General features: G+C 42.7%; 3 protein-coding genes across 4 annotated transcripts in view; 1 reads left to right on the top strand and 2 right to left on the bottom strand.

Annotated features, from left to right (window-relative positions):
- Positions 1–7,218, bottom strand: part of LOC133907536 (scarecrow-like protein 21) — a 12,951-nt gene extending 5,733 nt beyond the window's left edge. For both annotated transcript variants that reach the window (XR_009907979.1, XM_062349589.1), the window contains exon 1: positions 6,968–7,218. The gene's annotated coding sequence lies outside the window, so the exon portion shown is untranslated. The remainder of the gene's footprint in view (positions 1–6,967) is intronic.
- A 36,370-nt stretch (positions 7,219–43,588) lies between these two features.
- On the top strand, positions 43,589–47,218 carry LOC133907445 (inositol-3-phosphate synthase 1). The gene is made up of 10 exons (XM_062349496.1): positions 43,589–43,843; positions 44,108–44,176; positions 44,418–44,553; positions 44,918–45,165; positions 45,266–45,492; positions 45,576–45,691; positions 45,788–45,964; positions 46,059–46,247; positions 46,361–46,423; positions 46,790–47,218. Exons 1-10 carry the CDS (start codon positions 43,659–43,661, stop codon positions 46,907–46,909), a joined length of 1,530 nt encoding a protein of 509 aa, XP_062205480.1. The 5' UTR covers positions 43,589–43,658; the 3' UTR covers positions 46,910–47,218.
- A 9,221-nt stretch (positions 47,219–56,439) lies between these two features.
- Positions 56,440–64,290, bottom strand: LOC133907100 (probable protein phosphatase 2C 71). Its single transcript, XM_062349124.1, has 9 exons — positions 64,032–64,290; positions 63,253–63,935; positions 62,367–62,428; positions 62,053–62,122; positions 61,731–61,818; positions 57,552–57,721; positions 57,316–57,459; positions 57,098–57,226; positions 56,440–57,016 (listed from the first exon to the last, which is right to left on the bottom strand). The coding sequence occupies exons 1-9, from the start codon at positions 64,198–64,200 to the stop codon at positions 56,849–56,851; spliced, it is 1,683 nt and encodes a 560-aa protein (XP_062205108.1). The 5' UTR covers positions 64,201–64,290; the 3' UTR covers positions 56,440–56,848.
- Between the last annotated feature and the right edge of the window lie 7,799 nt (positions 64,291–72,089).

Raw genomic sequence — 72,089 nt, 5'->3', positions numbered from 1 at the left:
GGACCACCTCTCTACCGAGACTGACATCTTCTTCCTCATACCTAGTAGCAGCGAAATCGCACCTTATATACTCGGTTTTGATCCTACTAAGTTTAAAACCTCTCCAATTTCCTATTAACCCCTATCCTACTGTGGTCAACTAGTACCACATCATCAACAAAGAGTATACACCAAGGGATATCTCCCTATATGTCCCTTATGACCACATCCATCACCACAACAAATAAATAAAGGCTCAAAACTAACCCTTATTGTAGTTCTATTTTAAACGGAAAGTCAGCAGTGATACCTTCACTTGTTTGAACACTTGTCACAACGTTATTTTACTTATCCTTGATGAGGGTAATGTACTTTGTTTGGACTTTATGTTTCTCCAAGGCCCATCACATGGCATTCCTCAGTATTTTGTCGTAAGCCTTCTCCAAGTCAATAAACATCATGTGCAAGTCCTTCTTTTGTTCCCTATATCTCCCCACAGGTTGCCTTACCAAGAAAATCACTTCCATGGTCGAGCTCCCAGGCGTAAAACCAAATTGGTTTTTGGTAATGCACGTCATCCTTTTTAGGCGATGCTCAATAACTCTCTCCCATAGCTTCATTGTATGGCTCATCAACTTAATTCTACGGAAAATTAGTACAGCTTTGAATATATTTATTCTTAAAGATTGGTACTAATATATTTCTCCTCCATTCTTTAGGCATCTTGTTTGACCAAAAAATGAGGTTGAAGAGCTTAGTTAGCCATGCTATCGTTATGTCTCCAAGACATACAAAATAACTAACAAATTCAATCAATGTTATCTATATTACAGACCCATCATTGAAACAAGAAATCCAATTAAGTTAATAAACTCCAATAAACTTGTATTATCCCCTTGAATCAGTAATTCATCATGAAATTATGAATATAATAATCCTTGGTGCGTTGGGACTTGGGAGATATGGAAGGAAAATAACTCATGAATTTTGCAGCGTGCTTCCAGACCTAAATAACAACTGCTGGAAGTCATTCAAGAGGAATGGAGTCAATGGCTTTGAGCCAGAACGGTTGTGGATGACACTAATCTATAATACTCAATCGTTTCGGCCAATTTTTTCTTTTTGGCTATTCAGTTGTTGTCAATGTCTATATAAGTCCTCTCTGAACTCTCTTCTTGTGTAAGTTGTTGTGATGTGAGCAATGTTCACGTAGACGGTCTTTTAGTGCGTCTAAACGATGACTAGACGCTATGAAGGCTCAGCATCTAGTTTAGGTGGTAGACACAACTCTAAATGGCTAAACTGTCTAGATGATCAACTTTGGTCAAAGATGACCTAGTCGGCGGAGCTAGAAGGTTCCTGGATGTGACTAGGCGACTACACGCGCGACTAGTCGTCGTCTTGGCAATGTAGTGTCTTGGCGCTTGGTGGGTCCGCATAAGAGGAAATGTTTTGGCCATGCACGGGAGGAAATTTCAGCCCTGCTAAACTATTCCCCGCACAAAGACCTAAACCATTCCCCATATGGCATCTGTCGTCTTTGTCTTGTCTCTCCTCTCATCTGTCCACTGCCAGTTGCAGCCCCCGCGCCCACGCCAGTCCCTGTCGCTCACATCGTCGCCCCTCCACTCCGCAACTCCCCTACTTGCCAGCTTCTCCACCGTGGATAGGATTTCCTTTACTCCCAAGATCTATGCTCCTCCACCGAATCTGTGCTATACTCCCCTGGTACAGTTTGTGTGCTTTGCTCTGTTGCCTGTATGCTCAAATCTCACTTGAAACATATTTGTTTGTATTTTTGCTGCTACAGTACAAAATCACCTAGACCGTCTAGTTGTCACCTAGACGCTAGTTACGGGGTAACCGCCTATCTACATCTAGCATTTAGGTGAACACCGGATGTGAGAGACATTCATTAAGGATTAGGTTGTAAGTTGTGGGCTGGATACTTGTTTCCTTATCTATAAAGAAGGTTGGCAAGTGTTGTGTTCCGGAAAAAAAAACAAAGATATTTCGGATATACAATCAAACAAGACTATGCGATTAAGGAATCTGAAAATGGACTATTTATGTGCAAATGAAACCATATTTCCAAAATAAATGAACCAATTTTGTTTTGAGCTCTTGCAATACTAACAAAGTTGATGATACCTGCAGAAATACGACTCATGAAACAGGTTCATTGGATACACTGCATCTTATCATTAAATCCCAAGGAAACCATCATTACCGATTGATAATGGATAATGTATAATTACCATATCTGAGCACCCCGGGGCTTCCTGTAATTCTCTAGAAATATTTTTATCTCCGGGAAGGAGATCCCTGATAGAAAGAAAACTATTCGCAGGTATCCAATGCATCCCGTAACCAAAAAGGTCTATCTCTAAATATAGGAAGGAAGAGTCTGGAAGATATATGGCACCCCTATATATATACGGAACTGAGGGACCCTACGGATGACAAGCCAAAACAAGTCATCACAAGTGATATGAGTTCCACAAGCCCATACAAGCCAACAAAAGCCAAGAAAAAGGTCACCAACTAGATTTAGATCCATTTAGACTAGCTACACCCCTTTTAATAGATTTAGATTAATACAAGTCAAATATGGCGTAGGATTATTATCCACAGGGAGGCCCAGACCTGTCTAAAAATCCATGTATGTTTTTCTTGTGATTCGTCTATTCAAAGCATCCCATATTCTTTAACAAGTTCGTTAGATCGGCGATTTACCAATCGTCGATAGCTTACGCCGTCCGTGAGGATTATGACAAAAGGCGTTGAAGAGTCTACACATGACATACCGTCGACATCGCCTAAAGCTTCGCCAAAAATTGGTTTTTCGGATGAGGGGTTCTACGACAACTTTACCTCTATTCCCGACGAACCAGTGATTGATCGGTACATTTCGATCACAAACTTTCTGGCGATGATCCAAGCAACGAGGTAAGTCGATTTATGGATCAACGCGCCAAAGATTACAGTATCGAGTTCAAACCACTCGGTTACTAAGACAACTGTGGATGTTTCACAGCAAGTAGGGATCAATCTCGTAACTTCTGATTAGACACTCCATACCGAGTCTGGAGCAATTCGATGGAGCATCCATGATGGATCTAGACACCTCCAGCGGAGGTTACCCGAGAAGTTTTCGCTATCAAAAATATGGGTGATGACAGGGTCATCATGACGACGACACTGTAAACGCTCTGGGTCCTTCAGCCCTGGCGGCAAGCAATAGTCAGCCTTCACACGGACACTCCACCTCCGGCCCTTATTGGGGCCCCGGTCATATAGTCTCTTGATCAACAGGGGCCTGATCTTTTTAAATCCACAACTGCAAAGAGAATCCTCCTTCTACAAGAGGTCCTCATGCGTCCTTAGACAACAAATCTGGCTACCCCAGCTGATACGAATTGGGTAAATTCAATGGTCGACTTGACAAAGGAGATCATGCTCCAGGTCGAGAACCCTCATCTGGCCCTGGTGGAAACAATACTAACTGGGGCAGGCCAGATAATCCTCCGTCAGAAGATGCATTTGACCCAGAGAGACGTAACCCTAAGAACAGGACTTCCTAGGATGACAATCGGGCAAACAATCACCGTCGTACCTCACTGGTCAAAGGTCATCCGATCAATGACTTGCGTCAGTTCATTGACAACCGTGAAGACGCTCGGGGGCTTTTGAAGAAGCTTCTTCTACCCCTCATCGATCTAATCGGGAAATGTTCCGACATCGATCAAATCGAGACCAATCTTCGATTGCTGTGAAAAAGATTCCCAGGGGAAGTTAATGGAGAGATGATTACAAAAAGTCATAAAAGAGCTACCTGGCAAAGAGGAATGAGAGACTGCTTTAACCTGCCCAATGAGAGGTTAAGGTCAGTGGCACCCTAACCCCCGACTGAACTCACCGGTGTCGCAACCCGAGATCATCAACATCTTCGATGATGATGATTTGGACTCTCCACCGCGGATTGCTCCTCTACGACCATGGTTTAGGTAAGGGATTAGCTCCCAACCACCATCGCCGGAGTCGCCGTCTTGGCTACTCCTTCCGGCCATCCTTGCCGGAATAACAAGAGGAAGGAGGATGAAGCGGCGAGTGTCTTACCGTAGTTAAGGAGAAGCCGTCAGACGCCTCCTTCTCCGCCTCAGTCGCCGCCTCTTCCTCCTCTATTTCCGCCTCTAAAAGATCCCAATCCACCTCATCTTGGACCTGAGGCGATGGGGGCTTGCTGTCTTTAACAGGAATGCCGTGAGTCACAACCCTTTCTTCAACCTCCTCATTGGAGGCGCAGCCATTTCTTCAACCTCGTCGAAGGAAACATCGATGACCTCCACAACTGAACTAGACTTTGTGGGAGACGATGGAGTGAGGGAAGAAAGTGAGTAGTTAGAGGAAGAGGGTGTGTACTCAGGAAGAGGAGAATCCATGATCGAACTTGAGTGTGGTGCAGTTGAGATCCATTGCCCGAAGGCTTATAAAGACCAACAGGTCAGGAAGCGAGACGCCTCACCTACCAAGATTTAACTCCGAGTGCGACTGCGTTATAAGTCACGAGCGCCCAAGCGACGCTTGGTCATCAAAGCTACGTCTTTTTAGCTGGCCGACACGAACAAAACAGGTGGACTTCGGTACAGTCGTTTACCCGTTGAGCTTTTCAGGGCATGGGAGCAGTCGAAAGGATGGAGCAACGATCCATTCGCATTAATGACAAAAGAATCTTTTTCACAACCACGCAAACTTTCTACTGCCTTGGTTCAACTTCTGAGCCTAGCCAACGACGAGCCTTATTTCCATTGTACTTGGCAAGGACGAGATAATTTTTTAGGCCAACAAAATATCTACTCTGACGGAATACCTTCTTGAGAACTCTCTTAAGAACTCGGAGGCATTCGAAATCTTGAGTAGGTGATCTTAAAGACTCAGGAAACTCATCTAGATGTTTTATCCTAATCGGAAGTCCGAGTTTACTCGATAATATAGTCGGACAAAAAGTTTATCTTTGCTGGCTATATACTTGAACTGTAGAAGCCTCATTTCACTTACTCTGGGGGGCTTGACGATGGATATTAAATAGTTACCATATCCTGACACCCAGAGTTTCCTGTAATTTTCAGGATATATCTTTATCTCTAGGAAGAGGATCACTGAAAGAAAGGAAACTACTCGTAGGTACCTAAAGCATTCCATAACTGGGAAGATCTATCTCCAAAATACTAATGAAGAGTCCGGAGGAAATACGACACCCCCATATATATACGGAACCGAGAGATCCTGCGAATGACAAGCCAGAACAAGCAATACGAGTTCCACAAGCCTATACAAGCCAACAGAAGACAAAAAAAAGTCGTCTACTAGATTTACATCCATCTAGAGTAGCTACACCCTACTGTAACAGACTCAGATCAATAAAAGTCAAATAGAACGTAGGGTTATTATACTCATAGATGCTCAAACCTGTCTAAAAATCAATGTGTGTTTCTTTTGTGATTCGTCTACTCAAAACATCCTCTATTCTTAAACAAATTTGTTAATTAGCAATATACCAATCGTCAACACTAATTAAGAAATTGCAAACTGAGCGATCCTATGCTTCCGCAAGGTAAGAGGGATGAACTATATCCTAAAAGTTAAATTAAGTCATCTAATTATGTTTTGTTCCAATTACCAACAGAATTGCACAAAGCTAGTTGGGCATCAATTAGTTGTTCCTATACAAGCCAACAGAAGCCAAGAAAGAAATTGCCAACTAGATTTAGATCCATCTAGGCTAGTTACACTCCACTGTAACATGCTCAGATCAATAAAAGCCAAATAAGACGTAGGGTTATTATCCTCAAAGATGCTCAAACCTGTCTAAAAACCAATATGTGTTTCCTTTGTGATTCGTTTACTCAAAATATCCCCCATTCTTAAATAAATTCATTAGATCGGCGAGTTACCAATCGTCAACACCAATTAAGAAACTGCAAACTGAGCGATCCTATGTTTCCGCAAGGTATTATGGATGAACTATATCTCAAAAGTTAAATTGAGTCATCTAATTATGTTTGTTCCAATCAATCCAACAGAATTGCACAAAGCTAGTTAGACATCAATTATTTGTTCCTATACAAGCTAATAGAAGCCAAGTAAGAAATCACCAACTAGATTTAAATCCATCTAGGCTAGCTACACCCTATTGTAACAGGTTTCAGATCAATATAAGTCAAATAAGATATGGGGTTATTATCCTCAGGGATATCCGAATCTGTCTAAAAACCAACGTATGTTTTCTTTGTAATTTATCTACTCAAAGTATCCCCTATTCTTGAACAAATTTGTTATATCGACGATTTACCAATTAAGAAACTGCAAACTGAGCGATCCTATGTTTCCGTAAGGTAAGATGGATGATCTATATCTCAAAAGTTAATTGAGTCATCTGATTATGTTTTGTTCCGATCAATCCAACAGAATTGCACAAAGCTAGTTAGGCATCAATTATTTAGGCAGCACTATGACATATTCCGCTAGCAATTGATGAAACGAATCCTACACTAATGTGTATATGAAGAACAGGACAAGAGTCAAAATCAGGAACCTTTATCAGCAAAAATAGAAACCTTGTGAGTAAGACAAATGGCAATCACTGAGTTGAAACCTCGGTGTGTTCAATAGCAGACCAACTATAATTGTTTTAAAGAACATTTTTTTGGCAGTTGTCTGTAGTCAACTGTAGCAATCAACTAACCTAGTTTATTCCTAGGTCTGGAGGCCCTTTTGTGTGTATTTTTCTAGATTACAGGGAAAGGAAAAATTGATAATAAATTCAGCAAATTAAAAACCCCGTAGACAACGCTACATAACCCTGAATCAAAATCAGGAAAACCCAACAAAAGCAAAGCTACAAACATCATACACAAAAGCAAGAACAAGAACCATAATTAGGGGTGGGGGGACCCAACAAAATTTACAGCAAGAAGAAAAGGTATACCATCAAGAAACAGAAGTTCCGCGGCGATTCTTGTATTTCTTAGACCCGTCTAAAGCAAGAAACAACTCACAGACTCCGATGCTCCCAGGACCGGATCGGAGCTGAAAAGAGGCAGGAAAGAGGGAGAGACCAGCAAAGAGGGGGAGAGAGAGAGGGAGAAGGGAGAGGTAAAGCGAGAGGGATGGAAAAGACGACGACTGCTCAGCGACGGGGATTGATGGATGTATTGGTGCGGTGTGGTGGGGAAGAAAAGAAGCCTTTATTATAAGATAAAAGAATATCCAAGCCGCAAGGACGAGAAAAATTAGACTTTGATCGGAGCTTTAATTATATTTCTTTTATTTTATTTTTTCTGATTTTTATTTTCTTTTATATTTAATACTAAGAGAATCCCAAGTAAACAAAATGTGAAATAATCCCTTCATAAAAAACCAAAAAAGGAAGTTGTTAGAGTGATAAAAAAACAAAAATTCTTTTAGAAAAGAAACATAAACTATTAGAGATAATCTTACGGATGGACCACAACGACTCTGCTGCTCCCGATTCTCTTTTTTTTTTCAGCTTTTCCTTCTTTCTCTCTAGGATTTGTAGAGTACTACTACTACACTCTTCTCTCCTTTCTGCTATTTTTTTATTATTTTCATTAGATCTTATTTTGGCCTTGTTAGCAAGAGCGCATGAGTGACATCCTTCTACGATCCTGAACGGAATCTGATTCTTTGTGTCGTGTTGGCAGTGTCTCTTGCGCACAAACGACAAAATAGTCGCTGAGTTTGGGCCTCAAAGTTCAAAGCAAAGTAGCTGAAGTTGCTTATTTACGCTGGGTTCAAAGTAAGATTGGGATAGGATAATTTTTTATTTTTTAATATGATAATTAAATTTTTTATTTGGTTGGATGAATAGGATGAGCTAGTTTTTTTTTTGGTTAGATTAGAGTAGATAAAATTAGTTATTTTTCTGTTTGGTGAGATGTATTGGATGAGCTGAGTTGATTCTAGGTATTTTTTATAAGCATTTGAATGTATTTGGTGCATGTTTGATTTTTTAATTAAAAAACCTTAAAAGATAGTGTCACATAAAATGATAAAAATGTATATATTACAAATGAACTTATTTTTTCACTAAATAATCTAGAGTTGAAATATTTTTATAAATTATTACATCAGATGAGAAGAATATTAGTGAATTTTTTAAGATTTTTGAGAATTTATTTGAGACATTAAAAATTGCTAGACTTTATAAAGTAGGTTTATTTAGAGAATTTTAATAAATACTGGCTTAGGCTTTTTATCAACTAATTAAAATATGTTGCTAATGAGCTCTAGTTTACCCATAAAAATATTTAAAAAATTTAGACTACTCTTATACTCTAGATAAAATTGAGAGTTAAATAAAAACTCTAAACCACACGTGCGTCACCTGCTGCGAACGCGGCCAAGCTCATCCGGTTCTTTTTTTCTGGATTGGCTCATCCGAAATCTAAAGGAATATTCTCCTAGATGGGATGATCCTGCCCGCAAACCAAACAACAGACGAGGCCAAAAAGCTAGATGGGACGATCCCATCTAGCCTCATATGTCGAACCAAACACTGCCGCTCTGAATCGCCGCAATGCCATGGCCCTGGATAATGGAAATTCCATTTGGTCCCTTCATGATATTCATTGTTTCCTATCAAATCTATATCTATACTCATATAAAATACACGGATTGTGACAGATATGATTAATCTACACTGCCTACCCAAATTGATCAAATGATCACATCGCAAAGTTGAACTACGTCCCATCTTCTAAAAATACATTTAGTCTCCTATTATTTACCTTCTTTAACTAGACATCCAATATTTATCTTCTACACATCTAAAATACATTCAGTCTCTAATTATTTACCTTACATATCTAGAAATCCAATATTTATCTTAAATATACCCATCATTAGGTTTCTCTAGAGGGTGTACTGCCTCCCGCACTTCGCCTACAACGCCAGCTTTCTAAAGAGGATGTGTTGCTACCCACACGTCGTCTCCATCGTACTACCTTTACATCAATATACTATATGAGAATTGATTTTATTCCTCATAAATTGGTCACCATCTTAATTCTCCTCACAATATCGTGAATTTTATAAATATAAATATCTCTTTGTTATGTTATATTCTTAAATTAGTTTCACATACGTGAAACACGTACGCGGATACTAGTTTATGTCAAATTACCGTGTTCCAAGTAGGGTGTTACATGTTCCCTCGTGCCTGTCTTTTCACTCTAGATGGTAGAATGTCGTATTAGTAGTGCTTTTCACTCTAGATGGTAGAATGCCGTAATCGTAGTGCACATATGGTAGTTGTGGCGCACTCGACAGCTGTGAAGTCGATGAACCATGCAGAACGATGATGACTCTAGTGTCAGCATCTCCGGCGAGATCAACTCACACACGCACACGAAGACCATGGAAACACAAGACGAAAGCGAGAGCGATTTTGTGTTGCCTCAAACCTCAGCAGCGTTTTCAGTTTTTCTCTCGTTTATTTAACGGTAAACACATCAGCTAGATCCTAACAAATCGGGCCATGCAACTCCCCATGATCCGGCAAAGAAACATGCCATCCCACGCTCGTCACAGCTCCCGGACCGAGCAGTGACCGTGCCCACGACGCAGACTTGGCGTGAACGCAGCACGCCTCAAGTCCTCAACGCGCACAACTCGCCCAAGTGCAAAGTCGTGCCTGCAACAACCTAAACAAACTACAAAGCGGAATGCACAAGATTTATTTTCAACGATTCACTCCCTAAAGCTTATGCATTTCGTTCGTTTCAACAATGCCAATCTTGAAGCGGAGCTCCTGGAAATTGGCCTGGCCAAGTGCCTTCGTCAGTATGTGTTTCTTCCCATTCTCCCTGCACTCCTTGAGGAAATGATAGCGAGTATTTATGTGTTTGCTCTTATCATAGAAAACGAGGCTTTTGATGAGAGATACGGCGGACTTGTTGTCCACTGTAGCTCCACAACTCGTGATGCTTCTCCCTTGAGTTCGCTGAGTAGCCGTGCGAGCCATATTCCTTGGCAGGCGGTGGTGGTGGCCGCAATGTATTCGACCTCACACGTCGAGAGTGCGACAACTTTCTATTTCTGAAACTACCAACTGATCAGACTTAGCCCAAGGAAAAGAGCACTCCTGCCAAGCTCTTTCTTGTATCCATGTCGCTGACCATGTCTAAATCACTGTAGTCGATCAAGTCCGCCTCCTCAATGGACTTTGCGTACCAGCACTTGTAGTGTAAGGTCCCAGCAAAGTACCGAAGCACCCTCTTCACCGCAGCGAGATGCTCGGCTGTTGGTGGTTCCATAAATTGACTCACATATCCAATGGAAAAAGGCAAGTCGGGACGTGTGTGCACGAGCTACCTCAAGCTTCCGACGATGCTGCAATACTCCGTGGCGTTCGTCGGCGACACTGAGCTCTCCTTGCTCAGTTTGAATCGCGACTCCATTGGGACACAACACGGGTTGCAGCCCTCCATCCCAGCCTTTTTAAGGATCCGCTCGGCATACGTTGATTGGTTCAAGGTGATCTCGCCATTGTTTTGCTTCACCTCAATTTCGTGGTAAAAACTAAGCAGCTCGAGATTAGACATCTTGAATTTCTCCTTCATCTCCTGACTTGAAACGCTCGATCTCCTCAGCATGACTCCCAGTGATGATGAGATCGTCTACATATATGCTCACAAGGAGCGACACTAGCCCGTCACCACATGCATATATTTCGTGCTCTGATGTGCTCCGCCTGAAGCCGAGCAATAGTAGGCTGCTATTGAGCTTCGAGTTCCAGGCTCTGGGCGCCTGCCAAAGCCCATAGAGTGCATTGTCTAGCCTTAGGACCTTGTTCTCCTATCCCTCCACAACAAATCCAGGAGGTTGAGCTTCATAGACCTCCTCCTGCAAATCTCCATTAAGGAAGGCAGATCTGATGTCCATGTAGTGGATAGCCCATCCTCCATGTGCAGTGAGGGCAATTAGCATGCGCACCGACTCTAGGCAAGCCACCGGTGCGAAGACCTCATCAAAGTCAATGTCGTGCCATTGCACATACACTTTCGCCATGAGCCACACCTTGTGTTTGACGACGGCACCGGTCAAGTCCTTCTTCAGCTTGTACACCCCACTTCAAGTCCATGGGGCAGTGACCCGGAGGAAGATCAACCAGTTGCCACGTGCCTTTCTCCTCCATCGAGCTCACCTCGTCTAGCATCGCATGGAGCCATGCTTGATCTCGTTCGGCCTCAGTGAAGTTCAATGGTTCTTCAATGGGCGAGCATGTACAACTCTTGATCATCGAGCTCGCGGACCGCTTACCCGATTGAAGATGTCACTTCTGCCCTGCCAAGAAGGTTGTCAACGGTGCATAACTAGAGAGGCATGTCATCATCGTGCTCATTGTTGATGGTGTCCGCGAATGTCGCAGATGGCGTGGCGAACTTGATGCCACTTCCCTTCAGTGATCCACCATCGTCGCTCGTGTTGGTGGGAGGAGTTCCCGGCACATGAGTTCCTGGGGCTTGGTTCATGGTCGTGTCGATCTGCGCCATGCTGAGGGTGGGATTAGGCACAACGCAGTCCTTATGCTCCACCACGAACTTGCCAAGACTTGACGGAATTGTAGTGCCACCGCAGTCTAGTCCCACCAGGCGCTCTCATCGAAGATGAGGTCCCCGGTGATGTGCACGTGCATGGTGTTCGGATCAAACATGTAACATCATGAGTTTTAGCATATAAATTAATTACAAATTTCACTACAAATTAAATTTTAATTATTTAAACTAATATAAAACCAAGAAATATATATTTGATGTATATATACTCGTATGTATATATTCAAATATATTATTTGGGCTAAGTATTCCAAATAGCACCAAGTTAAGTTCTAAATTAATCGTTGCAATAAATTGAGCATATCCATTTTTGGTTTAATTGTTTTTATGGTTCTTGTGTGGAGATTTGAATTTGAATGTCTCTCAAATTCAAATATACTCTTAGATTCTATTTAGCTCAAACCCAATTTGAATTCAAATCCTTTGATTCAAATCATCTCCAAAAAACTCGAGATCCAAGCCCAAATAATAATTCAAATATATTGATTTGAAATGATCCTAATCCAACGTCAAATTCAAATTCAAATCTCATTTGAATTTAATCCCCAAACCAATTTTGTTTTCCTTTTCTTTTTCTTCATAGAGCTGGATTTCCCCCTTTCTAATCTCCCTAGCGCAACCCAGCCAACCAGCCCAACCGCCCGTTTCCTTTCCCCAGCTCGGCCCAGCTTTCGTGTTTGGCTCAGCTCACACCGCACAGGCCCATGCCCACACGCGCTCGTCCGTCCACCTGTCGGCCATCCGCCACTTGGTTGCCCGTACTCTCTCCTTCCTACAGCGTGATGCCGCACCGCACTGTCCCGCGCCACCGCGACGGCCGCCTCTTCGAGAAAAATTGCCGCGACACCCCTCTGCGCTTGTGCTCTCTCTCTCTCTCTCTCTCTCTCTCTCTCTTCTCTCTCTGCCCTCACAACGTGTCGCTCGAGTATATGGCATGACGACTTGCGGGCCCACGCACGCGCGTGGGCGGTGCAGAGCACCCATGCCGCGGGAAAAGAGATGGGCGCCACTCTGCCACCTCACCGCCTCTCTGTAGCTCCCTCTCCTGCTATAAATAGCGCAGCCCCTCTCTTCTCCCCTTTTCCCCCCATTTCACCATCGCCGTCACCATTGCACGCCACCACAGCTCACCGCTGTCGATCCTCCAACCACGTGCTGCTGAGGAGCCTCAAGACCTTGCCGCCGTCTCTGTGTCGTCGTCCGTTCACCGGAAGCCAACAGGAGCCCACCCGCGCTAGTAGTCGAACAGCACCACCACCGCCTCTTCGACGAATCACCGGCCGCCGCCCCGCCCGTCACCGTTCTTGCGCTCGGTGAGCCTCCCAATTCCATTGTGTGCCCACGTAGAAAGCATGTCGGCGCCCTGAGTTCTTTCTTGGCCGGTTGCAACGCACCGCAGTGTGTTGCCTTCCACTGCCATACTTTTGCTCATCGCCGGTGTGCTGGTGTTCCATGTGTATGGCCGGCCTTTGTGCCATGTTGCCTAGGGGCCTCAGCCCCTTTTCTTTGCAGGTTGTCACCTCCTAGTGCAGAGGAGGTGCTACCCATTTTGTTCGTACCGCTACCCTCTCCTTCGGCCGCTGTCTGGTGCTGTTCTCGCTGCTGGCCACCATCGATGAGCCCCTAGACATGTTCCCCGTAGTGCCTACATCGCCGATGTGAACTTCCTGTCGAAGAACTCCGGTGAGGGCGAGTCTCCGACGAGCTTCCCAGTGCGCGTCGGTGAGAATTCCTCGCCGCTGTCCGTTTTCCACTCTGCTTCGCCACTCAACCGCGTTGCGCGGCCGTTCGCGCGCATGGCCAGGCCGACGTCAGCGCACCGCTCGGCCTGGCCAAGTAGGCCTAGCTTGGTCTAGTAGCGGCCGTCGGCCCAGTTGTCCAAAGGTTGTGCCCTAGTGGGCTAGCCCAGTTCCTCAGCCTGTTAAAACTGGCCAGCCCAACCCGAGTGGGCCAGTACTATGTAGCCTAGTACTGTGCAGCCTAAGCCCGGCCCGACCCATCCAGGCCTGAACTCGACCCAATGTGAGCCCATTTCGGCCCAACTAGTTACTATTCATGTGGGTCCCACTGAGTCACTATTCAGTGGGCCCAGGATACTATTTAGTGGGCCCCACCCTTGGGTCCCACCTATGAATAGTATCATTTCATCATTTCCTGATTTAATAGATTTAATCTTTCGGGAGTCATAACTTCTCCGTTCTAGCTCCGATTTCGATGATTCTTTCACCGAAATTCAAGATCTATCTATCCATCTCAGTGTGATATTTATTAGGGCTCATCTGGCTTTCCATTTGGTGTTATTTGATTTTTCTCTAGTATAGCCAGTTGTTGATCGTAGTTGTAATTGCAGAAGCACACGATTTCTGCGAGTTCTGCGTAGGAAGTGTCAGGAGCGAGGAGGATCCCGACTACAACCAAGAATTCAAAGAAAACTCCAGCGAAGGCAAGTCCTATCTCCTTGATCATATTGAACCTATGTTTTCAAATAATCTACATGATCAACTTAAAACTGGACTTATATCGTATGTGCTATGTATTGTGCCTTTACAAACTACTTGTAGTAGTTAATCATATCAACACTTGCCATGTCATAAATTTTATCAACCAAAATACATATCACCATAGGATTACCTGTTGTTATCTATATTAATGACAGACGATGTCTTGATATCTAACATGTTTAGGATTGAATATGTCTCCCCGGAGACGTCGCTTTTAAAACACCTCTCCTCAGAGATAAGATTTGCGGTTGTCAATGATAACTCATATACCATGAATCCTTGATGGTTGTGTATTCCGTGATGGTTGTCAATGACAACGGCGAAGACAGGATCTTCGACCCCACTTCCACCCCAACACCGGCAGGGACCCTCTCATCTGCTGAGTTAGTAGGAGGACATTACACCGTGGCTAGTTACTAATAGGAGTAGATCCTTTTGTAGCTTTTGTTGTAGTCATATGCTCTATGAGCATGCTTTTGTCGTTGTAAAACGAAAACTTTTATACTAGTGACCTAGCAGAGATAGTCCTAGGTTTGTTTAATACATGTTGTTGGTGCTTGTGTTTGGTGTTGATTCTTGTTGGTTCTTGATTGCGTGATTGGCAAGGATTGTCCTTGCTTTTATCTTGCTTGCCCTCATCTTTTAGCTGCATCTTAGCTCTTGCTTCCTCTCTTATCTACAAAGAACAGATGGAGTCATCTAGGCAATCGTCTCACCTTCTGAGGTTGGATCTGAAACCAGAAGTGCGATAGGATCCAGAGGGGGAGCCACTATGGGCCAAGGTGGAGGAAGAGATAGGGTCATCAACTCTCAACCTAGCCAGGAAGTCCACCAAAGCTACCGAAACAGTCAGGAAACCCCACTGCCCCACCACCAGAGAATGACCTGGTGGCAATGATGGCCAATCAAATCCACCTACTGGAGGCCATAGCACAAGCAGGGACACACAACCAAGGGTCTGGACCTCAGAACAAGATGGTAGAGTTCACGAGGATCAAACCTCCAACTTTTGGTAGTACCGAAGACCCCTTACAGGCTGATGAATGGCTAAGAGCCATCACCAGAAAGCTCAAAGTCATCAGCTATGAGGGTCAATAGAGGGTGAATCTAGCAACCCATCAATTTACTGGGTCAGCAGCAGAATGGTGGGAGAATTACTGTGAGAAATCAGTAGATGCTGATGCCATCACCTGGAAGGAATTCTATGAAGAGTTTCGGAAGTACCATGTGCCGGGAGGGATCATGAAAATGAAGGCTGACGAATTTCACAGCCTAAAACAAGGATCAATGACAGTAAACCAGTATATCCGGAAGTTCATCCGTCTTTCTTGCTATGCCCCGGAAGACATATCAACAGACAAGAAGAAGCATGATCGTTTCAAGAAAAGATTGTAGCGCAGCTTGTATGTCCAGCTCGTGCCTGTCGTCTACCCCAACTTCAACATTGATGAATAGGATCATCCTTCTAGAAGAGGTCCGTGCGCCTATAGAGGCAGAATGGAAGATAACCTGACTGTGGGCAGGAGGGCAGTAGGTCCCAGGGAACAAGTCTCAATCGTAGGCAGAGATTCCAATATCAGCAGTAGCAAACTATGCAGTATCAGACTCTGGGATCCACATCCCGCACAGCAGCATCCGCTCCCCGCAATTCCAACGTAGGGCAATCCCAGAAGAGTAGCACCCCAATGCCAGAAGTTACAGAGAGAACATGCTACATCTGCCATCAACTAGGTCACTACATGAAAGATTTCCCTAGTGCCAACAAGAACAATGCCCCAGTTTGTTCAGCCCCCAGAACCCCAGGAGCAGGAGCAGGACGAGGAGGGAGCTAGTTAGATGGACAGTCACGAAGCTATGAACAAGGCCGTGTGAACCATATCGACGTGCAGGAAGTGCAGGAAGCACCGAAAGTCATACTCGGTGAGTTCCCCGTCAACTCAACCCTTGCAACAGTCTTATTTGATTCTGGAGCTTCGCATTCATTTATTTCTTCAAAGTTTGCTGCACTGCATAAGTTGCCAACTGTTGTTCTTAAGAATCCTAAGCTGGTTCGATCCCCTGTGGGAAATATCATGTATCGTCTAGGATGCCCCCGAGTTAAACTCCGTTTAAGTGGGGTAGAGTTCCTAGTAAATCTAGTTATCCTAAATTCAAATGGAATAGATGTCATCCTGGGAATGGATTGGTTAATCAAGCATGAAGGCAATATAACTTGTGCTAGTAGAAGAGTTACCTTGGTCAATCATAAAGGAATCAAAGTGGAATTTGAGCCTAAAGGACCCAAGTTTGACCCCATGGCATGAATCTTATCTACCCAGTCAATAGAGGGTGTGCCAGTGATATGTGAATACCCATATGTATTCCCAGAGGAATTACCTGATATGCCACCAGACAGTGACATAGAATTTGTTATAGATCTCTACCTGGAACAGCCTCGATTGCCAAGAGACCTTATAGGATGGCATTCAATGAACTGGAATTGTTAAAGGAGCAAATCAGAGAGCTGCTAGCAAGTGGTTTCATCAGATCTAGTTCTTCATCGTGGGGATCACCCGTGCTATTTGTAGAAAAGAAAGATGAAGTCAAAGGATGTGTGTGGATTACCGCTCATTGAATGAGATGACCATCAAAAACAAGTATTCACTACCAAGGATTGATGCTTTGTTCGATCAACTAGGAAGAGCCAGGTATTTCTCCAAGGTAGATTTGAGATCGGGATACTATCTATTGAAGATCAGGAAAAGTGACATTCAAAAGACCACCTTTGTAACAAGGTATGGATTATATGAGTTCACAGTCATGTCATTTGGATTGACAAATGCCCCATCATACTTTATGAATTTGATGAACAAGGTGTTCATGGAGCACTAGACCAATTTGTGATAGTGTTTATTGATGATATTCTCATCTATTCAAGGAATGCTAAAGAGCACGAACAACATCTGAGGGTGGTTATGGAAAGGCTAATAGCACATCAGTTCTACGCCAAATTCAACAAGTGTGAGTTTTGGCTTCAAGAAGTGGTATTTCTTGGACATGTCCTCACGACAGAGGGAGTATCGGTGGACCCTTCAAAAGTTGAAGCAGTGGTTTAGTGGATTCAACCAGTCAATATCTTAGAAATCAGAAGCTTCCTTGGACTAGTAGGTTATTACCGCAAGTTTATTGAAGGACTTTCAAAATTGGTAAGCCAATGACCAAGCTTCTCCAAGACACGAAGTTTGAATAGGATGGAGCCTACGAAAAGAGTTTCCAAGAACTCAAGAAGAGACTGACTATCGTCCCGGTGTTAAAATCACCAGATATCTAGAAGGACTTCGTGGTCTATTGTGATACCTCACGCTAAGGTTTAGGTTGTGTATTGATGCAAGAAGGCAAGGTTGTAGCCTATGCATCTAGACAACTGAAGCCGCATGAAGAGAATTACCCAACTCATGATCTAGAGTTAGCAGCAGTTGTGCATGCACTTAAGATATGGAGACACTACCTTCTTGGAAATAAGTGCGAGATCTATACATATCACAAGAGCTTGAAGTATATTTTTACTCAGCTAGAATTTAACCTGAGGCAATGAAGATGGTTAGAGTTGATAAAGGATTACATAGTATCCAATATCACCCGGGCAAGGCTAATGTGGTTGCTGATGCCTTGAGCTGAAAAGTTTACCACAGTAGTCTTCCAGTACCAAAGTTAAGAGCAGAACTTCTCTCAGAAATGCAACAATTAAATCTACACATAACACAAGGGCAAGTTCACACCCTAGTGTTACATCCAACACTAGGAGATAAAATTCATGAAGCCTGGTCAGAAGATGAAGAGGTTTTGGAAATAAAAAAAATCTTTGTTTAGATAAAGCACCAGGGTTCAGAGTGGATTAGTAAGGAACTGCACGGTACAAGGAACGGTTATGTGTACCAGATTGGGAAAACTTAAGGGAGTTGATCATGGATGAAGCCCACAACTCCCCTTATTCTATTCATCCTGGATGTACCAATATGTTCATGGATCTGAGGACCAAATACTGGTGGACAAGAATGAAGGTTGACATAGCAGGGTTCGTTGCTCGGTGTGACACCTGCCAAAGGGTCAAGGCAGAGCACCAAAGACCAGCAAGATTGCTGCAACTATTGAAGATCCCAACTTGGAAATGGGATAAAATTGGTATGGATTTCATAGTTGGATTACCCAGCCTGAAAAGGGTAACGATTCCATATGGGTTATTGTGGATTGTCTGACTAAAGTGGCTCACTAGGAGAAAAGTTGATTGACTTGTATATTGACAATATCTTGATATGGAATCCCAAGCAGGATAATCTCCGATAGAGGCTCCTAGTTCACCTCTAGATTATGGAAGAATTTGCATACCACTCTGGGAACTAAATTAGATTTTAGCTCTGCTTACCACCCATAGACTGATGGTCAAACTGAAAGGGTAAACTAGATCTTGGAGGATCTTTTGAGAGCTTGTGTGATCACATACAGAAAAGACTGGGAGAAAAGTCTGTCATTCACAGAATTCTCTTATAATAATAGTTTTCAGGCTAGCCTGAAGATGTCACCGTTTGAGGCATTGTATGGACGAAAATGTAGAACACCTTTGTTATGGTCAGAAGTAGATGAGCGATCGCTCTTCGGACCTGCGATAATAAAAGATGCAGAGAAGCACCAAGTTAACTTCTAAATTAATCGTTGCAATAAATTGAGCATATGCATTTTTGGTTTAATTGTTTTTATGGTTCTTTGTGTGGAGATTTGAATTTGAATGTCTCTCAAATTCAAATCTATCTTAGATTCTATTCAGCTCAAACCCAATTTGAATCAAATCCTTTGATTCAAATCATCTTCAAAAAGCTCAAGATCCAAGACCAAATCATAATTCAAATATATTTATTTGAAATGATCCTAATCCAAAGTCAAATTCAAATTCAAATCTCTCATTTGAATTTAATCCCAAAACCAATTATTTTTTCCTTTTCTTTTTCTTCCCTGGGCCAGATTTCCCCTTCTCTAATCTACCTGGCGCAGCCCAGCTAGCCGACCCAGCCGGCCGTTTCCAGCTTCCGCGCTCGGCCCATCTCGCATTGCGCCGGCCTGCTCTCATGCGCGCTGGTCCATGCCCATGCGTGCTCGTCTGTCCACATGTCAGCCATCCGCCGCTCGGTCGTTTGTGCTCTCCTTCCTCCTCCAGCGTGATGTCGCGCTGTCCTATGCCACCATGATGGTCGCCTCTACGAGAAAAATCGCCGCATCACCCCTCCGTGCTCTCACTCTGTCTCTTCTCTCTTTGCGCTCATAGCGCGCCGCCTAGGCATTTGGCACGACGACTTGCGCGCCCATGCACGCGTGTGTGCAGCGCAGAGCGCCCATGCTGCGGGAAAAGAGGTGGGAACCGCTCCGCTACCTCATCGTCGTGCTGCCCGCCAACGTCCGCCTGACGTCTTGCGCGCACCGCCTCTCTGCAGCACCCTCTCCCACTATAAATAGCACAGCCCTGGCCTCTTTTCTCCCCTTTTCCCTCATTTCACCGTCGTCGTTGCCATTGCACACCGCTGCAGCTCGCCGCCGTCGATCCTCCAACTACGTGCTAACGAGGAGCCTCAAGACCTTACCACCATCGCTGTGCCGCAGTCGATTCGCCTGAAACTCGACTGGAGCCCGTCCGAGCTAGTAGTCGAATAGCGCTGCCACCGCCTCTTCAACAGATCACTAGCCATCGCCCCGCTCGTTGCCGTTCTTGCGCTCGGTGAGCCTTCCAGTTCCCTCTTGCGTCCGCATAGATAGCATGTCGCCACCCTGAGTTCTTGCTTGGCCGATTGCCGTGAGCTGCCGTGTGTTGCCTTCCACCACTGTGCTTTTGCTCATCACCGGTGTGATGGTGCTCCATGTGTATGGCCAGCCTTCATGCCATGTTGCCTAGGGGCCTCAGGCCCCGTTTCTTTGCAGGTTGTCACCTCCCAGTGCAGGGGAGGTGCTGCCCATTTTGCCCGTGCCGTTGCCCTCTCCTTCGGCTGCCGTCTGGTGTTGTTCTTGCTGCCGACCACCATCGATGAGCCCGTAGACGTGTTCCCTATAGCGCCTAGGTTGCCAGTGTGAACTTCCCATTGAAGAACTCTGGTGGGGGCACGTCTCCAGCGAGCTTCCCAGTGTGCGCTGCCATGAATTCCTCACTGCAGCCAGTTTTCCTTTCCCCTTGCGCGTCGCTCGGCCTGGCCCAGTCGTCTAAAGGTAGTGCCCCAGTGGGCTGGCCCAGCTCCTCAGCTTGTTAAAACCAGCTAGCCTAACCCGAGTGGATCAGTACTATGTAGCCCAGTATTGTGCAACCCAAGCCTAGCCCGGCCAATCCAGGCCCAGACCCAGTCCAATCCAAGCCATTTCGGCCCAGCCAGTTTTTGTTCATGTGGGTCCCACTGAGTCACTGTTCATGTGGGCCCAGGCTACTGTTTAGTGAGCCCCATCTATAAATAGTGTCATTTCATAATTTTTTGATTTAAATTTAGATTTAATCTTTTGGGAGTCATAACTTCTACGTTCTGGCTCCGATTTTGGCGATTCTTTCGCCGAAATTAATCTAAATTCAGGATCTATCTATCCATCCCAGTGTGGTGTTCATTAAGGCTCATTTGGCTTTCTATTTAGTGTTATTTGATTCTTCTTTAGTATAGCCAGTTGTTGATCGTAGCTGTAATTGCAAAAGCACAGGATTACTAAGGAAGTGTCAGGAGCGAGGAGGATCCCAACTACAACCAAGAATTTGAAGAAAACTCCGGAAAAGGCAAGCCATGTCTCCTTGATCATATTGAACCTATGTTTTCAAATAATCTACATGATCAACTTAAAACTGGAGTTATATCGCATGTGCTATGTATTGCACCTTTACAAACTGCTTGTAGTAGTTAATACTATCAACACTTGCCATGCCATAAATGTTATCATCTAAAATACATATCACCCTAGGATTACCTGTTGTTATCGATATTAATGACAGACGACGTGTTGATATCTAGCATGCTTAGGATTGAATACGTCTCCCCGGAGACGTCGCTTTTAAAACACCTCTCCTCGGAGATAAGATTTATGGTTGTCAATGATAACTCATATACCATGAATCCTTGATGGTTGTGAAATCCTTGTTGTCATGTGGGATATAATAGGAGATGTGTAAAAATAGGTGAAAACTGTTTGGCAGGGGTAGAGTAGTACTCTGGACAAGGATGCTCTTAGGCGCTTGAGTTACCTTCGTGATATTCATTGCTGGAAGATAACTTCCCTGATAGTGTAAGGACCGAGTCATTTCGCAACCATGCCTTAGCAACCCCCATGCAACTATGCGTCCTGAATGGGTAGGACTTGACTCCTTCACCGAACTAAGTTGGGCATCATACTAGGAGGCTAAGAGCTGCGAGCAGTCAAGTGGCCATCTGTCCCTCTATTTGGAGGTTGCTAGTACCGGCCTAGGCTTAAAAAGGGGACCGGCCTTCAGTACATGGACTCTGGCACTTGGGGGTAAATCTCGTAGAAAAGTCAAGTACGAATGGTGTTTGGAGAGTCTCGGTATGAGTCGCTCCTTTGCTTGCAACGGTTGGAGGCTGAGCATATCACATGGGTAAAGCTGTACAACCTCTGCAGAGTGTAAATCTATTCGAATAGCCGTGTCCATGGTCATGGACATGAGAAGGCAGAACCTTTTTGACTAGAATCTAGGTGCGTGGGTCTTGATGAGTGAGTTTGTGGACTAGATGTCCGTGTGATGAGGTTGCTAGTTAAATCTGTCAGGATCTGTGTGGTATTAGAGGTACACCATATATGAGGAAAGGTACTACGGAATGAGGTGTACCCCCTCCCAGGACTGAGAAACCCCCAAATATAGCTTGTTACCTGGTTTTGAACTATTTAAACTGTTTTAAAGTCAATCATAAATGATACAATTGGATACCTGCATAACATACTTTACGCTTAAAACTAAACTGTAAAGCCTTATCCTTGAATGACCCCTTTATGCATCTATCAAACACCTTGAAGTAGTATAGGGCTTGTTGAGTACCTTCTGTACTCATTCTTGCTATCATTCAGATGAGGAAGCCGATGCTGATGAAGGCAAGGATAAAGAATAGTCTTAGAAGTTGCGTCCGCACCCTAAGTTACTTGTGGCTTGGGCTTTTACTTTCTGCAGTGTTTTGTTGGCCTCTCGGCCAGGTTTGTAATATGCAGTTTGGGTTGTAACCTTTTGTACTCTGTAACTTTAATAATTATGTACGAGGTTTGACTGTGATACTACAACTGTTATACTATGCGTATCAGCTATTTAATCCAGGGACTGATGCTGGAGGCGCAGGAGAACCCGGGTTTGGGGTCTTACAAACCATGTGGTACGCCTTCGCTCCTTTCTCATATCCGATGAACACCATTGGCTTGCTGTGGTCTTCAAGTTTTCCCAGGTGCAGCTTCACATCACGGACATGAGTGACACACCCGAGCACTTACAGGAAGTGCATGTTAGGTTTCCACCTGTGCCATGCCTCAAATGGAGTCCTCCCTTCCATGCTCTTTGTAGGCACTCGATTGAGCAAAAAGACAGTTGTCGTCAGGGCTTCTCCCCAAAACTCTGGTGGCATGCCCTTGGCCTTGAGCAGACAACGGGCATGGCCACAATGGTTTTGTTTCGACATTCTACAACGCTATTTTGCTACGACGAATAAGGAGCAAAGTGATGCCGCTGGATGCCGTGTTGTGCACAGTTCGCAGCAAACTCCGCGAACATGAATTTGCCACCATAGTCAGTGCGAAGCACCCACAGCTTTTGCCCTGTCTTTGCCTCAACCACCGCTTGGAAGTCGATGATGGCCACTGCAACCTTCGATTTGGTGACAGGGAGTATGAGCCACATGTACCTGTTGTGATCATCGACCAACAATAGAAAGTAGGTCTTCTTGCCATGTGTTGCTGGTGTGATCGGTCTGCAGACGTCCCCATGCACAAGAACGAGCAGCCTGTGTGCGTGGTATTTGACTTGACGAGGGAATGAGGCATGGCGTTGTTTGTGGTGAGGCAGCTGTCACGTAGCTAGTCCACATGCTCGATGTTAGGGAGGTCATGCACCATTCCGAGCCGCACCAGCTTGCAAGAGCCTCAAAGTTGAGGTGCCTGTAGCGCGTGTGCCAATGCCACACCCCATGATCTTGCGTGCTGAGAGACATACGGGCTGCACGATGTTTAGCATGATGGTGTACAGTCAGTTGCAGGCTCAATTCACCTTGGTGAGAAGTTGACGTTCTCGATCGTGCACCCACAGAATGCTGCCGTCGATGCGTACCGGACACCTATTCTCATCTAGTTGGCCATGGCTCACAATCTTGTTGCAGAGCCTCGGTATGGAGTAGACACTCGTGAGTGCTCGATGCCATCCATTCTGGCACACAATCAGCACGTGCCATGCCCGCGGATCTCCACCACAATCCCGTCATCGAATTTCACTGATCCGATGATGTCGGTGTCTAGCTCGGAGAACGCATCACTGCGACCCGTCATATGGTTATTGCACCTGTGTCAAGGTACCAAATGTCATCGTGCAGATCATCCTTATGCCCAAGGTACGTTTGTGTGCGCACTTCAGTGAACTCTATGCCATTAGCCATGATCTCAGTGTCTTCAGCCATAGCATAGACCTACACCTTGAGCAAGGCTGATTCGTCATCATCTTGGGCAAGATTGGCATGCTCGGTATGCTTTGGTTGGTGACAGTCCTGCGCCCAATGTCCCGCTTTGCCACAGTTTTGGCACTTATGACAGGCCTGATCACAACCACCATCCTTGCCATCGCGGGTGCCATCCCTGGAAGGGTGAGACTGCTTTCCACCGTGACGGTTACCACATCCAGACTTCATGCCACCGCTAGAACCCTCGCCAATTTGCCAATGCTTGTAGCGTGCTAGCCATTCCTCCTTAGTGAGGAGCAGCTTGCCACTGCTACTCGCGACTGCCATTCGCATACAACTAGTGTTGTCGTGCTCTTCTACAGCCTTCAATTTCCCAACCAGCTCTTCAGTTGATAGTGTCTCAATACCGAGTAGCATCTCGATCGAGTGTGCTCTCTGAGAGAGACGATGTGAACAACCTGCAAGAACTTTCTCACCACAGCCTTGTCATCGTGCAGTTCATCGAGAATTATGAGTTGGTATGCGAGGCAAGTGATGCGCAATGTGAAGTCGTTGACCGACTTACCATCACATAATGCTAGTGCATCGAACTCGTGGTGTAGTGTCGACGCCTTCGCTTTCCGCACCCGATCAACACCAACATGCATGTTTTTGATCGCATACCATGCACGCTTGGCCGAGCCCTTGCCTGCGAGCATGCTCACCATCTCCATTGGCACAACTGCAAAATTGCTTCGAGCGCCAGAAGGTCCTCCTGGTAGTTGATGCTACCACGATGAACGGCATCCCAGAGCCCTCTGGCCTCAAGCATCACCTACATAAGGACAGCCCAATGACCATAGTTTGACCATGTTAGTTGCGGGTAAGCAGCCATCCCACCAACCTCCTTCACCACTCCCATCATGTGATCACGTGCCCCATCGGCACGGCGGTGCGGTCATCGCGACGGAGGTGAAGGTGAATGCCTATGGCCACTGTGCAGTGGTGTACTCGACCCCATTCGAATGTCGACATCATGACCCTCTCCGGCAATCGGCTCTGGTACCAATATTCAGCTTTTCCAGTGAGGTCAACTCACACACGCACACGAACACCGTGGAAACACAAGACGAGAGCGAGAGCGAGAGCGATTTTGTGCTGCTCCAAACCTCAGCAGCATTTTTGGTTTTTCTCTCATTTATTTAATGGTAAACACATCAGCTAGATCCTAACTAATCGGGCCATGCAGCTCCCCACGATCTGGCAACGAAACATGCCATTCCACACTCGCCACAGCTCCCGGACCGAGTGGTGACCATGCCCACGAATTGGACTCAACATGAACGCAGCATGCCTAAAGTCCTCAACACGCATGACTCCCTCAAATGCAAAGTCGTGCCTACAACAACCTAAACAAACTACAAAGTGGAATGCACAAGATTTATTTTCAACATCTAGTGCTTTACCTATATTCAACTGCTTCAAAATTCAACTTCATTCACCGTAATGAGGTAAATGCAAAGGGTAAGTGTCACGGAATTGAACGTTCCAAATATATAGTTATACTAAATTTGTGAAAGTTGAACCAGCAGACAGAGCATCATAGTTCACCGAGGAATAGGCCTGAGCAAAACAGGAATTAGCCTGAGCAAAACAGGTCCGACCCGAGCCTGAGCTCGAAACCTAGCCTGAGAAAATAGGTCCGAAGACTTTGTTAAGCTGGACCTGGGCGACACATTCTCATCCTGAGAAATCTTGCCTGGCTCGAAACAATATTTTTAATTATTCTTAGATGTAAAAATGATCAGACGGCCGACCCTATTTGGATCTAGTTTTTGCTGTCCCAATGGGTTTAGAGGGCAGGCTTGAACACATATTTTAGGCCCAAAAAATGTGGGGCTTTTCCTAGGGCCTAGGCCCGGCTCGCAAAATGCTCACGTCTACTGAGGAATTTAATGAAACTGCAAGCGCTAGATGGCTCAAAGATAAATTAGTAAGAGTATGATTGGTAGAGCTTCAGCTCCAAATTTTTTTGAAACTGGTCTATGGAGATCTAACCAAACTGCACTCGATTCAATTAAATGACCGATTGTCCGCTTAAGTTTAGAGCTAATATACGCTCACCAGAAGGCACGACATATGCTAAACCTCAACTAATGTGACAACTCAATGCACTATTCAATTGAAACGAAGGCAATTCCGGTAGTTTTGATATGCGTATTTTGTTAATTTCCCGGAGAGCCATTATCCAACACATATATCTACTAATATATACATCACGATATCACAATTATACAAGTGTTAAAATCTGAAATTTAAAAGTTATGATTGTTCAAGTGATTACAAGTTGATAAATAAACAAAAGAACTCCATATGTTACCATGAGTTATATGAGCTCCCAATCTACAAGGGATACTAGATTATTAACAAGTGCCGAGGTATTATCTAGTGTGGTTATACATAAATCACAGCGGAATAACGTTTAAAAGGAACTAGAGACCGGTGGCGCAATTTACCCACAAAGCAACCGATCAAGGTTAGTAGTAGTATAACAACTATCCATCACCGCACTGCTCTTGGTGGAGCACAAGTAGCCGGCTCCTAAACTTTACATGCAAAACAATCAACAAAGTATGGTGAGTACGAAGGTACTTGTAAGACTTACTTATATAGGCATATATATTTTCAACTCCAAAGATAATGCATTTGGATGAATTAGCAATGAATAGGACACAAGGTTAAGTTGAATTATACGAAAAGACAGTTTAGCGACATAAATATGTGAGCACCTAACATAACTTAACACTTATGCTATCCTAGCATGACCATAAGAACATAACCACAAACAACATATCAATATGATTAACTCCCCCATATAACATAACGGAACCATCTCACCTCCTCCCACATATAATCACCATACCACAAACACCAAATGGAACTTTATGGTGATGTCTAATGAACATTAAGCTTGCTTAGAACCGAGAGCGTGACAATTTGAATTGATTTTACACCTTGTATGGGGTACATCTTTACCCACATGACACGAGACCACACTTCATACAACACGTCGATTGTAAGTGATGATTCACGTGACAACTGTTCACGTACCCACCCTAAATCTTTGTTCCAATACTCAAGTATGCGGAGGCCACCTAGGTCTACTCTCGGAGCAACCTCAAATGCCTCTTACAAGTCCTCTCACTCACATAATGAGCGTATGAGTCAAATGAATGTTGCAACTTATGATACTTGGCTCATTCTTTCCCTATTCGGATATGTGGAAGTACATAAAAGTGCTTAAGTCAATAGCACCAACGAATGGAGCTTAAACGATGCAAGCGGTCTATGACATCTGAGTCTCTCTTCTGACCTGCCCCTAACACCGCCCACATCTCATCTAATTCTCACACCTCATCATCCAAATATCATTATTTTTGTGGATCATAATTAAGTCGTATAGCCTATGAACAGAGACCTAAGCATATCTAAGCAAAGTTCGCACAAGTTTTAAGTTGGACATTACTCATTAGCATGTGACACCCAGGTTACAATGATGGAGATCACAAATAATCAAGGTAGGAACAAATGTAATAAGATAGGTTCTACCCAATTCCCGATATAAACTCGCTAAACAGGCATATACGACACACAACAAAATCTAGCAAAATTGACCAACAATAATTCACTAAAATATAGGAGAAATATGCATAAATGCTAGTCTTGGTGCTTAGCTTCACAATCAAGATCAACCACAAAGCTTCACCTTAAGAAAACTCATCACTCTCCGGTTCATCGATTACTAAAAGAATGAAAAGGCATCGTAATAAGCATGATGAAATGCTAGGAAGTATGCTTTATGATGCATGATCATGAACAAGAAGCAATGTGACATGTCATAAAAATATTTGCAAAAGAACACTTGATTTGATTGGGCTAGAACAGATTTAAACATTACATTGGACAAACCTAAGCTTACTGAGTTTCTAAGTAACTAGCGGTCATACCGAGTGGGGTGGCGGTCAGACCGACTGGGATGGTGGTCAGAGAAGAAAAGGTTCTAAGTAGCTATGACGATTAGACCAGATTGATGGCGTTCAGACTGCGATGTCTGGTGGTCAGACTAGTCACAGTGGCGGTTTGACTCCTGACTATGGAGTCTGAAAGTAACTCTAACCGACCAAGTCCCAACCCAGCAATCAGACCGGCCCAAGTGGCGATTAGACCGCTGGGCCTGGACGGCAGCACCTCGACGAGATCGCTAGTGATAACTCTGACGACACCTTCGACCAAGGGTGGTACCAAAATACTCTACAAAACTAGGGGAGTTCATTTTGGGTGGTTTGAGCGACATGCACGGGGCCAAACTCTAGGGCTCCGTGGATGACGTCCATGGCTAGGGTTGGAGCTCGGGTCTAAGCAAATAGGGGTTGGTTAGAGCTAGGGGGTGATGGAGAAACGGTCGAGAAAGTCTCACCTTGTTGTGGAGAAGTTTCTTAGAGGGTTGGTTGGCTCCGGGGAGGTCTCGATTTGGAGATCGGGTTCCAGGGTGGTGCTTGGCCTTGAGGTAGAAGAGAACATATGGAAAGCTTTTCTAGTGAGGATGACGGCAGGGAGGAGCTCGGGAGGCTTGGTCAAGCTTAGGGGAGGTCTTCTTCGTTGATCTCTAGCCGTTATGGTAGTCGAGGTGGGTGCTCCCTTTTCTCTCTCTCGGTTTTGGGGTTGAAGTGGAAGTGAGGGAGAGAATGAGAGGTGGTTGATGGGGTTTTAAGTGGTTGTTTTGAGCATTGGCGGTCAGATCACAGCTAATCCCAATCAAGCCGCGGGCTGAGCCCACACGTAGTGAGTTCTTTCTCCTTTTCCTTTTTTTGCTATTTCTTTTTGCCTTCCTTTTTAAATGGTTTTGGGCTATCTAAAATACTTCATAAGTAACTCCCACTTATAACTATATGGTAGAAACTCAAGTTGCTTAACAACGTACTATTTTCAATTAGTTTTGAAAACCTAAAACAAAAGCCAAAAGCATGAAATATGATACCATGACGTATATGCGTGCTTTATGACCATATTAGAATTTTTTGGTGTGACATGTTTATCCTTATCGTCAGAAATTTTTGGAGTTAAAGTTATGATCAGGTTATGAGTCTTTAATTGAAATATTTTGTTTTTATTTTAAATTAAAAATATATATTTAAATCACTTTATTTTATCTTATAAACTTTAAATTTTACGTATTCTCAGAACTATAGCATAGACCCCATCTTTTTTAGAAGAAACACGAAGCATCTCAACGCGCCAAACTTCCCAGTTTATGCTCCGTAGAAGATTTATTACTCAATAAAAAGTAGCACACTGAATCTCGAAAACCACACAACAACTTCTCCCGAAACCCATCAGCTGTGCAATAAGAAAAAAAAATCCCAGCCGCACGTGCGAATTGTCCGAGCCAAGTCAAATTCAGCGCATCACTAGACTTGCAAGGGCAATAAGCAACATCTCCAGCTGCACATGCGAGTTGTCCATACATTAGAGCTCCAGTGTCGGTCTTTTGAGGGTGCTAGGAGGATAGAGAAAGAGAAAGCAAGGGTGCCATACATTGGAGTACAGCGAGCTAAAGTTGAAAAGGTTAAGTATCGGTGCTAGAATTGGAATTCTGGAGCCAGGATTAAAAAAACATTTTGCCCTATTTCCTCAACCTAATGGCTATACATCGGAGCATACGCTTGGCCAGTTCATACTACATTGTAAATAAAAGTGCAAATAGAAAAGTTATATGTACAGGTAATTAAATAGTAGCATAACATACATGCTCGCTATCTAAAATTATTATTTTTAGGAAATATATAACACAGTAAAGATTAATAGATGTCCTACTTTGAAAAAATGAGGTCGTAAGAATTTTTTGGTTGACGATTAGAGTTTCCAAAGAAAGACGCTGTATTTCTCTAGTCTTACATGAGGGAATAAATGAGTGAGGTACAAAACGAAAAATTATATGCAAATGTAATTGAACAGCGGCACAACACGCAGGTTCACTGTTCAAAATTATTTTATAGAAAACATGTAAGAAGCACCAATTTGAAAAAATGAGATCGCGATGATTTTTTAGGCTAGCGACTGGAGTTTCCACAAGAAGACGTTGATTTCTCTAGTCCCATGTGTATGAGAAAATAAATGAGCAAGATATTTTGTTATTATTTTTATTTTTTAGAAGAGAATAAATAATTTTTTTAGTGCGTCCCACGCGTCAGGAACAGTAGTTAGCTGCAGTAAGGAAGAGGCCTGAGAGCTCGCAAATCCTTAGCCCTTTAGGATATAGGATATCTTAGAACTCACTACCACAGAATGGATATAGGATATACTTTGAACCAGGGTTCAAAAATACGTTGGTTACCGTTTGAAATGCACGGTAACCGATCCTCTCGGTCCAACTCGGTTTCATAATGCGATCGGTAACCAATTTGAATTAAAAAATTCAAATCGATTTTAAAAAAACTCAAAATATTCATAAAAAATTCTATAAAAAAATAGATGTAATTCTAAGACTATCTGTGAAAAGAATTTTCAAAAAACATATCGTTTGTATCACCAAATAGCTTATCAAAGTTCAGTGGTTGGTAAAAAGGCCGAAAAGAGTAAAAGGCCGAAATGGGCCGAATGCACAGTGAAATCGGCCCGTTTCGGCCCAGCTGAAATGGATAAGGGAAGCCGACGTTCTGCTCGGGTCTGGGCGCAGCACACTTTCCCCACGCGTTTCTCCACAGCAAAAAGCAAAGCAGCGTCACCCGGCTGGCCAAATCCGTGACACTCCGGTGGAAATTCGGCGTTAAAGCTGCGGTTCTCAAGCGAATAGCGTCGGTAACCGACTGCATCTCAGCGGTCACCGTCCACCTTCAAAAAGCAGCGTGGAGTGCCTGACGCCGAGCGATTTTCGAAGTTTCCTGTTCGGTAACTGCTCTTTTACTTGCGATTTCTTGTGTTATTCATTCGCTAATCGTGCTGAGGTGGTCGGTAGTTCATTGTATGGTCGATTAGGACAATTTAGTGCTTGATTCGCTCGGTTATTGACCATTTACTAGCGATTTTTAATGTAATACGTTCGGTAATCGTTATTAGGAGGGCGACAGTTCGTTGTGAGGTCGATTAGGACAATTTAGTGGTTGATTCGCTCGGTTATTAACCCTATTGTGTCAGTTTTTAGCGCGATGCGCACGATTGTTATCTTGTACTAGCAAATGTTGTTAATATTCGGTCAAGTTAATTGTTTCTTGAGATATTTATGCATGACTAGCAACATGACAGCATATGTTTATGAATTTAACATGCATTAGTAGGTTAACTATTGAGTTTTCTTCTTTCAATAGAGACAATACAAACTAATCGATGGCGGATAGAAATGTGGTGTGGTAGCACGGGGATAATTTGGCCCTAGGGTTTAGATGCAATTACTGCAATAAGAAAAAGAAAGACGGTGATGCCACAAGGTTAAAAGAACATTTGGCAGGGCACCCCTGAGCTTGATGAGGAGGACTTAGATAGTGACATACCCCTGCCAACTCATCTGGTGACAGACACAGCGAACCCACAAGATTTACAACGGTGGGTTGCTAAAGTGGTAGGTGACACACACACGGAAAAAAAAGAAGCAAATAGCGCATCCAAAGAAGAGCAAGAAGATTAAGGGTAAGGGAAAAAGACAAGTGCAAAGCGATGAGAGCATGGATAGTAACCCAAAGAGCCAAACTTACCAAGAATCGAAAGACAGCAGCTCAAAGACAGATAGCGCTGACGATGACGGTCAGGGGGCGATGTTCCTCTATGCCCATCCTCTATCATTGCTCCCATACAATTTACTGGTGAGAGTCAGTTTTCGCATGCCACACAGGACTAGGACCATGGTGCCCCATCCTCACAAAGTCATGTTATAATGATGCACCACAAGATAGTAAGAGCTATTCTAGCAACTATGGCATAGAGAGTAGTTCTGGATCGTATTTGTACCATTATCCTATCCCCGATGCTCAGTCAGAGCCTCCTATTCAGTGGGTCTATGAGTGGCAAGACTCTGAGTTTTATGCCATATTGCAAGGACAATGGTCAATCACTTCTGCATGGACGGGGCAAACTTGGGTAGAGTTTAAGGCAGAGTTGCTATCTACACGACGGATAATGCTTATGTCCACCGAGGAGTACAATATAATCGAATTTAATCGCCCCAAAGCTAGTGGTTCTGAAGGTGATGATAATTTACTTTCTGCAACTACTTTATTTCCATACCATGGTATTATACTAATTTTTTCTATCTCGTAGGTTGCACGTGACGTGGATATTATGCAAACTACATTTTAATCATCAATCATCACTTTGGTAAGTACGATGGATGGCATGTGATTGCGTTTTTTGCTTTTGTATGGAGAATTCGATATATTTATTAATTTGAGGTGCTATATATGTAATGTATGCATATATTCAATGAAACAATTATATGGTCATGCTCGTATTGCTATTAGTATCTATTTGTTGCCTTGGAAATGTCTAAAATATAGCAAAGGTCATGCCAAATTTTTTTCTGATTAAACAAAACATAGCAAATCTCATGCCATATTTGTTACTTTTTTTGATTTTTTGTTGATTTTTTGTGTTTTTTGTTTTCCTAGAAATTCATTGATTACGAGTCCATTCGGTCAGTTACCGCTTCAAATCGCTCGGTTTTCGATCAAATTTGCTTGGTTATTGAGTCTTCGGTTTTCTTACAAACCATTCGGTTAATCGCAAAAATCGCTCGGTAACTGCTCCGATTCGGCCGGTTACCAAATGGCGAATCTAACATTTTTTTTGTCCAAATTTTAAATTTTACAAAATGAATTTTGAGCAAATTTTAACTAAATTTTGGACGGTTGTCGCGATAGCCACATATTTTCAGTTACCGCTAGAGACCGATAATCGTTTGCAAAATGATAACTAAAACCTTACCTACTCACTATCACAGAACATGGCACTATGATATATTTTTAAAAAATAAAGAAGAAAAAATAGCCATGGAAGTCGCCGTGTGGACGAGCTCGCCGTCAAGCACCCGGTGCCGTCCACATGTTGTCCCCCAGGCTCTCCTACTACTATGTGTCATACTCATACTTTAGCAGCATAAAGTTATGGTGTAAACTGTGGATGCCCTTAAATAACATGCGTCTTCCCATTACACAATCTACTTTAAAAAGTTTTTGATACGAAATGAGAGTTAAACTTCCACCGGCTCCTTTCACAAATAGAGTTTTACCACAGAACTATAAGTCCGTCCCTGCTTTCGTAATTTGGATGCGTCAGTTTCAGTTAGCTTGAATGCTCTCTCTTCTACAACTTTTTGTTACTGTCAATCATATATACTAATGTAAAATTCGACATTTGCTAACTTGTGGTTAGCCACCTGATCAGTAGTTAGTGGCCAATTGGCATTTTCGGATCTCGGCTGGTCCCATGCGGGCTACTTCGCGTTTTAGGTTTCTGCTTCTGCACCCACCCCTCCATTTTCTTTGACTTCATTATTCTTCCCCGTGCGGGGCCAACAAACAATATGTTATATTTTTGACCCAATTCTTTCTTTCTTCTTTATTTGGAAAATTCGAGAAAAAGCTTACCTGCTACATAAGAGGCCTCCCTAGACCAACTACCACTGAGCACACATGCGTTCTCGACATATAATAAAAAACTATTTAGTAGACCCTATTTTTTCAAGCTACACAAAAACTATTTATTTAAATATTTATTCTCTTTATACCACATATAAAGAGAAGTGGTAAAAATTATTTACAGCTCTCTTCTCTTTATTTCACTAAGACTTTTTTATTTTTTTATGTATTTTCAAAATATTATTATGGAATTTGCTTCCTTCTCTATGCATAGGGAAACTAGTTTTTCATGTAACTGGTCAACATTCGCTATATTTCCGTTTGTTCAATCAACATTTTTGAGAAGTGTTGACTGAATAAGTTTTCTTTATTCAACATTTTATTTATTGATTTAGAGACACTTGCTGATTCAAACTTTTTAGAAGACACTTGGATTCAACATTTTCTTATGTTCGTTCAACATTCTTTAGAGACTTGCTAATTCAATTTTTTACAAGACATGGTGATCATTAAGGATTTTTTACTAATTCAAAATTTGTTTTTGGCAATGGTAATTTAACTGTTTTTTTCACAATTGACTTTTCTTTAGAAATATATAGACCCAACAATTTATGCTTTGGATCCTAATCCAACGGTCATGCTCATCTTCGTCCTCAAGATCATCGTCTTCTTCGTGAGCACCAAAAACCACCCATCCAAAATGCATCATGCACAAGCATAATAATAAAGCCTATTTTAGGTTCCATTCGAACGACCTAAAACAACGTTTTTAATAAACTGTAAATTTGACGTGCCTCCATTTACGAGTACAAAAATACATAGATATTTCCGTGCAAGTACTTATCTGATGCAAACTTCAATTCCATTCTGGGCGGCTTCCAGTTTAACGTTTGGAAAAGAACATTTCAGTATTGAGCCATTTCGGTGTAGAGTGTAGAGGGCAACATAATAATATTGATTAATCATATACATATAAACAAGTGTATATCGCAACATAAAAGAGAAACACTAGAAAGGTTATACGAGTCAGCCTATAAGGTAAGAATATTGATGCCGTTTTATAGGACGCATCATGCATTGACATATAATGATTTATCAGAATGAACTATCTTTTCAGTCTTATAATAATTCTATAGCCTTCAATTTTTCAATCTTATGTGTGCACTTAGCAAAGTTGATTTTTTTTTCTTTCTTCTTGTGAGAGAGCAGGCTGTTTGCCTCTTTCTTCTTAGCAAAATTGACTAGTAACGTGCAACACCAAAGTTAGCAGCCGGCTCCTTTTCACGTAAGATGCTTTTGGCCCTCGTGTGGTCAATGCACAGCCGATTCACACAGGAACAAGCTTTGGACCGAGACAATGCTCTGAACAGCATTCTAAGCACGTGTGCTTAAGACGCGCGTTTAGGACTCACACTTGTGTATATGTGTTAAGCGTAAGGGTGATATAAATAGGTTATGTATATCCTGATATATATCCATCTGAAAAATGCTCTGAACAGTGTTGGCTTTCACGGACTGTAGCACAGGGACGGATGAGCAGTACATCACAGCGCAGGGAGCATGCAATTGCATTGTTCCTTCTGTACCTTGATGTTGACGCGAGGAAACCCCATCTACGTTTATTACCTCTAAGCCAAATATGGTTCATGATTACAGAATAATTCTCTTCCTCTAATGATCGGGTTGTTATATATTCGGTTTCTGTTGATGACCAAAATTGATATAGTGTGAAGAATTTTAGAGCTAAAGAATTCAACGGGTCGGAACATCCGATTATAATATCGGAACTTCTGGTTTTTGTGAACACTGAATGGTTCGGTGTTTAGAAATTTATTCTCACTAGAGTTTTTATTGGAGCATCCGGTTTTTAGATTGGAACTTCCGGTTATATATTTTTGTCCAACCTAAGAGCCCCATATCTGGATGAAATCGGGTAGTCTAGTTGATCGGAACTTCCGATTTTTGGATCAGAACTTTCAAGTAAATATTTTTGGCTAAACCGAGAGGCCGATATTTGAGCAAAACCGGACTTTCTGGCTACATCGGAATATCTAATCATAGGATCAGAATATCCGATTAAATATTTAAAACTAAACCGAGAGAATCATGTTTGGGAAAACCTGGATATTCTGATACAATTGGAACTTCCGATGTTCCCAATCGGAACATACGATCGAACTCGGATCCAAGATTATAGAAAGAGATAGAATCGGTTTTGAATGAGAGTTTTGATTGATTCCGATTCAAAACGGGGCAAGACCACCCCTCCCTATAAATATGAAGGGCCACGGCTAATTGAACAGGACCATCATCCAATCGAATCAATACAATTTACTTTTATCTCTCTTTTTGACCCTTTTGCCCTAATTCATTTTTCCAACTTATTTTGCTTCTCGTTCTTGATCTCCACGACCAAGGACAAGCCATCTACCAACTACGCTCTGACGGGTTCCCTCCTGAGCGTGGGTGACGACAAAGGCTCAACGGCGCGGTGCCACAGTGACAGTGTTGCCCATTGAGTACACAGGCTGGAAGTTTCGGCCTTCCCGATCGGAAATTCCAGTCCTTTTAGGAAAGTTTTGGTTTAATTTTCACACGAGGTGCTCGGTGTTTGGCATGACCACTTTTCACGTCAACACACCTTTTGGCGACTCCACTGGGGACAAAGTTTTTCGGCTATCTCTTGACCGAATTCTAAAACCCTAGGCATGTCTACTTCAGAAATCGACAAAGATAACATCATTATGGCATCATACGACGAGTTGCCGGAAGAAGCACATTTGGCAATCAAAGCTAACTTGAAACAGCGTCGACAACAGTTGCTCTCACGTTATGTGAAGACTCAACAAGGTGTGTTCAAGAAAGAAGATTCTCCATCGTCCGCCAACCAAAGCCCTAAGGTACCAACCAATGTAAATGTTCAACCCTCTCCATCACATGAAGAAGTTGCTAGTATGTTTGTTGGTGCAACCATGGCTAATAGTATTCAAAAGATGGTTGATGATACATTGACGAAAAGATTTGGCATTTATTTTTACAAATTCACGAGGAGCAAAATTCGCAAAACCTTTTACTAGTAATGTTAGCACTCTAATTATTCCTACTGTTGTTAATGTATTACCTAGTGCTTCAATCAGTCATGATGGCTGAAGTTACATGGATAGTGTTGCACCTAATCATATTTCATCTTATGCTATTAAAACTGATGTGACACAAAACTCATATCAAACACCATATGCTAGGCACCATGCTTCAACTTCGGCTCAAGCTCATAGAGCTAAAAGCTATCCCAATGTGCAAACAACTTATTATCAAACCGTAGTATATAGTGTTCCGCCTATACCGCCATAAGGATCGGGAATTCCTTATGTGCCGATATCAGAACAAAACTTTACTACACCGCCCCCTATCACTTCTTATGTAACGAATGTGCCTACACCACCGCTTGAGCCAATAGCTAACCCTAATTGGATTGTGGTCGATTACACCAAAATCATGCGATAGAAACTAGCTAATGTGCTAAGAGATCAATTCGGCTTAGAGGTTAGGAGAAAAGTTCGTGCATACCAAAAATCATATCCTAAGCACTATGACACAATACCATATCCCCGTAGTTTTAAGGTTCTTGATTTTATAAAATTTAACATGGAGGATAATAGACCAACTAGGGAGCATGTGGACTAATTTATTACACAATTAGGTAAAGCTAGTTCCAATGATGTACTGAAAACTAGATTATTTTCTTTGCCATTGTCTGGAACTTCTTTTACTTATTTTACATCTCTTGCTCCTAATTTTGTACATGTGTAGTCTTAATTAGAAGAAAAGTTCCATGAATATTTTTATAGTGCTGACACTGAATTGAGGCTCTCACATTTAACGTCGGTTAAACAAAAATACAATGAACCCGTTGCTGATTATATTAGGAGGTTTAGAGATATAAAAAACTAATGTTTTAACTTGACATTTTTTGCAGAATATTTAGCCAAATTAGCTTATTCGGGTTTATTGTCTCATCTTAAGGAAAAATAGAAGGTTATGATTTACAGGATATTAGTCAAGTCTTGCAAAGATCTTTGGCACAAGAAAGCTAGGCTAAAGAGTCTAGAAATTTTCAGAAATCACATGATAAATGTAGAGTTGATCTTCCCAATGTTCACATGCTTGAATATGAATCTGAAAATTCAAACAATAATGATGATGTTGACGTTTATGTGGCTGAATGCGCTTGGTCTTCTAAGTCTAAACTATTCGTTTGCTCTGCTCTTAAGCTGATGCCTTCATGCGAACAGTAGGGATCTTGTAGTTGGAATCAACTACCTCACAAATTGTACTTCATTGACTTAACAGATAAGCGGCCATACGCACCTTCCAGTACAAAAAATCACGGCCATCAAATAGCGGAATCTTCCCACTTCTCCCCATGTCGCTTATGGATCACAAAGCTGGTTAAGGTCAACAAGTGATCAAATCAACTCTGATACCAATTGTAGGACCGAGAGTGAAGACTAGAGGAGGTGAATAGGTGACTCAACAATTTCTTGCAAAATAGATGGCCTTCTCCTATTTTTAATCACCTAACACACCTTAAACCTTAAGCGAAAGCAAAATACTTATAGAGACAAAGCAAAATGGAAAGTTTCAAGGTAATATGACTTCACAGATAGAATATGAACCATAGGTTTCGTTCAAAACCATTTCATGTGTCTTTGTGCCCAAAAGCTCACAACTTTGAAGATGGACAAAACAGAGACAAGATCACTGGGCAAGTAAACTCTCCAAGGTGATGGTCTAGACAAATTTAAGATTCCATCACATATGCATGTGTATGTGAATTCTATGCCTCTAGCATCAAGAAAAACAACTTCCTAAAGTGTTAAAATTTCAGCTCAAAAAAGGACAGACCCTTGCCTTGGTGGCTTAAGCTCCGAAGTGATAATGGCGGTAAATGATTGGAAGAGAGGCTAGTGGAAAAAGTTTGCCTTGGTGGCTTGGTAGTTTATCGTACTTGAGACCTTATCTTGGTAACTTGGTAGTTCAAGAGCCATGACCGAAAGAGACTTTACGATCAGGAGCATATCCTTTGTGGGACTCCAACATAGACCAGGGGTGGCATTCATGCCATCGATACCATGACATAAAAATCCCTTATACCGAGTTTATCTCTCTACCTTATTTACGTTTTTGTATTTACATACTTGTAATTTACCTTAGTAGAGTAGGTTGCAATCCTCTAGAGCAGTAGAGTAGACCCACTAGATAAATCTAGAGCATATTTAGATAGAAATGAAAATATGTTTATCTTTTTAGAGCCAATTTGGTTTAGGTTTCTAAATGTCCTAATTCACACCCCTTCTTAGGATGTCACCGTTCCTCACAATTGGTATTAGAGCCACATGCTCCTGATAGGCTTAATATCCTAGAGTTGTGATGTCTGGGGTTGGGCTGGATACCCATAGTGCTCCACTTTTTGATGACACGAATTTCCCCCATTGGAAAATTCTATTATCTTATTTTTTGCAACCTAAGGGTTTAGATGTTTGGAGAGTCACCGAGGAAGGGATAAAACCTTGCGTCACCAACAAGGAGAGGCAATTAAATGCATTAACGAAGAGTATCATTTTATCATCTTTAAATGTTGATGCATTTAATCGTGTTTATTCTCTCACAAATGCACATGATATTTGGAATAGTCTCATTGAAATACATGAAAGCACAAAGGATGTGCACAATAAGATATATAACGTGATTGTTACTAAGCTCAATGGCATCAAACAACTACCCCATGAACTTATTGAAGAAATATGTTTTTATACAGGTTCGAGCCTCCAAGAGGATAATAACCCTACATCTTGTTTGTCTTGTATTGATCTGAGCCTATTACAAGGGGTGATAGCTAGCCAAGATGGATCTAAACCTAGTCGGCGACTTCCTTGCTCAGCTTCTGTTGGCTTTATCTTTGTTTCGGCGTAATGACTTGTCTGGTTTTGTCCTTGTTCCATAGGGCCCCCTGGCTCCGTATATATATGGGGATGTCGTATGTCCTCTGATAAACTTTCCTATTCTTTTCTTCCTATTCTTGGAGATAAATCTTCCTAGTTATGGGAAGCCTTCGGTGCCTACGGTAGTTTCCTTTAATCTAGGGTTCTCCTTCCTGGAGATAGAGATATGCACTGGGAATTATCGGAAACTCTAGTGTGTCCGAATATGGTAGCTATCAATTATTCATCGTCAAGTCCTCACCCCTATAAATACAATAAATGAGGCTTCGACAGGTCAAATATATAGCTAGCATTGATAAGCTTCGACCATGTCGTCGAGTAAGACTCGGGTTCATAATTAGAGTGAAGTATCTAACCAAGTTCTTTGGGTTCTCAGACTATCTATTCGATGTTCTGAACACCTTCGAGTCCTCAAGAGAATCCTCGAGAAGGTGTTCCATCAGAGTAGGTTTTTTGATTAGCCTGAAAATATCATCTTGTCTGTGTAAAAGAATAGGGAGGAAAAGATTGGTCATTGGCTAGGTTTGTCGATTGCATGTCAAACCTCCAAGTTCGGCCAATAAGGTAAGTTCCAAAATATTGCTCTTTTTTTCCACATCGGAGCTTTATCATGGGAACTTTGGATTTTTATACAGCCTGGTCCCTTTCCAAGGATAAGTTTAATACCCTTTACCATCTCAAATACATATTTCCCAATGCGATTCTTTAGAGGTGACACATGTAAACCATTTTTTAGCTATTTTCAACCACATGTTCCTTGTCTCATCCAAGCACTGGACACATCCAATGAAACATTTTACAGTCTGGCTTGATGGGTTACAAAGGGTAGATCAATCTTGGATTGTTACGAACAACATTGTGTGTAGGGTGAAGTTCTCTTGTTTGTACTCATCTCATTCATCTACACCATCGTTCCATATTATTTGAATATCTTCAACCAATGGTTTGAAGTATACATTGATACGTTGCTAGGTTGTTTTGGCCCTAGGATCAGTAATGACATCATAATTTACATCCGCTTTATACACATTCAAGTGCTATGATAGCTGCTTATGTTTCCAAAAGGATTCATCCCATCTATACTCAATGCAAACCATATATTCCTCACTTCACATGCCAAGTTCTTGTATTTTCTATTGATGTTCTTCCATTGCATAGAATCAGTAGGGTGTGTGAGCATTTCATTGTTATTGCACTCTTCGGTGTGCCATCGCATCAATTAGGCATGCCTTTTATTCACTAAAAATTGTTTCAAATGGAGGATTATAAGAAAATACCACACCACCTTAGCGGGGGTGGGGTCTTTTCTTCTTACACTTCACCCCCACGTCATCGCTATTGATATCATCATCGTTTCTCTTGTATTGTGATGTTTGCACACTGGGCATGTATCCAATTCTGCAAAACTCTTTGTGATACAATATGCAGTTATTTGGACATGCATGTATTTTTTGTACTTCCAATCCTAACAGGCAGACGACCTGCTTAGCTTAGTACATGGTTTCAGGCAACTCTACGACGCTCTTATCTGACCAACCATTTATTGCCTTCAAGTGTAGCAGTGTTAACACTGTATGCAACTTATTGTGTTTATCTTTGCAGCCTGGGAACAATGGTGTGTTTTTGTCATGTATCATACGTTCAAACTTTTGATGTTGTCTTTCACTGGCTAAGTCCCCCTCCCCATCATGCAACATCTAATCTAGATTATCTTCATCACTGTTAGCCAACATATCCTACACTAATGGCATTTTGTTGTCTCATCAATCGGCATATCGTTATCTTTGTCTTCTTCAACAATATATTGCCCTTCATGTACAATATTATCATCTTCAACGTGCTTAGTCCAACATGTATAGCCAGACTTGAAACCCTAGCGAAGTAAGTGTGCATGGATATACTCTATGGTAGAAAACTACTTATCATTCTTGCAATGAACACATGGGCAATATATGTACTTCGCCAGCTTAACTCTCTTGTATGCCGCGACAGTGCTAAGAAAAGAAGTCACGCCGTTAAAGAACTCTGGGCCATGACGGTCTACATCATATATCCATATTTGGCCCACTACAATTTATGGTTATCATGATGTTTTATTAAATATTTTAAATCCCTTGAATTAATAAACATACAATCTATCAAAATCTAGAGAAAATTAATTTGAGCAATAATACAACAATAGATGTATTCATCTACTAATAGAATACCACATGTCTTGGTTGGTTCATGATTGAGGGTCCATCTCCTTCCAGCAGCTTAAGTCGAAGGAGCCGCCTATTGAATGTTGTCGCATCCGCTTCTGTTGAGCAGTTGGAGGTACCATCTCTAAAAACTTGCATTATTATTTATTGATGGGCAAATCTCCTGGAACTATGAAATGACTATTCAACCCTTTTTCTACGAAATGACTCGAGGAAATTCATTGAATTAATAAAAATGTATATGAAAATCACTATTTAAAAAATACAGTATATATTAAGTAGATCATCTAAACCTTCAATAGGAGCTAGATTTTGGTCCATGCAATCCACACACATGTACAAGGATGTATAATTGCAATTTATTCCCTAAATTAGAGCTTAATTGGAGCTCTAGCTCCTAAAAATTTCATCGCCATGGAATCACTGATATTCAAAACCTAGAGCAATCTAGCTAGTAAATCCAACTATAAATAAAATATAGATCAAATTACTAACCTTAGAGCACTTAGGACATGTGGATTCCTCCTAATTTAGAAGCCTCCAAGCACGAGGTCACAAAAATGGCTGCAACCGAATAAAAACATAGCTCTTCTCTTTGTTCTGCTGAGGCTCAAACATGAGAAATCACATGCCTTTATGTACAATAAACTTATCACTACCGGCTCTTGTAGCAAACCGATAATGATATTCTCCTTATCACTGTCATCTCATAACACGAACTGACAGTAATAAAGAGTATCACTGCCAGTTCATAAGGGGTCAATAATTGATCGCTCGTTGGCACTTATGATAGTGATAGATGGGCAATAAAGGGTTTTTTAACTAGTGACACCTTTTATACTAAATAAACTAGAGCAGGAGAGAGAGAAAGTGGGTGAGCAAATGGAAGGAGTGATGCCTCTCTTTGCCAAACCCCCCTGTGCGGTTATATTGAGCAAGAAGATGGGAGTAAATCCCACTTCTAAACTTTTTGAATATCTTCTTGAAGTAGTGACATAGTACAAAATTAAGGGTTATTCCTCCTTTCTAGCATATTGTAGCCTTAACTTTACACTGTAGTGATATTGTACACTGCTCTCTCCGGTCATAAATACTTATTGCTTTTGATTTTTCACACTCTACAACATACAACTTTGACTATTATTTTCTATTAGAATATAGTTATGATATCTAATAAAAATATAATATTATAAAAGTATTTTTTCAGATAAATCTATACGTGGTAAATATTTTCTTAAAAGTTTGATCGAATCTTGATCAAAACGATAATTATTTATGATCAGAAGGAGTATTAAACTTTTTAACATAGACATATTTCTTAGGGTTACATATCTTTTTTCAACACCCTAAGGTCCAAGTATCCCCCAACACCTTTAATCGCTAGGCGTATTAACAATAAATATGCAAGATAGCAGGGTAGATGCATCAAACAAAATTGGGCAAGTTTCATGAAGTTCTTGTTAAAAGAAGCAAACAAATTGGACCAGTGAGGTTTTAGACAACGCAGGCTGTTTCGCGATTTTAGGGTCAAAACTGCGTAATCGGAGTCAACTATTGGTATATACACAGTGGCGGATCAAAGGGTAGTCCAGGTGGGCCTGAGACTACCCTATGATATAACCCAAGTTTGATTCAGTATGTGGTATAACCCATGGTTCGTCTAAAGAAAAACGAAAAAAAAGCAAAGTCTAATCGGATACCTACCCAACGCTCTCGTACTGAGTTTGTCACTGTATATACATATATTATATCTACCAAAATTACTAACATTTTACATAATATATTAGGTGTACGTGTACACCTATGTCCAAGGATGAGTCCGCCCCTGGACCGTGAAAAGGCTGGTGATTCCATCCGGATCCGAAAGAATCGGCCAGGCCAAGTGGCGCCTCGGCCGCTCGCCAGTCTCCGCGCACCTCCCGCAGCGCGCCACGTGGACGCCGCGCGCAGCTATATAATTAACCACTGGCCGCCCCCTCCACCTCCACCTCCACCTCCAAGGCCTGACGTCCATCGGGCATCGGCTGACCCATCGATCGGCTACCCCAGCGGGCAAACGGCGGCTGCGAGGAGGAAGGATGCTCGTGGAGGGTTTCCGGGTGGAGAGCCCGCGGGTGCGGTACGGCGACGGCGAGATCGAGTCCGAGTACCGCTACGACACCACCGAGGTGGTCCCGCCGGCCGCCGGCGCCGGAGGATGGGTGGTGCGGCCCAAGTCCGTCACCTACAACTTCAAGACTAGCACCAACGTCCCGAAGCTCGGGTACGTGCGTGCATTATCTCTGAATTCTGATAGGAAACTTCGGCAGATCGAGATGCATATATGTTCTTGATCACTCTTTCGATCGGTTTGAAATGGTGTCTATTAGTTTCTTCTTGTTCCTTCCCACGAGGGCAGAGGGCTAGAGATCCGAAAGCGCGAGATAAATCTAGCCAGAAATGCTCCTCATTTTTTTAGTGAAATATCTAGAGATGTTCTCGATTTGCTATGTTTTTCTTTCGTTTGATCGAATCGTTGCATGCGCAGGGTGATGCTGGTTGGATGGGGCGGCAACAACGGGACGACGCTGACGGCCGGGGTCATCGCCAACAGAGAGTAAGTCCCAGGCATCTCACCTGTTGACTGAAAAGAGCCCTTATGCATGCACTCGACCTGATCAATCTGATACATGCATGATCCTACGATCTCGGATCTGTACTGTTGGTCTGTTGCGCGCATGTATCTCATGAGATGCATCCATGCATGCATGCATGCGACTGATCGCGCTGCTGTGATTTGAGTTCGCAGCACTTCAATCATGGTCTGTAATTTTGGTGGTGTGCATGTTCTTCTTCAGGGGCATTTCGTGGGAGACCAAGGAAAAGGTCCACAAGGCCAACTACCTCGGCTCCCTGACGCAGGCTTCCACCATCAGGGTCGGCAGCCACAACGGGGAGGAGATCTACGTGCCTTTCAAGAGCCTTGTGCCCATGGTGACCGTCCTATTTAAACCTCCTCCTCACTTGCTAGCTCGGAGCTCAGATATGAATTCTAGTTTGATCAGAGAATGGGAGAGCAATAATGTGACAATACATATACAAAATTTAAAATGCATGGATCATAATTATATATTTAGATCGATGTGGCATGTTTTAGGCCTAAGCAAATTATGGCGCATGTTGCATGAACAAGTCCTCTATTATTTTTTTAGATAATGTGAACTCCTCTATTCTGGAATAAACAAACTGAAATTTTAGCACTAAAAAGTTCCAGATTTTGCGGTTTCTCGTATCCATTTCTTTTTGCAAGATTTGTTAGTGCAAGTACCTGAATACAGGTCTTGCTTGAACCCTGCAGGTTAACCCCAACGACATCGTGTTCGGTGGTTGGGACATCAGCAACTTCAACATGGCCGACGCCATGGCCAGGGCCAAGGTCCTTGACATTGGCCTGCAGAAGCAGCTCAGGGGCTACATGGAGTCCATGGTGCCGCTCCCCGGCATCTTCAACCCGGACTTTGTCGCCGCGAACCAAGGCTCGCGCGCTAACAATGTCATCAAGGGCACCAAGAAAGAGCAGGTGGACCAGATCATCAAGGACATCAGGTACTTTGTTAGAGACAGAAGTTAATATTGCGAGAAGAATAGTAGTATTCATTTTATCGTGGACAGTGTTATGAACTTAATCATGTGGTTCATGAACCAGGGAGTTCAAGGAGAAGAACAAGGTCGACAAGGTAGTCGTGCTGTGGACAGCAAACACCGAGAGGTACAGCAGCGTCGTCGCGGGGCTTAACGACACGACGGACAATCTCCTGGCCTCCTTGGATAAGAACGAGGCAGAGATCTCACCATCGACGCTCTACGCGATAGCCTGCGTCATGGAGGGTGTACCGTTTGTAAACGGAAGCCCTCAAAACACCTTCGTGCCCGGTGCGTAGACTGCTCTGCAGAATGGTATACATGCGTTGTTCCATTTCTTGGCCCATTCTTAAATTGCTCCTGCTCATGCACAGGGCTGATTGAGCTCGCCATCAAGAAGAACTCTGTAATCGGTGGCGATGACTTCAAGAGTGGGCAGACCAAGATGAAGTCTGTCTTGGTCGATTTCCTCGTTGGCGCTGGAATTAAGGTATCACCACATCCTTCATGTTCTACAAGTGCGAAGATGCAGAACAATTTTCAGTGATAGGTTGGATAAGTGAAATTTTGATTTGTCTTCTTGTAGCCCACCTCAATCGCCAGCTACAACCACCTAGGAAACAATGACGGCATGAACCTCTCCGCACCGCAAGTCTTCCGATCCAAGGAGATCTCCAAGAGCAGCGTGGTGGATGACATGGTCGCCAGCAATGCCATCCTCTACAGCCCCGGGGAGCATCCCGATCACGTCATCGTGATCAAGGTCAATCAACAAGTTGTTCTGACTTGGTTCAGAATCTAGATAGAGTAGTTTAAAGTTTGTAATTACTCATATAGATGAGTGTGGTCTTGTGCAGTACATCCCCTACGTTGGGGACAGCAAGAGGGCCATGGACGAGTACACCTCCGAGATCTTCATGGGCGGCAAGAATACCATCGTGCTGCACAACACCTGCGAGGACTCGCTTCTCGCTGCGCCCATCATCCTTGACCTGGTGCTCCTGGCTGAGCTCAGCACTCGGATTCAGCTTAAAGCCGAAGGACAGGTAAAAGATGATGATCTGAATTGCTCAGTACGGGCATATAATTTCTCCTGAACTGCCTGATATGTGAAAAAAATATTGTTGTCTATGTTTTGTCACGTCTGTGCTTTGTGCAGGACAAGTTCCATTCCTTCCACCCGGTGGCAACTATCTTGAGCTACCTCAGCAAGGCTCCTCTTGTAAGTTCTTTCATTTTGTTTTTGGATTTGTTACATCTTCTAGTAATGTTGATATTCACCTGTCAAAGGGAGTACCACAAATTTCTAAATTAAAAATCCTGGACTTTATTTCTTGTTATCTATCCACTACCCCAAAATTATTTCTCCCAGACGGCATACATCGGTAGTATTTTGGGTTACTATGGAATCGGAGAAATTTGTAACCCATAGAAAATTGTGAGCATGTAGTTCTGGTAGCTCACAACTTCACTTTTATAGTTAGGACTCTACAGCTTACAGTAAGCATTTCAGTTGCACGGAAGAATTTCTATTTTCCAATGCAATGTGACTTCCACGAGATTGATAAAAAGTTGTTTGTTGAAACAGGTTCCTCCAGGCACACCAGTGGTGAATGCATTAGCTAAGCAGAGGGCCATGCTGGAGAACATCCTAAGGGCCTGTGTCGGCTTGGCCCCCGAGAACAACATGATGCTTGAGCACAAATGAAGGTGCAGGTATGTGATGACAGCAAGAGGGGAAGGAAGTAAAGGATCAAGTGAAGGTGAGGAAATAAGTCACCTCCTTAGCACATGACGAAGAAATAACAAGGGCCAGTGGAAGGGAAGGGATCATGGAAAGAAGATAAGCATTCATGGTGTCATTGATCCTCTAGGAAGGCTTAGTTAATTGGCTCTCTTCTCCAGTTTTTTTAGATTTCGCTCTCTTTTGCACTCGTGAGACTAGACTGTGTATTGGATCTGTCGTTTGCTGCAAGATGAAGCCTTTATTTGCATGGTGTGATTAGAACTATTATAATTGGCCAACCTAATGTTTAGAATTTTAATTGTTTTTAGTCCTTCATTTGTTGGATGAACTTGTTCTGGTATGTAGTAGGGTTTTTTTTTCAATATGCAACAGATATCTTAAACTTTTTCGTGTGCTGAAAAGGAATGTGATCGAGGAAGTGGATTTTCTACACTTAAGCTCAGCTGCACCTCCTCTATCAACCATCCACTCCACTCCTTTTTTTTTTGTTAGAGATACGTGTTTGTTTACAGCATCTCGCTAGTTGTTGTCCTTTATTTTGTCATATCATCTCGATCTACCTTATCTAAAAGACAGCACAAAAGACCACATGTAGGGATGAAAACGGAAACGATATATATCGGTTTTCTAGGGCTCGTTTTCGAAGAGTTCCGACCGTAGCAACCGGAAATGATATACCGAAGAAATGGAAATGGAAATGGTATTACGTCCCGGAAATAGAAGTAGAAATGATTTTGGACTCTTTCGATCGTTTCCGGGTTTTGCCGTATTTAGTCGGTAATTATCATATTTTAAGCCCGGTAATTACCGTTTTCCACCCTCATATCTGAAGGCCCACATCCACAAGCAGCCCAACCCATATAAATCTATGTCAAGTCTAAACTATTATGTGTCTATGTTAAGTCTGAACTAAAAACTATATGTAATATGTCTATCTTGTTGGATGTTAGCATGTTGCAATGTTCTGGTGTCTGGTTGTATACTTCAGTACTTGTGTGTTTGTTTGGCCTGTCATAAGTCGAACATGTATGGTATTATTACTTAAGTTAAATATTTGATATTATCCTCATAGTGTATTTGTGTGTAATCATCGATCAATTGACTTGATCCTATACATGGTGCATGGGCGTGATTGCGAGTAGCATTACGCCGGTGTTTATCATTCTATAATGTTGATTCTCGATCGATACCGGCTTGTTTCTGTTCCGACAATATCATTATCGATGTTCCCGTAATATCGACGCCGTATTCGTTTTTGGCACTATCGTTTTCGATTTCGCTTTCGAAAAAAAATGTGAAAGTGGAAATGATGAAAGCTTCTTCCGATCGTTTCCAACCGTTTTCATCCCTAACCACATGTCCCACATTCTACCTCTAACACACTTTAAAAAACACTTTTTTTTACTAACCAACCCAGTGGAAATGATGAAAGCTTCTTCCGATCGTTTCCGACCGTTTTCATCCCTAACCACATGTCCCACATTCTACCTCTAACACACTTTAAAAAACACTTTTTTTTACTAACCCACCCAAATGCGTCATAGACCAGTCACTAATATAGTAGGTTTTCTCTCTTTTCTCTCCAGCACAAAGGACAAATGTTGATATGTGCTAGTTGACTTGCACTACGTGAAAAACAGACAAAGAAGATACAAAATTAGTGACGAGTTGTAATATGATCTGTCATTTATGATAAAAGTAACGGGTCATCTTAGGCCAGACATAAGTAACTAGTCAAATTGTGACTCATCACTTATGACTCATCATCAGTGACGAATCATTCTGGGCAAGTCATAAGTGACGGGTTAATTTGTAACCCGTTACTAATGAATAACTCATTAGTGACGGGTCATCCTAGAGAGTCATTAGTGATGGATCAAGTTTTGACCCATTACTAATGACCAGTTTGATGCAACAGAGCAGATAAAGGAATTTTAATTACTTAATCATTAGATGTATTAGTCAATCAGTTTGACGAAACATTATATGTATTAGCCCATCATCTAATCGATTTTTTATGTAGTTGTGAGAAAAAATAATTTATCCTTCATAATTTATATCAATTATAAATCTAGCTACTATTAATTAAAAATAATAACTACTTATTAATTAAAAATAATACTAGTTGCATTTAATTGCAGACCATAAAATGTGTAGTAAAAGAAATAATGCACATTCAACAATTTGTTTATATAGTAAATATGTACATAGCATGATACTATAATTTTTTTCTCTTATTTTTTCTCACCTCAGTAGCACTAGAATAGAAACCACTGTACATATCTGCTCATGTTTGATGTAAGGTGTGGTAGCTATGGATACAAACACGCGTTTCGAAAATAATGCAGAAACTTTTGGAGGCGAGAACTTAATCTTCCAAGCCATTTTTGACCTCAAAAAATTCACTAAACCTAACAAAGTGGGGGAGGAACGGATGTAACTTTTTTTTAGATGTCCGTAGAGTAAAAAATCGTTAAATTTTGGAGTCTGTATACAAAAGTTATGCCCGTTTTACCGAGAGCGCTCCGGGGCACTTATTTGAAACATTAGTTATATTGCTTATTTCAATTCTGCAGCTGCTTTCGGTCGAAGTGAACAGCTCAATTGAACTTTAATCGCACTCTCTGATTCCGAAACTTTGAATAGAACCATTAAAAGTGTTTTTATTCCCTTTGCAGATAAGCTCTAGAACAACCAATAATTTAAATTGGTAACATAGACATAGGTGATGGATTATAACACTCATCACCTATGACTTATTAAGTGACAAGTCACGGTTATGACCCGTCACCTATAACCTTTGGTAATGAAGTTTAGAAGAATAAAATATCTGCTTCATATCACAACAACGTGATAACTAAGTTGGTGAGGGTGTTCATGCACGAGAGAGGTGGCGGGTTCGATTCTTGCGGAATGCAAGTATTGAAAATAGTTTGAAAAACGGCGTGGCTTGTGGGGCATATGCAATGGACTCGGGTCGGGCAAAAAAAAAAGACTTTTTTCGTTTTTAAAATCGTGAAGAAAGTTCATCAAGTCATAAATGATGGGTCATAACTGTGACCCGTCACTTATGACATTTATAAATGACAGGTTAAGTTTTGACCCGTCACCAATGATCTCATTGGTGACGGGTCCTTACCCATCACTTATGACTGGTCATCAGTGACGCGTTTGGGGTGACGGATGACCCGTCACCTATGACGATTATGATCCGTCACTTTTAAGCCTTTTCACATAGTGTTGCTCTTATTGGAGATTTATTGAGTAAATCTTAGGAAATATGGAGTCGACACAGGAATTGTGGATACTAGCGTGCAGAAGACGTGATTTGGAATAAGGTCTCTAATTGGCGTACCACCATCACCTCAACCAAGAAGTTACAAGGTGTTTGGTATGGTCGCTATTGTGATTGTACCATATGTACTGCATGCCAGATACTCCCCTTCGTTAAATAGATTAACTTTTATAAAGGGGGTGTTGCTATTTCCCGCTAGAGAGGCAGCTAGGGCAATAAGAGCAAAAAGCAAGAGGATCTAAAGGAAACCAAAGTCCATACTCAAAATCCACAAACCTACTAGAGATTCTTTGAGGGTTCATTAGTGTAATCCATTGTCTAGAGTCGAGAATGAGAGAACAAGATATACTGTAACTTTGTTCTTCAATTCATTTGCATATATCAACCCTAGATTTGTCGTTTAATGCTCTTCTTCATCGGTAATTCAATGGAAGTTCCTCATTTGTTCTATTCATTTCTTACAATGGTCCCTCGATGAGTGAGTAGTCCATTTATGGCTACAGAGATGTAGAGGATTGAGAGATGGTATAGAAATAAATTAGTATTTCATTTTAGTATGGAAACATGTTAGGTTATGTATTGTGATTGTTGATTATGACTGCTATGTTTAATGTTTCTTTTGTCTCCGTAGGGAACCCGGATAGGAGGATCCAGGATCCATCTATTTTTATCCCAATATGCAGGAATGATCACTTTTCATGGTGATGAGCATGAGGGCCTCACGGAGGATAGACATGGGAACTGATGAGAATTTTCCCTGATTTTAGGAGCAACATGTTGCCAAGAACACGTGGATATGATCCTGCATCTTAATACCTAAACACTTGCCTGAATAGGGAGGTGGAAAAGTGGATGGCAAAGCCAGGACATCCCAAAGGCAAACTGGCGGTGAAACAAGGGTAACATTCTTATTTATTATCATCATACCATACACATGCGACTCCTCTCACTTTTATGGTCATCTCTACCAAAACCTATCTCATGAACTGCAACCTCCAAAGCCCACTTTTATAAAATTGTTTCAAGTCCAATGATTAGTCACATTTATTTACTTCTTCACATTAAGTTTTATTTTATTATTCCTGTATTTCCTACTTCCTCAAATTACATTCGCTTAGTATAATAACTCCGTCTTGTCCGCTTGTGGCTATACTAGTGACAATAGTAAAGTTGTTCTAAGATTAGATCAACTATTCTTTAGCTCCTTTGGGTTTGATTACCTCAATACTCTTGAGGGAAGACTTGTTGCATTGGATCATATGCTCTTGCATGTATCAGATCAAAGTGGTTTCAATCTTCATGTCCTTGATTTTGAAGAGGAATATATAATTAATAATTCAGAATATTATTAAAAATATGGTATATTCTAAGGATGAAATCTCCATTGTACACATGTCCGTTTTCTATGTAAAGAGTTTCTAGGAGCAACCATTGTATGTACGACACTAACTCGTTCACCAAGGACAAGATCTATCTATACTCGAAAAGGATCTCGAGATAAGAAATCAAGTGCCCTAGATACCCCGAGAGATATGAATCAAGTTGATTGCGCTAGGACACGACCCCTTTTCACCCAACTATATTGAAGGTTCATTTAGCCCCTATGTGTGTGTTTTAGTAATTAATGACAATACCTATGGACTAACAATTGTGTTGAGAATTTTTAGTAGGTTGTTCCATATGTGATGCATGAATAACTGAGCATGGATTCATTGAGTAATGTTATGTGATCAAAAGATATGTACCAAGACGAATGAGCTCTAAGTGATACTCAGGTGAGTAATGATAATACCTATAGACTAATAATTATATTGAGAATTATTAGTAGGTTGTTCCATAAGTGATGCATCGATGTTATTGAGCTCTAGGTGATGCTCATGAGATGAAGAAGAAACTCAAGAAGATTGACGATAAGCGTGAATGCCAAGTCATATGGAGATCAAGTGATTAAAGGTACGAAATTATCAATTAAGCTTTTATAGACTAACCAAATTATGTGCTTGAGAGTGAGTTGGGGTTAGGTTCCATATGAAGGTAAGTATTGAATTGAGATATTCAATATTCCGAATTGTTATAGCAAGATCAAGACAAGCTTAGTGAATAACTTATGTGCTTGATGCTTGCGGTTCATGCCCTAGTAGTGAATCGGATGAAGATAATGTGAAGAGAGAAGTCTTCTATACTTGGTGCATGGGAGCAATCAAGTAAACTTCATCAAGATTCCAGAAGATCAAGAGTAGATCTAGATAGGAAGCAAGGATGATTATTGTCATCAAGATCAAGTGGAGTTAATGACAAGTCTAGAAGAGAAATGAGAAGCGTTAGGACTCGGATGATGTGTTCGTCAAGTCCGACGAGGTGGCTCAAGGTAAAGGTATAACTAGAATATGTTTTCTAGTTTTACCAGTCTCAAAGAGTTTGGTGGAAGATGGGATTATAGATTTGATAGCCGTATTATCAAGAGGGGCTACCAAATGTATAGTTCGATTGTTATAGGCTGTCAAGTGCTCATACCATATTTTTAGTGCGTAGGTGGGTTTATGAGTAGAATCTGTTTAGTGTGTTTGGGGTATCTAAACAGTGGTTCAGACTTAACCCTTTGTGCCATTGTCACCTTTGTGGTGGAGAGTTCCTTTGGCCAAGTCTTAGTGGCGTTTGGTATGCCATGTGGCATCTAGTTTAATCTTAGATGATTAAGCTTAGTAAGATGTGTGGAAGTATCAGAATCAATTATTCTGAATGTTTCGTGAGAGCTTTTGTTGGGCAATAGTATCTTTAGTATCAGATAATCTGATTGGGGTCGGACAGCCTGATATTTGGGAACTTGGAGTTCTTGGGTTGCTGTGTGAAAATCACTGGAAGTTCCAATGTAAAGATTGAAAGTTCTGATTGGATCGAAACCACAGGAAATTGCAAAGGTTGTTCTCTCGGGTCGAGATTGGAAGTTCTGATCCAAGCATCGAAAGTTCCGATGTGTTGTTTTCTACATAATTATGTGGGAAGTTGTGTTCAATGCTGTCGTAAGTTTGGATCCAAGTTCTGATATATCAGAAGTTACAATCCAAGTTCCAATGTGTTGGAAGTTCTGATCTAAGTTCCAATGTGTCGAAAGTTCTGATAGGTAGATCGAAAGTTCCGATGTGTCGGAACCTCTGGGTTTTGAGAACATGGTGTTCTTGGTTCGAGTTAAGTTTTGGATCGGATGTTCTAATCCATACATCGAAAGTTCTAATGTGTGCTTTTAGCAGACCTAGGTGTGTGTTGTGTCTCAAATTCGACTGTTGTGATTCATATGATCAGAAGTTTTGATCAGTGCAGAATCTGTCCAATGGCTAGTTTTTAGAGTTTGTGTATTTATACTCATTTGCCTCCTTACGTGGGGGCAAGCTTTGGGAGGGGTTTGAAGTTGCTTTTTTGGTGCTAGGAAAGGCTTGAGAGGTGTTGGAACTTGGTGTTCCACCTTTGAGTATATGTTATATCCAAAGCCTTTGTGGCTTAGTGAGTTTAGAGAGAAGTGTGAGAGGTGTGGTGCTTTGGTAGCCCGCACTCAGCACATTTGTTGCGTGTGATTGAGCATTTGACGTAGTTCAAAGAATGCATCTAGGAGTTTATTACTCTTGGAGACCACTGTCTCCTAGATGGCTTAGTGGTGGATTGCCGGTGATCTCCTCAAGTGAAGATTATGAGGAGGCTCAAAAGTGGTAGCGAAATTCATCATCTCTAGAGTGGAGGAATAGTTGGCCATAGTGGAGACAAAGAGTGCATTGTGCAACCTTATGAGGAAAATAGTTGAAAGAAACCCGGCTCAAGTGTGACTGAGCTTCCTCAACGGAGATGTAAGATATCGGTGGATATTCGAACTTTGGTAACAAATTATTTGTCTCTGTATCTCTATAGTACTCTTGTGCATTACATTGATATGCTTGCTTTTATGCTTATATGTATGGGCCTTGAGTCAATTTTGTGATATTCAATCTAGCTATTTTTACCTGTATCGGAATATCCGATCAGTAGGATTGGAACATCCGATTGGCTTGAATCGGAACTTACGATTAGGCTTTTTTGCTTATCCTACCAGATTTGAATTATCTTTTTCACCCTAGTATTGTAATCTTTCACAATTGTTTGAGGGTGTTTGTGCACTAATTGTGTTAACATATTTAGATTTTTCACTTGTGAAAAATCCGTTAGTTATTTCTACTGTTAGTTTAGGCCAACTATTCAAAATGGGACAAAGTTTTCAAAACGCCTATTCACTCCCCCCCCCTCCAGGTGACATCAAGGTCCTTTCATATATAACCAAGGTAGGGGTGTGGTCAAGACAACTCAATTCAACCCAATTGAAGTCAACTCAACTCGAGGAGATTCAAGACCTCAAGACCAGGAGAAGACCTCGACTAGCTCAAAGAATTTGCCAAATAGTTCAGGGCTTAGACCTAAACATCTTATATTGTAATCCCTTTCTCGAGTCAATACAAGCCTTAAGACAACACACATGACATAGGTCTATTATCCTCCAAGAGGTCCAAACCTGTCTATATCGTGTGTCCTTTGTTTCGATATACAACTGATAGTTGTAGGGCTGGTGATCACTACCTCATACATATTGAATTGTTATCTTACTAAACCTCAATAGATTTGTTGTCCAAATTACAATTATTTGTCATCACATTCTAATTGCAAACCTTTGCTTTCAAGCTCCTGTATGATCTAGGCTCTTGTGTGAGGGTAATGGTGATTTGGTTGATTAATATCAATTTAATCATTGGGACTAACATTGTTTGCTAGTATGCAAGATTTTAGTCTCATTGATATGAAGGTGATGGGCTCGAGGAACCATACACCTCAAAGGGATCAAATAAAAGTCCAAGAAAGAGCTTCATGAAGATACAAGAATCAATTATTTAGCTCAAGTGATTATAATGTTAAGAGCATCACTCGGAAATAGATATGTTCTATTTTTGGATGGCTATACTATAAAGATGGTTTAGGTTTATCTTGACATAGGTTATTTGGGTTAGTCTAGTGATGATGCACACTAGGTTTATCTAGTCCTAACAGTAGACTAGAGTAAGAGTGTAAGACCCAAGGTATCAAGGAAAAGAAGCCATAAAGTTGATACTTAAGATGAATTTAATTGGACAAATACCCCTTGAAATTCAGAGCAAGACCATCCAGTGGGATCACCGGATCATCGGGTGAAGTGGCAGAGTAGAAAAAGAATACTAAGGCATTGGGTCATTTGGTTAGGTCACCAAAACTTCTGGTGAGTCCATTTAGTGCACCGGACAATGGGACAAACCAATTTTTCCCAAGAGGTGGGCTTCTAGAGTTTCAGCGCAACGGTTCTTCCATTGAGATCGTCCGTTGAGGGACAGGACCATCCGGTGAAGTCCAACATTTTGGTGGGGCACTGGATCATTCGGTGAGTGTAGCTTCTACTTAGACCAAGCCTAACAGCTAGGTTTTGTAGTGAGGCTGCAAATACCCCATCCATCTGACCACATATTGGAGAGGGTTTTGAACTATAGGAGTTCATTGAGGAGCAAGGCATTTTAGCAAAAAAGATGGAGTAGTGCTAAATTATGCCTAGTGTGCATCATAGCTACGTGATTAGCCTAAATTAGGTCAAGTGAGTGGCTTTAGCTCGTTACTCTTGTTGTTTTCTAGCACCTAGACGGCTTGGAGGTGTGGAATCTTGAGGGACACTACGATGATGTGCGGAGCAGCCTCAAGCTGACTGTGAGCGGTTGGAATTCAGCATGCCACTACCCTAGCAAAGGTGGTGGTGGAAGCACTTCGTGAACCCTTACTCTGGTTAATGGGGAGCAATACCTTAAGTGGATGCTCCAACATGAACTAGTGGAAACTGATAAGTCACCAATACCAAGGGACAAAGCCGTTGTGTTTAGTTTGCGTCTCTCTATCCCTTTACATTTTGCACTTACTTATTGCACTTTTAATTCCTCAAGTTTAGCTTTACTAGAATTGTGAAGTGTAGTTGATAAGATTAGAACTTAGGAAGCAAAACTTTGTTGGGATAATTTATGTTTTACTTTGTGTATAAGCCAAATAGTTTTTAAAAACCCTAATTTAACCCCTCGTAGGACATCCTATCCTTACAGCTTCATTCATGGACAGACATGATGTAATTGCAAAATGGAATGCTAAATACCGTTGGCAATACTACAACATATAATTTTAACTTCGTAAGTTTCAATCAATGTTGTTCAATCCTATGCACTGTTGTCTTCCATACATGACATCCTTCTGACATTGGTTTACAGCTTAAGACTAGGATCACAACACTCCATCTAAATGGCGCTATATCTCAATAGCCATTAGCCAAACCAAAAACCACAATACAGCGTCTAGACGCTTGAACGATAACAGGGAGGAGCTTCGCTCACGGCACTGTTGGTCGTTGGCTACTGCTGATCAACCATGGTGTTCAATGCTCATGTATACTTGCCATTTTTTGGGGGGAAACCACCACGAATGCGCAGCTGAACATCTTGTTGTACAATATAAAGATGGCCGGCTCGCCTGGAGTATAGCTTCAACCAAACATGAGAGCTTCTCTGCATCAGTGAATCTTGTATAACTTATATTTCAGATGTCCGGACGATTGATACAATGACGGCTATGTCATCCAGTTTGCCCCCACTGAAACCAAGGTACCCAAATGAGAGAGCAGCATCTGAAAACGGGCTTCTCCCTGCTCCAGACCTCCCCACTTCCTGGGCCCTGGCAGCCAAGTGCTCGGCGATCTCCTGCAAGTGGAATAACTGAGTGATGATTCGATATTCAGATTCACACATGGTACTTTATTTATGAGGACAGTTAATTCTGACCGCTGGTTTTAGATCTGCCTGCAACGATTTTGAGATAATGGCAGCTGCTTCTTGCTCATAGACATTATCAAAAAGACCATCGGTTGCTGTTACGATAACATCACCTTCATCTAGATCAATAGTATAATTCTGAAAGGAGAGAGAAAATTAGCCGAAGTGTTAAGTTTCAACAATTCATACGGTGGCATATAACAGCAATAGTGAGTCACTGTTTGTACCTGTACAAGTTTCAAGGGATCGTCTCCTTTCTCAATTTGTAGCGGAAAATTGAAACCATATACCATTGGTTTCGATTTTTCATACACTTCTCCATTTCTTATCACCAGAAACCCGGAGTCTCCAATATTTGATGCTTGAAGGACCTGTAACATGGACAATTGCAATAAGCATGACAAAATTTGTCCATGCGGAAAATGGGAAAGTCAATGGGAAAGTCTTGATCAAAAGAACAGACCTGCCCATCAAAGTGAGCAATCAAAACAGTGGAAGAACCCGGAGAGTGTGCTTCTTCTGCTGCCTTTGAAAGAACTTGCTCAGGTCTAAGATCTGCAGCTCCTTGATACTCCGTAATGAACTTTTTACAACCATCCATTAGTTCACATGCATAAAGCCCAGCGTTGATTCCTGAGTACAGAAGTTACAGCTACACTTACCACTATTTCCCATGAACAATTACAACGCATTCAAAATTTCACTTTGCACAGATATCAGGCACAGCATGCGAGCCCAAACTTATCACGTTGAACCTAAGAATTTTCGTTATTGGTGGCCAAGCTCTCCTGAGTGTTGCTAGGAGCCCAGGAGTACAACCAATATGAACACTATTTCCCCTCTAACTTAGAGGGACTGCCAATCTAACTTGAAGTTTATCTCAAGCAGCAAAATTGTCTGCCTGTATCTCATGTAGAGGCTGTGGTGGTAACCTTGACATTTCAGAATAACATTCTTCTCCTCAAGAATGATGCTTCTACTTCCTATACCCAAATTCTGTTATGATCCTAGAATCATTAGGGGGATCAACATATGCCAAAAGGATAGCCGGGCAACGTCAGCTGTTAATAGAGAGATTAGACTATAGATTGGGAAGACTTAAAATATTGACGGAAACTTAGATTAATTCTTCTCTTGCTTGATTACAATGATGTGCCGCTCATAGTTGTTATGGCGTCGGGATATCGTCGCCATAACGACGATATGTCGTCGTGGCGGAAATCCGCTTGTCGCCACAGGGACGCCACGGCTCCGCCGTGTATGGCGTCCGCCATATCGCCGTGGCGTCCCTGTGGCGTCCTCGTGGCGTCCCCGTGGCGCTGTATGGCGTCCTGTGGCACATGGCAGCTCACCGCGGCGTCCCCGTGGCGCCTGTATGGCGTCCTGTGGCACATGGCAGCTCACCGCGGCGTCCCCGTGGCGCCTGTATGGCGTCCTGTGGCACATGACGGCTATGTGGCGGGCGTAATAGAAGGTTAGATTGGTGGTGACTTACCTGGTAATCCAGTTAAGGATTGAGGAATCCGCCCACACCATTCTATCCGCATCCATCGAGAGCCCGCAAGGACTGAGGAACCCTAGCCCGAGCCGCCAGTGGCGAAGGCGGGACAGTCGATCTCCGCCCGCCCCTGCACCTGCTGTGTTCGCCGCCCCCGCCTCGGATCTTCGGCCGCCCTCGCCCTCCGTCGGCCTTGCCCTCGGTGTCTCCCTCGTCGGCTGCCCTCACCCTCGAGTTGACATCTCCCGAGCCGGCCACCCCCAGCCGCCCTCCATCGAGTAGCTCCTCGGCTCCTCTTCTATTGTGTTTTTTTTTGTTCTGTTTCAACTCTCACGCATACTAACAGCCAGCAGGCCAGTATCACACTATGAGCACACGCACACTAGCAGAGTAGCAGTATGCCAGTAGCACACACACTAGCAGTAGCAGTGTAGCACACTTGAGCACTTAGCACGCACACAGCTTAAGCACACATTGACACGCAGCAGTAGGCCCGTAACAGTGTAGCACACAGCTCAAGCACTGCTGCACTAGGCACACATAACAGTAGGGAGTAAGCATTAGCTATACTCTAAGCTGTAGCACACATAGCAAAGTACCACACTAAGCAGTTAGCACACATAACAGTAGCTTAAGCACACTAGCACACAATGACACAACAGTACAACTTTGAGACATGAGAGAGTTATATGTCTTTTGTGCTACATTTACATTATTATTTGCCTTTTGTGCTACATTTACATTTTCTAATATCGCAGATTATAACTGTTAAGCTACATTTACATTGTTATTTGTTAATATCCTAGACTATAATGTGTATATTCGCCACGTGTGTATGGCGTCGCCACGCCACGCGCCATGGCGCTGTAAAGTTGTGAAGATGGTGGGTCGCCGCGCCTCGCCATACCGCCGTAACAACCATGGTGCCGCTACCCCTTTATATAGAGAGGGAAAATTACAATCCTAAACCGACTCCAGATCTTAACTTACCAAACTTATCTCCTATTGAATTGGAAACCAAATCAAACTTATCTCCTAAACGAATCAAACCGACTCCTACCAACTATATCTCCTAGTTATATGGAAGTCTCGATCTGCTGCCGCCGCCGTTGCCCCTTCCTTCATTCCTGTTGTGGCAGCCAAACTGCAGGCCCCACATAACATCTCTCCCCCCTCGACAAGCACCTCGTCCTCGAGCTGGCATAGTGCCTGACCTTGGGTTCGACGTCGTAGACATCATTCATGCAGTCGAAGTAGCACATGCCTTTGTCCAGGAGCCTGTCGGGGAATTTGTAGCCGGAACTCACCACGTGTGCGGGCACCAGTCTGCCCAGCTCCAGCGCCGCCAGGCCGCCGCAAGCCTTGAGCAGGAACAGGAACCGATCACCGCAGGAGAAGCCGCTCCAAGGGAGCAGGGGCACCTGAGCATGCAGACGTTGACCTTGATCGCGTCACGGTGCCAATGGTTTTGCGTGTAGGCCTGTATCATGGTGTTGCGCCAGAACGTTCCGCACGCGATGATTGTGTTCTCCAGGCACGTGATGGCGATGTGGTGCGCCCGCTGCTGATGATCGATGTTGCGCAATGTAGCTTCCAAGGCGTCGAGACGATCCAGCTTCATCATCATTTGCAAGATGACATCCTAGGTAGCTTGATCGGCTGGATGGACCTTGTCGCTTGAACTAGGCATGGTGGAGGCCATAGGAAGGTATGATCCTGATACCGGATGTTATGATCCTAGGATCATTAGGGGGATAAACTTCCCCGAGAGGATAGCCGAGCGGCGTCGGCTACTAGGGGAGAGATTAGACTATAGATTGGGGAGAGTTAGATTAATTCTTCCCTTGATTACAATGATGTGCAGTTGCCCCTTTATATAGAGAGAGAAAATTACAATCCTAAACCAACTCCAAATCCTAACTTACCAAATTTATCTCCTATTGAATTGAAAACCAAATCAAACCTATCTCCTAATTGAATCAAATCCGACTCCTACCAACTATATCTCCTAATTATATGGCAAGCCTCGATCTGCTGCCGCCGCCGCCCCTTCCCGCACATAACATCATACTAAAACGATTTTAGAGTCATCCCATAGTTTTTAGCAGGGAGTAGGTACAATGCGTGTACTAGTAGAGATCCTCAGATCACCTAGATCCTGTCGTTTTCAACTTTTATTATGTCAACTTGTTAGTCTGCATGCGTATCCACATCAGTTGAGGTATCTAGGCATACTGGATCTAAAAATCTCTCCAACCTTACGAATTATTTGTTAAATGAGTAATGTATTGAGATGTAAGGGCATATACAGTTTAACATCTTTTATGTTGATATTGGGTGCATTCGTCATGTCTAGCATTTTTTAAGACACAATAATTGAAAAGCAAAAGGAATTATATCATCACCGTTCAGTTCGATGATCATTGCCTAACTCTTGACATTTCTGATTTCTGGTCTCGTCATTGTCCCGCCTTTGAACGCAAATAACAAATAATTTAGTTTACTTTCCATTCAACCAGCTGATCCTTATTACAGAACTAAATCCAATGAAGTTAAAACGGTTCACTAAGCTCTTGTATGTGATTTACATCAAAAGATAAATAATTTTAACTCTCTTGACTCTTATAAACCTTCCAAGGGCCAGAAACAATGCAACTACCAAAATATGCTCAAGCCCCATTTCTAATACATGAGGTCCACGACAATCCTATGGGAAAGCATATTCCTACATTTCAAGTTTTATCAGACTATGTAAGAGTTTGGCAATATTTTCTTGTTGTATGTTGAAAGCATACTATATTATATTATACTGAGCAAAAAATTTCTTTTCCTCTACCCAGTATAGACAGAAGATATAATACCCAGCAGTCAAGAAAATTTTGCTCAGCATCCTTCTATTTGTTATCTAACAAACAAGCTTCCCTCTGAATTTTTTTGTTCCACACCCTTCCATTTGTTTTCTCTAAAAAACAAGCATCCCTTTGAGTCTGTGACAGATTAAGGAATAGTTGTCCGGAAATGAAATGTCTTCTTAAAGTGAGTTTATAAATATATATTACAACTAGCACTGTAGTGCCAGAAGGCTGGGCATAGTTCATAAGGCTGAACTACAAAATCAATGTAAGCATGATTCATGTGGTTTACCTTCAAATGACCACTGGCCAACTCCATCTGCCACACCAAACCAGCCATTGCATGAAATAAAATATGCATCTTCTCCACCTGTTGCTACCTGGAAAAGTTTAACTGAAGCGTCAGGGGAAGTATGGATTGGTCATATGGTGGCCTTTTGTGACCTAAGGGAATATTGCATAGCAAAGATGAGTATGTGAATTTTGGAGCAATAATTAGTCACTTATGTTAGCAAGACAACAATTGAGATCGTACAAGTCAAATTTCTTTCTGTAATTTGGCGCGAGGTACCAAATACATATTTCAGAAAAGAGAAAACGAAGACAGCTATTACCTTTGAAGGATGAGGCAAGATCGCAGCACCAGATGACAACACAAGTGTTGATTGGGCTATTGGAACCATCCTAGATGTGAATTAGAACATGAAAAAAATGATTAAAGCATCTTTTGATGTTCTGAACTACAAGCATAAAGAGAGGAAAAGCAGTAAGATAGGCTAGCATGACAGAGATACTAAAATGAAGAGAAAACACATGCCACATCTAGCTTTCACAGCAACACAAGCACTCAAGCATTACCACATAAGCTATTATTGGCCACTTTATGGTTTGAAATACTTGAAATTAAAGTAAGACAACAAAGTAATACCTATCAGAACTCTTCACGTCTGAAGTGTCCTTTTTCCAATCCACTTTGTTGCTAACTTGTTCCTATGGGATAGAAATGAACACATTAGCCTCGAAAATGCATGTATCAGAGAGTCCAACCCAACACCACCAACAGATTATAACTGCACAAGGTTTCTGCCCTTGGTTAACAAGGATATTTCCATTTGGCACCTAAATATTGCAAACCATACTATTTAAAAGATACATGTATGTCACATCACATTGTATACCTATCTTATGTGTTGATCTCAAACACAGGCATTGTCGTCTAGTATAAGATGTGGATCCTTGCAAGATATGGTCATAAGGCAATGACGCAACCAAACAAAAATATCACGACAGCAACACATGATATAAAACATGATCAGAATGTGAGCAGAGGGGAAAGCGACACAATAACAACTAATTCTCCCAAAAAAACCCAATAAAAATACGGCTGTCGCTAGTCAGTGAGCTCAGAATTATAAATGAGGAAACTGGGAATATGCAACAACCAGCAGGATTTCTGTGTTCATAATCTTAGCAAGCCTACAAGTGCTACTCAGCCTTCCCTTACAAGTAGTACTAATGCTAAGTTTTCACATGCACCAGTGCACCACAAACATGAACCAAAGAAGCAATACTCACAAAGTTGTGCTCTAAACTTCATTGAATGATATGCCAATAAAAAAATAAAGTAACCATTTTTTTCACTTTCTTACAAACCTTTCGAAACGATACCACCTTCATTTTACCAAAGACCAACTGAATTGGGGGAATTTAATCGTGAAACAGAATGGAAGCAAGAACTGATGATTAACACACTAAACTGCACTACAAGTCTGAAGTCTGGATATTTGGAGCAAGTACGCGGAACACATGCTTACCACTGTTGGGAGGGGGGCCCCGAAAACGGCCCCCTGCTCGTCGACGCTGGAGCCGCTCGACTCCGTCTCCACGTCGGTGTCGAAATCCTGCGCGGTGGAGCCTTCCGACGCCTCCTCAGAGTTCTCCATACCGGCCGTCCCCGTCGCCTCCTCGCCGCCACTCACATCAACGGCTGAGGCGTCCTCCCTCCCCTGGCGCTCCTCCGAACCCGTCCCCGTCGACTCCACGGCAGCGCCACTGGTCGGCACACCAACCTCAATTGCGACGCCGTCGCCTTCGGGCGCAGACTCAGATTCAGACCCGGCAAGCGCCCCCGCGGTGGACATCCCGGCTTCCGCCTCGATACCGGCATTGGTACCCACCGCCTGTTTTGGCGCCTCCTCACTCGCGGCGAGTGCGGCATCGATTTGGCCACTGGTGTCCACTTGGAAACCGGCGTCCGGAGGGGGAGGCGTCAGCGTGTCCTGCGCTGCGGAGTACGGGCGCGGTTCCTCGACCCCAGCCGGCGCGCCCAATCCCGCCCTGGTTACGGCCTGCTCTGGCTCTAGCTCCGCTTCCCCGTCAGCCACGGCGGCGCCGGGTACGAACTCTGCGGCCGCTTGAAGAACATGTCTCGCCGGCTCCGGCTCCAGCACCTCGGGCGGGTGACCGAACCGGAAGACGATGCTCCCGTCCGCCAGCTCTGCGCGCGGCCACAGCACAGCACAAAACCAAATCAAGAGACGAAGGAAAGGAACGGGAAAGCAACCGGCCATGTCGACGAGCGCGAGCGGCTTACCGGTGGTGGAGTAGTGCTCGGGCACGGCGCGTCGCGCCGCCGCCGACGCGGCGGTTGCGTGTGTGCGGCGTCGCGCGGGGAGGGGTGGCGGCGGCGGGGGCGGCGGCTTCGGGGCGAGCTTGCAGGGGCGCAGGTCCAGCAGCCTCGCCGCCAGGGGCAGCTCCGCCATGGCTCGCCTCGCGCTCTAGAGAGAGAGAGAGAGAGAGAGAGATTTGAATGCTACGACAGACTGAGAGCTCAGCTGGGAGGGGTGACGGGCTGTGGACTATCTTGACGAGGCAACAAGGGTTCGTTGTCGCCTCGGGTGCCGGAGTCCTTGACTGGACGGCAGGGCAAGGGGCGCCCGTGAAGGTCGCTGGCGCGTGGGTCCGACGCGCCTGCGGGTCCCACGGTTGCTATTGGGGTGGGGGTGGGGGGGCGTTGTGCCCTGAAGGGTCGTTATTTTACCTTGACCCCAGCAATGAAGGGTCGTTATTTTACCTTGGCTGTGGATAACGAGGGATAGGAGAGACTACTCTAGCCATTTCACATTTTGCTTCAACTCCCTCCCTCCCATGGCAAATATAAGACCAATATAGACTTCTCTCAAATGCACTAAATATAGATTTATCATAACTTCAATATAATTTTTTCTTCATTCATTGTTGTGATCATGATCATAACATAGTGAACAGTGTAGTAACAGTTGATATAATAACTAATCATCTTCTCCTTTACATTAGGTGAATGGATATATTTATAAGCAACTATTATGTGCGACAATAGATTCTACCGTAGTAATATAGGCAATAAAGACACATATCAAATATGTTACTACAAACCTCTGTAACACATTTATTGATATATAGTAACATATATGTGTGTTACTAAATCCCTGTCCTGACGTAGTGAGGTCCTCTTGTGAAAAGGTTATCGGCTGGTGCGACCACTGAGACCTGACCATTGGGGAACTAGTTCCCACATAATTGACTATGCGCACATACTCCCTCCGTTGCCTCTTGGACTCAAAGTCGTAGCTGGCGCCCCAGAGATGCCCATTATCACGCTGCGAGGCCCCTCCACATTCTGAACTAACCTTGCTCTAGTTGGAGGGGCTTCAATAGCCATTCTCTATGGGGGCGGTGGTAACTCGGGCATCTGTGAGTAATGCACAAGAGGGGCTTCGGTCCATGATGTGGGGTAGTAGGGTGGGTGGTTGTATGCATGATTTGGCCTAAAACTAGGCCCACCCCTCATCTCTACATGGTGTAGTGTCCGAGGATTATGTGAAGGGCTTGAACTCGAAGGCCTAGATGCCTATCGGTTTAGCTCTTCCTTCAGGGCCACTACATGAGGGCATAGCTTGGTTGTGTGACTCGTGTTTCTCCTTGTATTGCACAGTACAATGGCTTGGGTCATCCGGAGCCGCGGCCTTGAGCCCTCATTGAGCCTCTACCTTTCTGTTTGCTTCTATCCGAGTTCCCCTCAATGTTGTGCACTCCTCGCTTATGGCCTCTTGGCTAGTGAGAGTGATGATGATGGGTTATGTGCCTGTCTGAGGATCTATAAGCTTCCTTCTGACACTCTTCTGTCTCCTTTCCTTCATATGTTTTCCCTTTGTTTGGCCTGCTATTCTTGGCCTCTAGGGTCGGCCTGTCTACGTGTCTCTGAAGCTCATCCTCCTTGGCCCTCAAGTACTCCTCCATCTTGGTGAATAACTCGTCCACGTCCCTTACTGGCTTCCATGCTAGGCGCGAGGCCAGGGCACTCGGACGAAGACCTTGTCATGTAGCATCTATCATGGTGTCATCACTAAGACCCTTCGTTTGACATTTCACCCGCACGAAGCATCGAGTAAACTCCTTTAGGCTTTCATCTTCCTTCTACTTAACTGCAAATAGATCCCCACGGTGATTGGAGCTACATATTTGCCTTGGAAATTTGAGAAAAGCGCCTCCCAAAGCAGCCCGCAAGAGAATATCATTTTTTATGGGAGGGATGTGTACCATGAGAGTGTGACCCCCCTGATGGCAAGGACAAAAGCCTTGGCCATGGTAGCTTCGTCTCCCCCGCAGACTCTATTTCGGCCTCAAAGCTCATCATAAACTCCTTCGGGTCAGTTTCACCATTATAAAAGTGAAATCTAAGCATCTTGAACCCCGGATGCCATGATCACATCTGTAGACTTGTGGCCAACACGAAGGCTTGATCTACCGCTCGTGGTTGATGGGGTTCTTCCGACACTCACTGATGAAGTATCTCTGGGTCTCCGCTGTCGCTGAGGCCTCCTGGAGATCCTTGCTGAGACGAGAGGGATTGACGAAGGGACCTGAGTTCCTCGCGCAATTCTTGGATTCGCTTGTTGGCTTCCTCCACTTGACTTCTATACTGTGCATCATTGCCATCGAGAATTGCTACATGGTTCGTTGGGGCATGTGGGGGAGCTCAATGATGCTTTAAGCCCTCGGGCGCAACCATCTGACCTCTATGGTAATCTAGCATGACGGCTCCGAACCCCTGCTCTGCCTGGAACACCCATGCCGACTCCTAGTATTTCGATCCTAGGGGTCTCGACCGAAGCCTTGGTCCCCTTGGTTGCCGCCACTCATTCTTATTGCAAAGGGACCTCTAAGCCTCCCTCGCTATCCACAAACGCTTGTGCCTTTTCTTTCCTAATCTTTAGTGGCATGAGACCATCACGTGGTCATGGGTTCGATCCCCACAGACAATGACAAATGTTGTGATCGTGATCGCAACATAGTGAACAGTGTAGTAGCTGTTGATATAATAATTGTTCATCTTCTCCTTTACATTAGATGAGTGAGGATATTTATAGGTATACCTCAACCACTCCCGTTGTCATTACATCGTTACCCCTTATCCACAGGAATATTCCGACTAACACTAGAGAATATTTTAGAATATCTCAAGGGTATTATGGTCATTGTCTACCTATATTGCCCTAAGCAACTAAATCTCGACACATGTCTTGGGGGACCCGCACTGGACTCTTTGTCCCAGGTTACTAGCGATCTCCCTTCAGCTATTTCATTACTAGGTTCGAGCTAATTTGTGAATTCCTTTTTAGGTTAGCCTTCGCTATCATCGAAGGACCTCGCGCCACCCTCCTTCGGCCCAGGGCTTCGCTGGCCCCTTCATCCTTCATGCTTCCTTGCACCCCTTCGGCATCAGGGCTTCGCTGCACTCCTTCAAGCTTCAGATTTCGTCGCACCCCTTCGGCCTCAGGGCTTTGCTGCACTCTTTGAGCTTCGGGTTTCGCCTCCGAGCTTTGTTCCTTGAGTTTTACTATGCCTTCTCGATCCTAACTCTTGCAAAGTATAAAATGAATTATTCCTACCTTGACGTTAGCCTCTCTGTTTCAGTTTTTAGGATTTGACCATTGTGATCGAAGTCAACGAACAGAGGCCCATACGGTACCATTCCACCAACATTCATCCTTGTATACTGCTACTTAAATGCACTCTAATCAATGTAATAAATTTGTTATCCACTTTAACTTCAGTAATAATGATAGGCAATAGTGTTATTATATTCCTCATCTTAATTTTTGCACCCAAATCCAAATGAACTTATATTTGAGATCGCATGGAGTACTACTTATGGTGGTGCTCTCTTTTACTATGTCTTTTGATTTTACATGAGCTTTTAACAACAGCTTGAGATATAAATATCCACGGTAGGGTCTCTCTTAAGGTATTTTTGTGTGGTCCTATAAAACCTTCATCATTGTCTATTAGGCTATCTCTATGGTATCACATAAATCTCCAAGAGACGATCTATAAGCTATGTGATAACAAATATTCTGTCGCCTCCATCCAATGATTCTTTTGATGTGGTGAAGTTGAGAGATGGATGCGATGGCACCATTAAATTGTCGTTTGGCATATAAACATGGTCTTAACAAGAATTTTTAAAAACCCTATACTAATATAAAAGGCATGAGCTTATATTAGAGCCATTACATCTTTGAGTATACATTCTCATGGCCAAGAGTATCATCCAAAGTTGTTCCGTACCCTAAATGTGCTTTATTACTACATATTAAGAACAGTCAATCTTTGCTTTTATATATGCACTCTGATTTTTGAACGATTTCCCTACTTTGGTAATGCAATTAACCTGGATTTCGATGTGTCTCAAAAAAAGTTTTTTTTTTTACTCTTTGCTAGATTTACACCACGATTGTGTGTACGCAAGAACAATCTACCATCCGATTGGCATCCAATGGATCAGTAGTCAGTTCATATGTTGTCCTGCTAATAATTATTGCATGAATCTAACTGAAATTCTACTGATATACCAGCTACTAAATTATCCTCCCTTTTATATATTCTTTAACAATTAACAAAGATCAAATTTGCATTGTTCACAACATATATTTCAGATACTATTGTGGATAACAAATAGTGATGAAAAAAGCACGTGCAACTCATCCACAAGCGTCACCGCCATCTGGGCCCACCAGGTTAATTCTGGACCCACTGGACAGTGAAAGACAGGACGTTGCTTAAATTTGCGCAAGCTGCTCACTGATTTCAACATACCACCCACTTACATGTGGGCCCGAACCCCAGGGGATACATTCCTGAGCTTAGCAGGAGTGCTGAGAGAGTAGCTGCGTGCACAGCAGGTTCTAATTATTGGGGCAAGAAAAATGTAAGTATCTTCCACCTAGAAATGATTTATGTTCCTAGGAGTCAATAATTAAAGATGATTTCTTGATTTTAGAATTCTGTACAACGCTAGCTTAAAATATTATGGGAAAATGGCGGTGTAGATTTGATTTGTCTTTGGAAAACTGGTATACATACAAAAGTTCACAAATGATTAGTGAACGAAATATAACTGGAAGGTAGATGGATGGCAAAACTCAAGGGGAGCAAGATCGAATTAACGGAGCTATTTGAGGGTGCAGATCGTTTTGTTTGCGTAAATTCCGTTTAAGTTAAATAGTTTGTGTATGATCGATAGTGATGATTAGAGGGGGTGAATAGACGTATCAACATATTTTTTTAAATTAATGGTTTTCTCCTATTTGATCACCTAACACATCTGTAAAAGAGAATCACAACAGAACGTAACATAAATACACAGCGAAAAAACTTCACCTACCTAGAAAGTCCGGAGACTCAAGAGATGGGACCGGAGAGGGCGGAGTTTATGAGAAAAATCAAAAACTAAACTTAAAGATTCAATACAAGATGGATTTTATGGTTAGAATCGAACACTAGGTTCTAAAAAACCCAATCTATGACTCATCCTCACACAAAGGTTGAATATTTAGAAATGATCACTTAATGATCAAAAGATGAACACCGGGTGAACAAAGATCTCCAAGATGATGGTTTAAAGGTAAGTCAATTCAAGATCATATCGCATATATATGTGTTGTGAATTTTATGACTTTAGCATCAAGAAAAACAATCTCACAAGGTGTTAAAATTTAACTAAGAAAACGAAAATCAACATCGAAAAAGAAAAACTTGTACACAAGGCAAGAGAACCAATAGAGGGAAACTAGAAGGAGGAGAATTCAAACATATGTGATAAAATAAACTTTATTACTCAAAAAGATCAGCCCTATTTTAAACAGATTACAAAGATTTTTCTCTCAAAACTCTCACATATTACATAGGCTAAACACTCATCCTTCTCTCATCTAAAACCCCAGCATAATGCTCTCATATGGGTAGCACAAGGGGCTCAAATGGCTGGTTCACGGCTCTCTCTAGCCTTATCCCTCTATTTATATGTCTAGAAAATTTGATCTCTAAATTTCCTAGCTTTTTCTAAAATACCCCTCTCATGTAGTATACTCTAACCTACCACCGATAATATTTTGATCTATTTTCTTCTCCATTCATTAGACAGCCATGACGCTTTTATAACATAGCTTCGCCTCGACGTAAGCTTCATGATGGTGCCATATACTCATCCAGTCTTTCCATGATTTTAAGGTCAAACCGTGAAACCCTCTGCACGCTTTTCAAAGCATGGCACACCACTTACTCACACACTAAGCAAGCGTTCTGATGTCGACGCGTATACTCCGTCTTGCAATCCTATCTATCGGTAAGTCTCTCCCACTCCCGATCTCTCAGGTCACCTTATCACTTACACCAGCATCCCTTTCGCTTGTGTCAACACACCATCTTCATTCATCTTTCAAGCTTTGCTTGACCTCCATGTATACCGCTAGGATCATCCTTGACTTCATTCGATCTCCTTGATTGTTCGGCACCAAGCACCCCACTTGACCCCGATCACCCACCGTCAACCGCCAAGTTACATCCATCACCTGCATACCATGAGACAAGCAAACACATATCTTCAACTCCATCTGCAGTTAGTCCATGATCAAAATGCTCAATTAAAAACTCAAATCAACTTAGAGCACATTCAATCAAAATTCAAATTATGCTCAACTGCAAACTCTCCGAAGAAGAGAGTGGACACTCCGCAAAAATGTGGACTCTTCGAGAAAATGTGCGGACTCTCCGCACATCCCAATTCACTTCAAAACTGCAAACTATCTAAAGAATTTTGCGGACTCTACGCACAACCCAGGCAATCCGAAACTCGGCAAACCAAATCGACAACCATATCAATCACTAATCACATATAAACCAAAACACATTTCAACTGAGTTTCTCAGTTTGCCCACGTTGTTGTTTCTCTTTGCCAAGAGATTTCGTTTCAAAGAAAAATAATAGAAGATTTGATGAGTAATGTTGACCTGATCTTCCAATAGGTAGCGATAAGTCGGTGGGTGGAGAACTCGACGTTGATGATCCAAAGGCTTCGACCCGAACAGATCGTCTCCCTTGCAATCACTACACCACAGCTCCGATGGTTATCAACCGTGTCGCGTGGTTGACCTCGTCAAGAAGGCTCAATCCCTGCAAGCATACCGAGAACACAAGCAAGAACGTAGAAGATGCAATCGAAAATATTGCAAATTGAATTCAAGCACTCGAAGTCGGGGTTCCACAAACACTTGCGGCGGCCTAGTCGGTCCGGAACAAGAGCGAAAATCTCACAACTGTGTGTAGATCAATATCTAAGCAAAACCCAACCCTAATTAGGGTGGCGGCTACTGTATATAAAAGACTAGGGTCGGCCAAGGACCCCTGGACGTGTCCCTAATGGACTCCAACACGTTACACGGCCCAACGGCCCAAAAGATGGTGGCACAACACCCTGACAGATTCTGGACGTCGCCTTGTTTCGACGATTCCTGTTGACTCAGAAAGAATTTGGACATGGGATCAGTTCCGTTGGAAAGCTTATCTCCTTAGCTTTCCAACCATGTGTAGAAGGTCGAAAACGGAATCCGTATGCGTACTGGACGACGATTTTAGTGCAGACTGGTCCTGGACTCCGAAACGGACTCGAACTGGATTGGACCTCCACCTTGGCTTGGGCGCCTTTGCTGTTCTTCTCCCGTGTTCCTAAGTAACAATACATCATAATTATTCAGTAGCATCCCATCCTCATCAAAATATAAAGGAACACTAAGGAACGAGCTCACCTTATGATTTAGTTGACGTGCACGAACTCGTGTCAATGGACCTATTGTTAGAGGAATACTCGGTGTGTGTATCCGAAAGAGTGATGTCCTCATCAAGATTCATCTGCAAGAAGCAAAAAACTAAAAACATAATCCTTAGTCAGGGCAAATGATGATATGTTGAGTAATAATTGAGATCACACCCAAATATTCCACGGAAAAAACACATAAATTTTCTTTTTATTTGATTTGTCTTACCAGTTGGTGGCAGGAGATTTCACCTGCACCTGATATGTGTTCCCGGCCGGTGGTTGGGGTTCCATCCAAGCTGGAAACCTACCTATTTTTTTAAAAGGAAATTGATCTGAAGATTAGCATTTCAAGATTGATGAGTGATAAGTTGGTTTAAATATCGTTTGCAGAATTGCAGTCTGATAAAAGACCTTTTCTTCTCAACATTGATGAACAAAATGAATGCAGGCCATGTGTGGCTGAACGATATCTTAGCCATAGCCCATTGTTGCCATGGACCGACTCATCAACAAATG

The sequence above is a fragment of the Phragmites australis genome, chromosome 24, assembly GCF_958298935.1.
Source record: "Phragmites australis chromosome 24, lpPhrAust1.1, whole genome shotgun sequence".
NCBI classification, from domain to species: Eukaryota; Viridiplantae; Streptophyta; class Magnoliopsida; order Poales; family Poaceae; genus Phragmites; species Phragmites australis.
The sequence above is the reverse complement of the archived record's forward strand: the minus strand, read 5'-3'. Positions and strand labels throughout refer to the sequence as shown.

Coding starts and splice junctions, on each gene's coding strand:
- LOC133907100 (XM_062349124.1), bottom strand. CDS start 64,200: ATGGCGGAGCTGCCCCTGGCGGCGAGGCTGCTGGACCTGCGCCCCTGC. Junction 63,936..64,031: donor CGAGCACTACTCCACCACCG/GTAAGCCGCTCG, acceptor GGCCGCGCGCAG/AGCTGGCGGACGGGAGCATC. Junction 62,123..62,366: donor GACGTGAAGAGTTCTGATAG/GTATTACTTTGT, acceptor ATTCACATCTAG/GATGGTTCCAATAGCCCAAT.
- LOC133907445 (XM_062349496.1), top strand. CDS start 43,659: ATGCTCGTGGAGGGTTTCCGGGTGGAGAGCCCGCGGGTGCGGTACGGC. Junction 44,177..44,417: donor GGGGTCATCGCCAACAGAGA/GTAAGTCCCAGG, acceptor GTTCTTCTTCAG/GGGCATTTCGTGGGAGACCA. Junction 45,965..46,058: donor ATCACGTCATCGTGATCAAG/GTCAATCAACAA, acceptor GGTCTTGTGCAG/TACATCCCCTACGTTGGGGA.